The sequence below is a fragment of the Sphaerodactylus townsendi genome, linkage group LG08, assembly GCF_021028975.2.
Source record: "Sphaerodactylus townsendi isolate TG3544 linkage group LG08, MPM_Stown_v2.3, whole genome shotgun sequence".
NCBI classification, from domain to species: Eukaryota; Metazoa; Chordata; class Lepidosauria; order Squamata; family Sphaerodactylidae; genus Sphaerodactylus; species Sphaerodactylus townsendi.
The window spans coordinates 83,079,243-83,151,331 of NC_059432.1; the positions used below are offsets into that span (position 1 = coordinate 83,079,243).

Below are 72,089 nucleotides of genomic sequence, written 5' to 3' on the forward strand. Positions count from 1 at the left end.
CTTATATGTTTAAACCAATAGTGATGTATTCAAGAAGAGGTTATGAGTGTGATCCATAACTCTCCATGAGCTGTCATTCTGTACAGTGCCATCATTGAACTAATATTTGCCATCTATCACATTCAGTGAAACACAAAGCTTCTTTATACTGAATCAGAGTCTTATTGTCTACTTCAACTGGGGACAGATTTTTGAGCACAGGTGTTTTCCAATTGTGCTGCTTGACATTCTTTAACTGGGGGATGTAGAGATTGAATCCAAGTCCTTATACATTAAAAGCTTGGCCATACCATAAAGCCTACACATCTACATATAGTTTAAATCCCATTGTAGGCATTTGAGATGTTTAAATCTCGCTGAACCAATGGTATTTAAGAAGATAAATTGTGCAACATGCTCTCTGAACTATGTTTATGTTTAGTATGAAAAACAGAGATTGCTGACACAGTGTTAGCACACTATTGTGGGTTGGCTCATCTTCTGTCACAACAGCCATGAATTTTGTGGAAAACACAAAGCTATCACTTCATTATGTCCTCTCACCAGCAATTGAAGTAATAACTACAAGTCCAACCTTTAACAATATATGAGAGGTTAAGTTGCACAATTAAAACCTTCTCCTTTAAGAGCATTTTTTTAAAAAAGTCACAATAGATGATATCACACTGGCCTATATTAAGTATATTTTGTAAGGCCCTGCTTCGGGTGTCCCCAACTTTTGCAATTAGGTGAGTGGTATCCCAGGAAGCAGCCTTCCCAATTGTAGCACCAAAATTCTGGACTCCCCTTCCATTGCTGCTTTTTTGCCAGTGGGTAAAGACCCTTGGTGTTTCCTCAGTGATCCCTGTTTCCTACCTTACTTTAATTGTTTTTTGGCTTTGTGTTTGTATTTTAGCTTGGTTTTAATTATCTGTTTTTATGGTTTTTATGGTTTTTAAATGGGTTTGTATTATGTTATGTCTTAAATTTGCTAACTGCCTTAGCGTCCCGGATGGCATAAAATAAGTAAGTAAAATAAGTAATATGATAACGGACCAGTCCAGAGGCCGCAGCAGGTGTGCAGGGTGTGCGGCAGCACCATGCAGCTGCAGCCTGACTCAAGGGATGGGTTGTTGACTGGCTACACAAGTGCAGCAGATGCCCTCTCTGCCCAGCCTCTCTCCCTTGCCATCTCTTGTCCCACTGCTGGCTGCTGAGGTTGACTAAGCCCACACCACTAGGGCAGGGCATGGTCTGGGACAGATGCCCTAGCTGCCCTGTGAGTAAGACTCTTCCTCTCAAATCATTTCTATGACAAATACTGCCTATAAAAAGCAGAGTAGTGAATGACTGTATACAAAGTACTTTGAAAACTTCAAGCTACATATTATTGTTATTATTAATAATTTCTATCAATGCCACATGAAAGGGAAGAGAGCCAAGGGAGGAGATATTTCTAAAGGAAGGCTCTTGGATCAAAGAAGAAGTTTGGAATCCCAAAGGTACTAAAGCAATTTGTATGTTGGCCTTGGCATCAAAAATGGCTATAGATCATATGACTCATATCATAGCTAACTGTACCACTGGGAACTAGAAGAGGGATCCATTTGTTAGTTTAAAACTTTGATGAAGGATGTACTGAGATATGGGGACAAGATTGAGTGTTGAGAGACAAAGCACTGGCAGGAAATTCTTCTAGGCTATCAAGACCTATTGGAAGGCTCAAATAATAGGAGCGATGAATGCAGAAGTTGGAGATTCATTCAGCATTTGATAAGAGAAATGTTCAAAGATTATCTGCTTTTTAATTACAAAATAGTAATAATTCAGAGAGTTTACAATATACAGCAGCGATTTTCTAGCAAGTATCTCATCTAACCCCCCCCCCCCGGCTCCCTTTCCTCTCTGGGAGGGTTTTTAATGAAATTTTAATGAAAATTTAAATCTGGACACTAATATTTTTGTATGGTACACTGTTTTATGGGGTTTATATTATGTTTGACTGTATTTGTTTATATGCTCCATCAGTTGTTTTATCCTATGTTGTGCACCACCAAGAGCCCTTCAGGGGAGGGGCAGTATATAAAATTGATAAAAAAACAAGTGAACAAACAAAGAAATAAATAACTGTAAAATTACAGTGATTACAAGACTTGGATCTGGTTAAGCTTGTTAGACTGTATTAACATGTACAATGTAATTTAAGGACAGTGGTCATATTGTTATTTTTTCATTACTTCATGTCTCACCACAATGTCTCCATCGATCTCAGAACAAGTGACCTGCCACTGCAGCGTTATCATGAATTCAGCGTGCCCTGGCTGCTGAAGTACGCTAGAAGTCAGCCGCTGCATTGTATAATAAATCGCACAAATTCAGGGATATACTCCTGTTTGAAATCAATTGTTACAAAGGAGTGACCTTTCAGATTCCAGCTATAGCCCCATTACACTTTTCCTTTTTGCACAGGATGTGTTAGTATCATTCTGCTCATAATTTGGCAGAGTTTATTCATTATGAGAATGCACAGAAGCTGGAGAGAAAACACAGTTGGTTTTAGATAATGAGGTAGATAATTAAAAAAGATTAATGAAGTGGGGTAAAATGAATGGAATATGGCCAAAGAGTACAGCTGAAAGCTCCATAGGTTAGTCCTGCATTTACATAGACATCTATCATCTCTTGATCTTCTTTCTAAATCAGACATCCTACCTTGGGTACCACCTGTTGTTCCTCCACATCATTCCCTCCTAGTATTTGGCCTTTTGCTTCTCTACATGCATCCTCCTTTCTACCCTGAATTTGCTCGTGATGCTCTGCTTCTTCACACAAAAGTGTAGCTGTGACTGTCTTTGGCTTGGAACCAGGCTAAAAATTAAAAGCAATAGAGATGATGAAACTCCGCATTAGTTCTGTAGTGAAATTTGAAGAGGCCATCCAGAAGAAGCTAGTGGAAATGCTCTACTCATGTTGCTGATAGGCTCAAAAGGAGACAAGGATGACCACACATTAAAATCATTAATTAACTCAGGCTCATTCCGCACATGCAGAATAATGCACTTTCAAACTGCTTTCAGTGCTCTTTGAAGCTGCTTGGAATAGCAAGATCCACTTGCAAACAGTTGTGAAAGTGGTTTGAAAACACATCATTTTGCATGTGCAGAAGGGGCCTCTGACTTCCTGTCCTACTCAGACAGGATTTAATGTATTTAATGTATTTTGACCACCTTATCCCATGGCATGGGCTCAAGGTATTTAATTAAACAAACAAAAAACATACATAACCAATTCTTGCAATCCCAGCAGGCAAGTTGCACCATTGTGTTTCCATCATAGAGAAAGTCTGGGGAGCCCAGAGATGATTGAATCAAAATAATACTTTTGATTCGGTATAAAACTAGGACAAAAGTTTACAACACTGTAATAGCCCTTATAAATGGATTAACCTGGTCAACAGCCATAAGGTCTATTGAACACAGACTGGGCAAACCATCCATAGGAGTAAACTCCTGCTGCTTCTCTCTGCACCTCAATTTCCTCAGAAGACCCCACCTGCCTCCAGGTGTGGTGCATCAGCAACTGGTAAAAGGCCTCACTTCTTTCCTCCAGGAGCTCTCACAGTGCCGTGAGAGGAAGGCAGAGCAAAACAGAGGTTGCCAGGTTGGGACCAGCCCTTTGGCTCAGTGGTGTAGGCAGAAGGAGAAATATCAGCCTGGCAGGAGTGCCAGAGGTGGGTGTAAATTTGGGACAGGAAGATAGATTAGGCCCGGGGGGGGGGGGGGGTGAGAGAGCCCCACTGTCACACAGTGAGACAGTAAAAACAGAAAGAACATCAGCTCTGGGTGACAACAACAAAAAGCCTAAAATCATTCTTACAGCTCATAATTAATTACAACCTCTTATCAAAACCAAACCAATTTATACTTGTTTATGCTAGCTGTTTTGTCTCAAGTTCCACCTCAGGAAACAGAGGGCCTTATTTGGTATGGGAGAGCAGGACTACATAAACCTCCCTCACCTCAGCTATAACAGAAAGAAAGGAACAATCATGGCTCCTAATTTATCGTCTTCATTAGCACCAGAAGAAAAACATTTTCTTTTCACCCAGGCTTTTAGCTAAAAATATTTTCCATCCTCTCTGGCATTTGAATAATGCCATGTTTCTCTGATGCATTACGGCCTGCCCCCTGCTGTGGATTACTTGATGCCTCTGTTTTGATTGATTGCTGTTTTATCATTGAGTTACTTTTAAAGCTGAACATTTAACTGTGAAACTTTTTGAATAACTTTTTCACTCTCTGAATTAATGTTACCATGAAACTTGTTTTTACCATTTGTTAGCCTCCTTGAACAAGATTTTGGAATGATGGGGAAATGGTTTAAAGAAGGACATACATGAAGGAAAGAAGTGGCTGCTTTGTGAAACATAAATAATAACATATTGGAATGCCAGTGAAATGTAATTAAATTAACCCAGAGGCACAACTAAAGATCTTGGAGTCTGGGGTCCCAATGTTCCTGCTACCGGGTCAGCGTTCAAACTGAGGAGACTACTTTTGTCCGGTTGCAGCTGGACTTGCATCCTTTGCTTGTTCCTTGGCAACCAGATCTTGAATAACTACAACACATTGCTGAGCAAAGTTACACCTCAAGGCCCATTGACTTCAATGGTTTTAGAAGGGTACATAATGACATAGTGTACTCAGTGGTGGGATTCAAATAATTTAACAACTGGTTGTTTACAAGCACCATTTTAACAAACGGTTCTGCTGAAGTGGTGTGAACCTGCTGAATACCACTGAGTGTACTCTCATATCCAATTAGAGAATCTGAATCAATATGTCCTCTAAAATTGTTCTTTAAACTATTTGGCCTCAGATATATCCAGGATCTTTTAGATAAGATTTTTGGTTGCAAGCCTTAATTTTGATTGTAAAAATGAATTAATTGTAAGTTCTCTTCTCTGAGCTGTCACCAGCAAATGAGGCAGAAAACTTTTAGAGAATAAACTTTATTGTACTGAAAAAAGAATAAATTCTCTTATTAGACAAGTCACTACAAAACATTAATATATGGAAATTAATCCTTTAGCTGCAGTGAAAACATGTGCCAACAAAATTACATCTTCTAGCATTTCTCAACCATATTTGATTAACAGCCCAATCCAGAGGGCTGTGGCGGCCAGGGACGGCACCAATACTGTATTGCCTCCAGAGCAGATGCAGGGAAGGAGAGGCAGCGTGGGGAGGCAGTGAAAAGAAGAAAGTCCCCGGTCAACAGAGATACCCCCTCATAGCCTGAAACTTATACCACCCTTTTGAGTGGTGTAAGTCCAGCCTCTGCCCTGGGGGTGTTCCTGGGTTGAAAGCCCAGTAGAAGCCTACTAAAGTTGACTTTGCCCCCAGGAATGCCTCTAACCTACCCCCCAGCTGTGCTGGCAGCCAGATCTAAGCTGGCACAGCTCTGGTGCTAGATCTTGACTTCCTGTTTGTCCTCTCTGCCAGCGTAAGTGCCACTTAACGCTGACTGGGTGGGCAAATGTGCCAGCATAGTCTCGCGCTGCTGCCCTCCTGGATTGGGCTATAAGTTAAATATAAAGAAAATCAGATTTCAGATTATCTTTTATATACACCCAAGTCAAACATACAAACTGAAATCTAACCTAATAGCTTCTGAGAGTTCCATTTAGAGATTCTATATCAATGCATTGATGTGATCAGCAAATTTGCTTATTACATCAATGTATATAGAAAAAATAGCAATCTTATCTTGTGCCAACATATGATTGTTATCTTGCTAAATGATTTCTTAACTAATGATGAACTAATCAAACAGGTGTACATCTAAATGTACATCTAAATGTACATCTGATATGTGCTCCTTATCTTTTTAAGCAAGATCGGAAGTCTAAGATTGGAAGACCAAATTTAACTCATAATCTCAATTTAAAAGCAGTAAATCTGATATTTCTGTATCTGCCTTAATTAACTGTCAAAGATTGTAAAAAACCTATATGATCAGTTGATTAACAAATGAGTTTACAACTACATGAAAATATATATCAGCAGGAAAACTTGTAATGTAGTCAAAGTGTAGCTTAACTCTACTTGTGATTGCAATGTCTGAGAGTTCACCAAAAGTGAGTGACAAGACAGGCCTGCATTACAATAGTGATTTCAGGTCAGGAAGTCAGCAAAGCCAAAACATGACACAGGGAACTTCTTTACCTCTCTAACAGTTCAACCCAGAAAGAGGGAATTCAATTCTGGAGGCATGCAGGCTACGCTGGTGGATTTGGCCTCTCTGGGGCACTTATACCAGCAGAGGGGCAAATCCACTAGTGTCTAGCCACAGCAGAGTAGGAAGCCCAAAAAGGTAAAAAACAAAATCCTTCCTAAAACTCTCCCATAAGGGAAAATAGAGATATGTCGCAAAAATTGCAGCGTATCTCCACCGGCAACCCCACCAGCAAACGGGCCAAGAGGGCTCTGGAGACCGATTAAGGATTGCTCCATGCCCTGGAACGCCCTCCGGATGCCAGCATAGCTCTGGGCAGTTTGGGCATGCTATTGGGGAGTTGGTCACTGCAGCTGGGCTTCCCAGGGCTGTGCTGCAGCCAGGTGCTGGTGAATTTGCCCCTCTGCCAGTGTAAGTGCCCTGGAGAGGGCAAATCTGCCAGTGTAAACCTGCACTGCCTCCAGAGCAGCGTTTCTCAACCTGTGGGTTGCGCCCCTTTGGGGGTCAAACGACCCTTTCACAGGGGTCGCCTAAGACCATTGGAAAACACATATTTCGAATGGACTTAGGAACCAAGACACTGCTCCTCTATCCGTCTCCAGGCGGGTCTGCCCACATGCAGATACGTACCTGACGTGATGACATAATGACAGTTATGAAGTAGCAACAAAAATAATTTTATGGTTGGGGGTCACCACAACATGAGGAACTGTATTAAAGGGTTGCAGCATTAGGAAGGTGGAGAACCATTGCTCCAGAGGGAGGTTCACCCCCCCCCCCCCCGGATTGTACTCTTAGAGTAGGAGAAAGTATCTGTCAAATTTTTATGTTCCCTTTCAGTGCTCCTTGTACTTGTATGAGGAAGGAGAAGAAAATGAAAGAAGAACTTTGGTGTCCCAGAGCAAGACTCAAGATCCCCTAATGAGTGACGGATCAAGAAAAGAGGGGTGGAAAATGACATTTCCTTCTTGAAGTATTTCCCCTCTCCAAACCAGCTGTATTCTTATGCAATTCTCTTTTCTTAACTCCCATCATCTCCAGTAGTTTCGCTCTGAAAATTTAAAGATTTGTATGAAACTCAGAGATGTTATCAGTTTGACAGTTCTGGACCCTTGCCATAATAAAAGTCCCTACTTTAGCAATCTAATATCAGTAGTAAATTCTTAGGGCTGTGATAGTGTTTTTTCTTCATTCAGCATGGCCCTAGTAGTTACTCTATAGCCCACTGAAATCAATATATTTAACAATATAGGAGCAAACCAGTATTCCCAAAGTAGAAATTTAAAGTAATGTACCCAACTAGTTATATTTATCTACTATAAATTGTTTATCAGCTTGTTTCCCATTGGAGATACTATATGTTGCATACACCATCTAGTGGTGAGGAGTATCATAGTCTGCCTTTAGAACAATTATTTCAGAGGGAGTAGCCCTCCTGACAGTGTCTTGCAATAAGAAACAAGTCCACCACAGATTTGTTTGCTTTTATGGTGCCATTAAATCCCTCGTCCCTCGTTTATTATGTGAATCATGCATCTGGAGCTCATCTGACTTGTTCATATCCCAACACGATACATGATAACAATGCCTTTCTGCTTCCTACACAGGACAAACATATAAGCCCCTGTGCAAAAGAATAAATGGAGATTGTAAAAACTGAATAAATCTGACATTAAAATGACAACATTCAGTAAACTACTCATGCTTTAATGTGCCACAAGATTCCCATTTATTTTTTATTGTAATGAACCAACATACAATAAAACATTCAATGTATTGGATCAACTGCATTTGTACAGTTGTTATTGGCGTGTGTGAAATAAACTTTGCTAGATGAGCTCAATTCCACACATAAGTGAAGATGTGCCTTCTGGGAAAATCACATGGGGAGGAGTTGGGACTAACACTTGCCATACCCCAGATCCCTGTACTATTCTCCTGCTAGCACAAGGATTGAATCTGTGGGACTCTGGTGGGGCTTCACAGCATTGCCTGTTCAGCACCTGGTCACAACTCAACAGCAGTGCTATGCTACACCAGTGTATCTTGGAAATATTTATTATTTGTAACGTGGGTAAGCCCCTGCCGCACATGCAGAATATCTGGAGCTTGAGCTAGCTTCCCCACCAGCGTTTCTGACAGCCATTGAAGGCGAGGCGCAGACGCTCCAGCTCCGAGAATAAAAATTGGTAGCGTCTCTTCTACGTAGGGAGGCGTGTCGAGCCAATCGATTCTATCTCCCGCTTGACTATTGACTTGTCTCCCCTTGCCCCTCCTTCCGCCTTAGATCCCTCTCTTCAATCACAGAACTCGGTACTCGATTCTCTACCGCCGAAAGTTGAACGGGGGAGAGAATCAAGATGGCGGACAAGACGCCAGGCGGTTCGCAGAAGGCCAGTGCGAAGGTGAGTTTGCCCATCGGGGCCTCCTCAACCGGTGCCGCCTTTCCAGAGAAACTAGGAGACGGGAAAGGAAGCTGCGGGAGCTGGGCTGGCGAGAGGACTTGGTCGGAGACACGCGTAATGTCGCAGGGCTGCGATGCGCAGGCAAGCGAGGATTTTGGCTTGCAGGCTGCTTCGCGGCCTAGCCTCTCTCGGTTTTTGCCCTGTCCCCAACTGGAGGTACAGTGAGGGGGAGTGATCGGGAAGGTAGGAGGGGATTAGTCGGATTCCGGGGGTCAGATCTCCCAAACGGATATCTCGCTTTTCTTCCGAGGCGCTGGAAAAGGGCTTTTCTCCTTCCCCGCCAGTTTCTCTGTAATAAGCGTCTGAAGATGGAGCTTACTCGGGAAAAGCATGAAGGAATTTACGTGGACAGTTGTTTTTTCTATTACTTTGTTCTGTTGTAGAATCACTATTCTGTTACCTTTATTGTTCATTATTGTAAGAATATTCCCTCTAGCCAAGCTAGTTAGTATCTCTCTTGCTGTTTGGTCTCTTTGCACTTGCTGTTCTTTTTGTTCCTCCTAGTATGGAGAATTCAGGATAATTTTTTTTGTATAACTCGCTTTTTTAAAGCTGAAATAACATGTGGGACTTTCCCAAGTCACAGATGTTAAAAAGTGTCTTTTGCTGTTAGTCCATTTCGTGGGAAGTTATAGCCCCTGGCCTTGCATTGCCGTAGAGTTTTTGTGTATATGCATTCATTGTCAGTTTATTGTTGTTGTTATTAGGGAATATTTAAGATTATTTTGTCAAGTCAGATTCTGGTGGCCAATACACTGGTGTAGTGATGTGTGAAGTGACTGCCAGAAGCTAAGTTGATAAAATTGTTGCAGAACACAATTTAGAATTTCCTACATGGTTTATGTTTTGAAATTTGCAAAAAGAAATGGTCTGAGGAGCTATTGTAATTTAAAGCAGCTTTATTTTATACTTCTTGTATACAAAATGCAAAGTGTAGGTGGCAAATACACACACATTTTTCCATGATCTTACATTGCTTATGAAAACATGTATTTATGCAGTGCACTTAGGATGTGCTTTGCTCAAGTTGTGCAGTGTTACCAATGGATTTGAAAGAAGTTTAGATTCTTTGCCCTATGCTCTGGTCTTCATCTGTCAACTTTCCTTCATATCTACACATTTCTAGGTATTTCTAGGTATTTGTAGTTTACATATGTATATGGTCATACCTTGTCCAGAATTTTCAAATGACTTAGATTGTATTATTATGGACCAGTATTTCTGAATCATATATGCAGTACTGGAGGTCATTGACCTTTTGAATCTTGTGAAAGCCAGAGTAATGCAGAATACTGAGAATACCTTCCTAGAAGTAAGCCCATTGAATAGACCTGAGTGGGCTTTTAAGTAGGATGGCACTAGCAGATTTAAATCCAACTGTACTGTGAAAATTTGTTGGATGACCATTGGCTAGTCATTACGTAAGTCTAATCTATGTTATAGGGTTGTTATGATAACATGGAGGAGGGGAAACAATGTCAGCTGTTTTGGGTCCATATTGGGGAGGGGAAGGGGTGGGCCTTTCCGTTTGGATAGCCTTCTCCCACACTCTGCCTAGCACCAGTCTGATCATGATGGGCTGGTGCCAGGCCCACCTGTTGATCTGCTGGAGGCTTCCTGGTTTGCCGTGCCACCAGTAGACTGCCTACAGGATGCTCTGGCCAGGCCGACCCTTCCTCCTGGTGCCTTGACTTTACTGCCTCTTGACAGCTTAGATGGTCTCCCAGCAGGGCAGATTGCTCACCCTTCTGCCCGTACCTCAGCTCGTCTTGGAGATCCCTGCCGTCTCCCTGCTTCTTTGAGCTGTTGCCACAGCTTCTCTGTTGTCCTGGGTTGCCATTGCCATTGCCACTCTCTAGCTGCTTCAGCCAGCCATGGGCGGCCAGACCCTGTTGGTGAATTACTTGGGGGAGAGAGGGTGGTTGAGCTGGCTGGAGGAGTCCAGAGGCCAGGGCTCCAGACAGTATATTTTTATTGGGACAACTGAAGTAGATTCAACTCTTACTGCTTCAACAGCATAAGGTGCATAATTTATAATTTAGCATACTGGAAACCCCACTGAAGTGCCATTAGTTACTGAGGCACATTCCAATACTTTCCTGATGCTTGTCAACCTATTTAGAAAGTGAGCAGGGCCACTGTAAGTTGGAACTTGTTATTGCCTGCCTTCATTCAAATAATAGACACAGCTGCTGGAGGATTGGGAGGACCAATATGTACCTGGGCTTTTCTGCTTTTCCAGGTTTGCAGTTTTTCCAGTGAATGGACCAGACTTTAAATCATATATTACTGAATTTGACAGATGGATGACTTGACTGTAAGGATGTACTCAACATAATTATCATGTTGCAATTATTTTACAAAAAGAAGAAGAATTGGGTTTGACCCTTTCTTTCCTGTGGCAACTCTTTTGGGATGGTGCGCACCACTCCGTATCAAAATCCCCAAGTTGTCTTGAGGCTCAAAAGTTGTCTTGAGGCACCAAATCTCTGTCCCAGTATCTGAGGCACTGGCCGCACTTGTGGGGCCAGCAGTGTGTGTGTGCGTGCACACTGTCAAGTCACAGCTGACTTATGGCAGCTCTGTAGGATTTTCATGGAAAGACATGTTCACAGGTGGTTTGTCATTGCCTGTCTCTGCATGGACTGAGAGTTCTGAGAGAACTGTGACAGACCCAAAGTCACCCAGCAGGTTTCAAGAGAGGGGAAACAAACCCGGTTCTCCAGATAGTCCACCTCTGTTAACCACTAATCCATGCTGACTCTTTAGGCCAGTGGTTCTCAACCTTCCTAATGTCGCGACCCTTTAATACAGTTCCTCATATTGTGGTGACCCCCAACCCTAACATTTATCCATTTTACAGATGGAAAACACTGATGCAGAGAGTCTTAGGCGACCCCTGTGAAAGGGTCTTTCGACCCCCAAAGAGGTCACGACCCACAGGTTGAGAACTGCTGCTTTAGGCCAACCTTCAAGGCAAATCCCTGAGATTCTTGCAGTGCCACTGGGACTTGGTCTGCTCCAAGCATGTCTGGTCAAGTGGAATGTTTATCTCTCCTCCCCACCATTTGGTTTGTTGGTGCAACAGCATCTTCACATGGAGATGATGCATTTTTCCTCACTTTGGTTATGGAAACAGAGTTGGAAGGAGCCATACAGGTCGTCTAGTCCAACCCTTTGCTCGGTATAGGTTCAGTCTAAACATCCATGTCAAGAGCTTGTCCATCCACTGCTTGAGCGCCTGTGAGGAGGAGCTCACCAAGGCAGTAAATTCCACTGTTAAACTATTCTTACAGTAAAGAAACAACTCTTAATATCCAGTTGGTATCTTTCCGCCTGTAATTTTTACCCATTAGTGAGTGCTATCCTCTGCTGCCAACAAGGACAGCTCCCTTCCCTCCTCTAAGTGAAAGCCTTTTAGATGCTTAAAGAGAGCAATCATGACTCCTTCTCAAGCTTCTCTTTTCCAGACTAAACATTCCCAAGTCCCTCAGTCTTCCCTTGTACGGTTTGGTCTTCAAGCCCCTGATCATCCTCGTTGCTCTCCTCTGCGCCCACTTTATTCTTTCCATATTCTTTTTGAATTGCTGCCTCCAGAACTGGACACAATCCCATGTGTAGCCTAACTGTTGGTTGAAATAGTCATCTGCCCTGATGTACCATTTGCCTAGGAATTATTAGCAAATATATTGCCACACATTTTCAGGTGGTCTGCAACATATTAATAAACTTGCCATAGTTGGTGGAAATGGATCTTCAGAAATGGGCTTGTATTGGATATTGTTCTGCATCCCTGTACTGTAGTTGCATTGGTTATATCTTCTCACCCTGCTTAGTACGATAGCCTTGCTCAGGTTTCCTTTTGGGGTACCCTTCCCTAGTGCATTTCACCTGCACCCGTCTCTCCAGACAGGAGGGAGGTTTGGGTCCGTGGTAACCAACATAAGAGGACTTGATTGAGAGAAATCGGAGACACAACCAGTGAATGCTGCTATCTGGGTTATTGTAAGCTGTATCGTTGCAAATACCATCATGGAGAGATTAACAGGATCTTTTATATATCATTTGTACCTTTGTCATTGGGAATCTGACTTCTCTGGCTCTGTTATTTGTGAGTCGGCTAAACCTGCAGTTTGAGAACTGTAATGAGTTACCTTTTTGTTCCTTCCCACGAATCAAAAAATAAGGTGTTAAGGCCTATTGGTTGTCATGTTTACTTAAGGTAGCTGTTCGGTTGGAGAGCATTTTATTTATTTATTTATACCCCGCCCATTTCCATAAAACATTATTACAATTAAAACAACAATCAATACATTAAAATGTATACAAAACATATAACTTAACTGATACTGTTATCTGGTCGGGTTGCACAGACTTAATTCGGAATTTTCTGCTGCATTTATGCTTTTGTTGCTGAGATACTGGAAAAAATATCTTGACTTCATGTTGGGATTGTACATGCAAAAGGATATAGTTTGAAAGCAAGGTCCACTGATTACAAATAAACATATTAGTTGTCTTAAGGACCAATAAGTGTTGCTTATTTTTTGTAAAGTAAGATGCTGATGGCCCTTGCCTCAATACCACAGGCTAGCCTAGTGCCCTTAGAGCTCAGAAGCTAAGCGGGGTTGACCCTGGCAAATATGTAGCTGGGAGACCTCCAGGAATACCAGGAAGCCGGCTATTGCAAACCACCTCTGAACATCTCTTGCCTTGAAAACCCTACCAGGAATTGCCATAAATTAGATGTGACTTGAAACGAAAAGAGATGCTGATGAAATTAATTTATATGCCGCCTTTCCAGGTGCAGTGCTCATGCAGGATCCAACTAAATCAGCCAAAAATATAGGAAAGCAACAAAACTAAGACCATATAATTGAACCAACTTTGCAGCTGGTAGACAGAGAACTGTGTATGTTGCCCCTTCTGAAGATATCTAGCAAATTACAAACAACATAACAATAAACTTTCAAAACAGTTTTTACTGACTGAGTGACAGAGCGGTTAGGTATAGCTCTGCTCTATATGTGTGTAAGGGTCCTTCTGTTTATACAGGAAGCTTGCCCTGCAGTGTTGAGCTCATCATTGATGTAATCTGGAGCCATGGAAATTATAAGACAAATCTCCTGGATCCAGACTAAGCTGGCAGTTTCCACCAATTCCCCCTTCTTCTTATAGACCAGTGGTGGCAAACTTTTGGCAATTGGCCAAGCTGGCAGGGGCTGATGGGAATTGTAGTCCATAACATCTGGAGTGCCAAAGGTTCGCTACCACGGTTATAGACCCATCTCATGTCGTTCACTGGAGTCTACTGTCCCCAGGAGCAGCAATTTGTGGAGACCAGTGGGGGTGAATGAAACACGAACGTTCCATTCTGCAGCTGCAAAATTAAGTCTGGATCCAACTTCATGACATCCTCTCACCCTCTTTGGGCCTATTTGACGGTGGAATTTCCCCCCTCACCTGCAGGGTGATGGAGTTGCCAAATCTCCTATTATAGCCTAGTTCCTGTGCCTTGTTAAGTAGTTCTGACAAGACTGTATAATCACAGGTACAGTTGTTTTGTCCTTGGGGGCTCACGGTGGGGATGACTACTGCACAGACATCTGTCTGCTCAGCAGTGAAACAAGGGTCCAGGAGCCAGGTTAGGACAAGTGTGTTGGCAACATCATAACAGAGCAGCTAGATATACACCTGTCATTGCAGCTGGCAATCATGTGAGGCTCAGCAGCTGGCTGACATTGTCCTATGAATGGAGACATCCTGCTGTCTATCTGTACTAGAAGGCTGTCTGCAAGAAAGCAACAGAGACAAAAGGATAGTTGCAGAATAACAGGAAGTAGACTCCTGCTCCTCCTTCAGTACGCCCCTGATGCCATCCAGTTCTATACCCTTTTTAGGATAAAGATGACGGGATATTTGTAAATTCATCTGCCATTTCCTGGACCATCCTTGTTCTAAAATTGTTCACTTGTGTCCTAGTCTCTGCTTAGGTCTGTCCCCAAGGCACTAGGACCCAAGCAGAGCGTTCTAGAACTAAGATGGTCCAAGAAATGGTGAATTACTCCACAAATAACCCATCATCTTTATCCTGAAAAGTGTCAGGGTTGTGCTGGTATGTTTTCTAGACATGCTGGCATAAGGTTAAGTCACTATGCTAAACCGTTCAGCAGCAGGGTTTAGGGCTCTTACAGTTCCATCTTAAGCAGTTTTATCCTTCTACATTGACTTTTTGCAAATGCTCACACTTGTGAGGAAAGTTGAGGACATTCAAATTAAACATTCTAAATAACTGCATATAAAATGGCCTGTGTTCTGAAAACCAATAAATATCATATGCTGTATATGACTTTTGTATTTTTCTATTTTAGACCAGGATGCCAGACACAACGCGTAGCGCTGGATCTCCAGAACATCATGTAAGTCTTAAGATGCATTTGGGAATAGGGTTTTTGTTTTGTTTTTGTCATTGGTTTCCATGGATCGCTGTGTGTGGACTGTTGTCTACTGGAAGAAAAGTTAACAAATATTGACCAGGGCAACATGTTGTGTGACGTATTTTGTCTGACTGTATAGCTTGCTACAATTGAAAGAGAACCATATCAAAAGTCTTCTTTAAAACAACTGTTGATGTAAGTGTTACTTCACTCATACTTCACAGTGACGCAGAAGACCTCAATTTATTTGGTGTTTGTAGAGGTGGTGTTAATACCAATTACCCTTTGTCATAGCGAGTTGGATCCTACCAGTTTTCCAGTGATGTGTGTGTAGGAGAGTCCTTTTTCACTTCCCCCCTCCCCCTCCACACACAATTATGCTTCCAGTTAGTGGGACTGCATGAACAAAAGCCACATGGGGAAGAGTTACTGTGAGAAGAATCAAGTGCAATCAGCCCACCTTGCTTCTATATCAGCAGGAAGGGTGATAGGCTCCAACTCACTTGTTGGAGAATTACAAATTCCATTTTGGAATTTGTAAATCTTGGAAAGCATGGTTGTTGTGGGTTTTCCAGGTTGTGTGGCCATGGTCTGGTAGATCTTGTTCCCAACATTTTGCCTGCATCTGTGGCTGGCATCTTCAGAGGTGTATCACAGAGAGAAGTTTGTTACACACTGTGTCCAGTAACAGACTTCTCTCTGTGATACACCTCTGAAGATGCCAGCCACAGATGCATGTGAAACATTAGGAACAAGATCTACCAGTCCACAGCCACACAGCCCAGAAAGCTCACAACAACCAGTTGAATCTGGCCATGAAAGCCTTTTATTTGTACAGAAATAGTCGCCTATGGACACAATAGGATGATCAGCATGTTAGGGTGCTTGATGAGTTAAACTTTGAACTCTGAAATAGTTTCTTAGTATATAATCAGCATACACATAGCATATTCATTACGGACAAAATTAATCGCAAACAATAAAATCATTGAAAACTGTGTTGTATATTTGTATAACGTATGCAGCATTGCCATTGTTTAATTTTCTTTCGTACATTGTAAGATACGTAGTCTTACATAGAATCGTCATAATTCTTTAAGTTACAGCTTGCCTTAAAAATCCAGTCATTTCAACAGCCCTGTTGAAAGGAAGGGAGGAGTAGAGTGGTGGCTGGGAACAGTGCTGCAGCACCAACTCCAAAAGGGCAATTGTGGTGTAGGTGTCAGAGGAGAGGGAGAAAACACCTCTCCCAGAGTAGTCGTTCTCTGGAAGAACTTGTGCCATGCTATTTGCATGTGTAAGTCTGTGCCACTGAGAGGAAGTGTTCCTGGACCAAAAGGGCATTGGGAGCCAACCAAAGTCAGCTCCACCTCCAGGCACGCCCCTGGAATGCTTAGGCATTTGGTGCTGCAGCTAGTTGCTGTAGGGTTTGGTTGATGCAGTGGGTAGCCACTGGAGTGAGTCCTCTGTGCAGGCATCCTTGCCACCTGACATAGCTCAGGTTAAGTGTTGGCATGGATGAAGAAAGCGCAACCCTTCTGCTTCCAATGTAGCTTCAGCCCTCCCTCCCTTCCCGATTGCACGGTAAAAAAGAAAACATTATTTCTCGTTTTTCTGTTTTGCCCCTTGGACTTTTGCCTCTTTGCCAAGAAGTCAATTGAAATGTTTTAGGCTTTGTGTAAATGATACTGTTGCTTCCTTTTCTTATGGTTTTAGGGGTTCGAATTGATATTTTTAGTTCTTAAATTTTGGATAATGGATCTGCTAATAGCCAAAATAACATTATGTTGATAAATCGTGCAAATACAAAACTAGTGTGGTGCTGATGTATTTATATAATGCTGATCGTTATTTCTGTGTTTAATTTATACTTTTTACTTACATGCCCTTTTTAAAATACTTCCTTACCTGTCTGCTTGGAGATAACTATTCTGTGTGACTTGGTTCTATCATAATACAAAGAGATAAATGCCTTTTTTGTTCATGAATAGATACAGTTTCAATGTACTCTGTTTTATTTCCAATTATTTAACCATGTTATTCAAAAAAGTCTCCAATTAGTATGTGAAAAGTCTTCTTTCAGAAAGAACTGACTACATGGATTGTATTTTTTAACCCTTTTCTTTCAACACTTTCCCCTTCCTGTAGCCACTTTTGGAAAGCAAACTTAAAGCTTTCAGTATTGGCAAGATGAGTGCTGCCAAGAGAACTTTAAGCAAAAAGGAACAGGAGGAATTGAAAAAGAAGGTAATGCTGTAGCAAATTAATTTATTAACAGCTGGAGGTGTACTGGGTTTCTTTGTTGGAACATTGCCAGTAAATTGGAAGCTCTCCCTTGAATAATGGCCCCTTTTTGTCTAGCTTTTTTTGTTTAACGGGATAGAATGCATGATTTGCTGCTTTATGACATTTTTACACAGATGTCTATGGAGATATTTGAGCATTTAGGTTCTAGATTGTGCTGCAGGATTGTTTTTCTCTACATTTACCATGTGATAGGCATGTTAATGTCCTATCAGTTCCAGCAGGGAGGTTGTGTGACTGTCTAATGCTGGCTATAATCAACTATGGCTTTCCTAATTATTTTATTAGGCTAGGGAAGGGAGCTAAAAACTTTTCAGAAGAGTGGAGTTTTTATACAATGGAGTTATGTTTTGGTTCCAAACACATATACAGGACACATGCCTGCTTCTAGTACCACAAACCCACATTGTGATTATGCCACTTCCTGACTGCCCTTTATAGTTTTGTGTTTCAGGTTTGCTCTAAGTTTTATCCTGAATTTGAAACTATTTAGAAAAAGAAAATCAGATGTGTTTAGTTGATTGTAGTTGATTGTAGTCCAGGATAGCACAAGTACTAGAAGATTAAGTCAAGTGTGCAAAAATGGTTTATTGATACCAGTAACCAATGTAACATTTAATACATATATATATATATATATATATACACAGGAAGATGAAAAGGCAGCTGCAGAAATTTATGAAGAATTCCTTGCTGCTTTTGAAGGAAGTGATGGGAATAAAGTAAAGACTTTTGTCAGAGGTGGTATTGTTAATGCATCTAAAGGTAAGACTGAATATTATGCTATCTAGAAATATGTTTTTTATTTTAAAAAATTAAAGAAATCCTTCTACTGTGGCTCCATTTAAAATTTGTATACTTTTGTGTGGGTATAGTAGTAAATGTTAAGGTCCTGTTGCATTGTTAATCTGCATATCATGCATATGTCAAATTACTAAACTGTTAGAATGTTAGACTGTTATTTTCTCTATCAAGAAAGACCTTAATTTTGTCTCTCACTTAAGAATGGTACAGCTCCTGACCCAAGCATGTTGTGGGCTACAGATTAAGGAACGTTGCGCATATTCTGTATGTATGGTAGCCACATCAAGGCAAATGCCGGCATCCAGAACACTCATGCAACTAATTCTGTGTGCCAAAAGGGGCTTTAGGTTTGTGATTCTTGAACAGCAGATCCTTTTGCATTCTTTCTGGCAATTGCCCTTTCAAACTGAAGAGACTTTCGATTACAGTTTGTTAAATGATATTGGGTCTGCTGTCCAAAGGATGAAAAATCCTTAGCAGTGTCCTCTCTGGATTGTGGCAAGTTTGTTCAGTTAGACATTTTCAGTAACTACTGGTCCATGTTTCAGAAGAACATGAAACTGATGAAAAACGAGGAAAAATCTACAAGCCTTCATCACGATTTGCAGATCAGCAAAAAAATCAACAAAGTCAGTCATCTTCTAATGAACGACCTCCATCCCTTCTAGTGCTAGAAACCAAAAAGCCGGTATGTTGAAATTTTGTGAATACGTTTGCTAAAAGCTTCTGATTGGTGATTGTAAATGCTTTGAAATATTGAGTAAACATAGAGGAATATCCTTTAGTAATGTCAAATTTGTGTTCACGAGTTTTAGGGAACATTACCATAGTTCCGAGGTGGCGAACCTTTAGCACTCCAGATATTATGGACTACAATTCCCATCAGCCCCTGCCAGCTTGGCCAATTGGGAATTGTAGTACATAACATATGGAGCGCCAAAGGTTTGTCACCACGGCCATAGTTACATGGAAACTTAAAATAACATCTCCTCTTGGTGACCTGCAGTACTTTGAAGCCTTGTTCTTACGATATGTGTTTGTTGTAAATTTGAAAGCCTTTTCCTCTATGACCTGATAGTAAATTCTAAATTTACTCAATTTCCTAATATTCTGTTTGAAAGAATACTATATTAAATAGCTATAATTTAATTAAATTGTATTACATTATGTTAAATTGGTGTAATTGAATGTTTAACTCATGAAATTGGAAAACTGCACACGATGCTTTGTTCAAACCTGTACCTGTTAAGAAGAGTAGCAAGTCTTGAGTTTGTATGATCTCTTCCTCTGCTTTGCATTGTGTGTTAAAAAGTAACACCTGTACGGAATGTATATATCAATGCACCAAACCATACTATTTATGGAATTTTGCCCCAAGGTTGAATAGATTTGGGAGTGAAAATCTTGAGTCGTAACAGTAAAAAGAAGTCAGTGTATTATAGTGGTTAGTGCTGAACTAGGATTCTACTAAACAGTAATCTACTAAAGTTGTGTACTACTTCTGTAAAAAAAAGTGGTCTTCAGGGCGATACTGTACTTGACAAACCTGTTTCTATTAGTACCATAATAGAATTTGCTACCAAATACATGTAAAGGAATTGTAAGTCTGTAGGTAAATCTTCGCCCTGACCTGGCTGGTCTGATCTCATCAGATTTCAGAAGCTGAGCAGCATCAATTACCATGGTTGTGATATAGAGGCTGGCAATAGCCAATCATCTCTGAACAGCACTTGCCTTGAAAACCTCACAAAAAGTTGCCATAAGCCAATGTGACTTGATGGCAAAAAGTATATCTTTGCAAGGCTTCTAGTCACTTAAAAAAAAATGAATCCAGTAATTTGGAACATCTTTAAAAAACAAGAACAGAATAATGTATTTAGGTGTCAGCCTTGCAGAGGGTTAAATATTTCCAGTTTCTCAGCCTCACCATTTTTAGCCTTGCCTTTGTACCTGGTCAGGAGACAAGGGCCATCTCTTGCATTCCAGTGGTTGTCTAATGTTGGCTCTTTAGGGGCTTGGAGGAATCATTTATGCATTGGCAGATGCTAGTTTCAATCTGGTTACATTGAGTAACATAAAGGACTGTTCTATTTAGTTGCATTCTCTCAGTGGATATTTTGTATTATTTTTATTAACATTTAGGGAAAATATATAATTTGATAAATGAACATGTTGTTTGAATTGCCTGTTATAAAAAGAACATAGCATATTCTTTAATATTTTGCAATTTCCACATTCAGCCTTTGAAGAAGGGGGAAAAAGAAAAGAAAAAGAGCAATTTGGAGCTTTTTAAAGAAGAATTAAAACAGTAAGTATTTGACTCCATGTATATTAAGTGATGTGCATGGTCACTACTAGTGATTAAAATTGCTAACTGTCCTAAACTGGTGTTCTTAAGTGTAATTAAAAAAGCCAGCCTAAGCAAGTTTTCTTGGAAATAAGTCACACTTAACCAGTGAGGATTACTTCCACACATATGTTCTTAGGACGGCATCCTAAATTGATGAAGAGAGAGAATCTCCCATTGAATCCTGATAGTATATTGTTTAGGTCTTTGATCGAATTAACGAAACTATTTTAACGTAGCCACTTCAAGCATCACCAAAAGTATCCATGGCCAATAAATGTTTCAGTCTTACAGTTCCTTCCATTAATGTGTACTGTTTGGAAAATTGTAAGGCAAATGTAATATATATATATTTATTTTTTATTTATCCACTGTGATTTGTAACAGGTAAAAAGATAAATTGGTAATGGTTGTTGCAGTTTGGCTCCAAAGGTCATCGAGGGAAGTGGGAACACTTGCTCATCCCTCCCTCCAACCCACTCCCATTGACACCATATGCTGTTCTTGAGAGTCTCTTGTCCCCTGAAGACAGCATTTCAAGAAGCTGAGGGGGTTGCAATAGGTTTTCCTTGTGATATTGAATCCAGCCTGTGTAGTTCCATCTGCTATGAGCATAGTATAACTTGACGATTTTTCTGTGCTGTGGTTTTGTTGTATGTCCGCTTCATGAGCGTGTGCTCCTTTCAGTTCTAAAATTAAGAAACTGGAAAATGCCATCAGAAATGTTGGTCACATTCTATAGCAAATCAAACAATAGTTTACTTTCAAATATATATATTTAAAATAAATAACAAGGTTTCTAGTACCACCCTGTCTGGCCCACTGTCACCTGGCCCCTCCCTATCAGGCTCATTGGGGGAAGTTAGCCTTCAGGAGGGGTAAGATAGGAGAGAGAACAAGGCTCCTTACTTCTTGGGAATAGAAGACAATGACCAAGACATATACCTGCAGTGGACCTCAGATCTAACAGTCTTTTGATACTCTGTGTAAAACAACATAAGTGAGTTTTGCTGATGAATGAGATAGCACTATAGATTAATTTCCTTCTAAGATTAAGGAAAGCTGGGATCTTTGAGGAAACCCAATCAAACTAGTGCAATTTCCCCGTGTCACTATGTACACACATGCACACTGAACTCTTTCTCTTGTGTTCACTGGATGTGAAGCATAAAATAGTAACCTTGATTTAGAGGTATCACCCTTTCCTAGTTTCGTCTTCCTTGAGTCCTAATGAGAAAAGTGGGCTATAAATGAAAATAATTTTTTTTAAAAAATGCTGAAGCCAGGATTACAATCTTAAGCATTAACTCGTTAGCATTTATTTATAACTATACATGCTTACAACTATGTAGTCAGGTAAGATAATAGGAATATAATAATTATGTGTTTGTATTTCACTTCCAATTCCAAAATGTTACAGTTGTCACTTTGTTTTTTTTTAAAGAAAACACAAGGATACATTTTTCAACATTCAGTGTAATCTGGTAACTTGGTAACTTAAGCATTGTCCATGCATTATACTTAGTTTTTAAAACATTTTCTTATAGTTAAATATGTTTTTGAGTTAGATTTTCAGTGGCCTAATTCTGTTGGGCTGAGGGTGGGGCAATCATGTCACAGCAGCAGCGAGAGGCTCCGCTGATGTGATTGCCCCCTCTGTTGGTGCAAGAGACACCCCTGCTGGAAGGGGGCAAAGGAAGAAGAAGAAGAAGAAGAAGAGTTTGGATTTATATCCCCCCTTTCTCTCCTGCAGGAGACTCAAAGGGGCTTACAATCTCCTTGCCCTTTCCCCCTCACAACACTCCCCCTCACTACCTGTGAGGTAGGTGGGGCTGAGAGAGCTCCGAGAAGCTGTGACTAGCCCAAGGTCACCCAGCTGGCGTGTGCGGGAGCGCACAGGCTAATCTGAATTCCCCAGATAAGCCTCCACAGCTCAGGCGGCAGAGCTGGGAATCAAACCCGGTCCCTCCAAATTAGATACATGAGCTCTTAACCTCCTACGCCACTGCTGCTCACAAAGGCACGCTGGCCAGCAACCCCTCAGCTACACAACAGTGAAACCCAGCGGTCTGGGCCTCTGTGAAGATGTGCTGCCATCCAATTGGATGCCAGGATGTGCTGGTGACTGGGGTGTTCTTGGTGATGGTAGAGCCAGTGTTAATTGTGTGCAACTGTGTGCAGCCCAGGACTTGGACTTGCTCCACCCTTTGGGTACCATAAGTTCATTAAGTGTTATGGAGGGCATTCTGGCAGTGGAAGAGGGATGTTTGGTTTTACTTCCTCCCTGTGCTGACAGAAAGCCCTCTGGAGAATGGGGTGACACCATCCCTGGCTACCTGGGACTGTGGAATGGTCTGTAAAAGAAGCTTTAATGCAGAGGTGGCAAACCTTTGGCACTCCAGATGTTATGGACATGGGCTGATGGGAATTGTAGTCCATAACATCTGGAGTGCCAAAGGTTTGCCACCACAGCATGCATGAACGTTGGAGTAATAGCCAGCTACCATCTTTGTTTCTTCCATAGAATTCAAGAAGAACGTGATGAAAGGCATAAAACCAAAGGTAGACTAAGTCGTTTTGAGCCACCTCAGTCAGATTCAGATGGGCAGCGTCGTTCCAGTAAGTAATTTTCACTTTGTTATATTTTTAATTTGAAAAAAAACATTGAACTAAATGGGTACTTTATTTTTTCCTTAGTGGATGCTCCTTCAAGAAGAAACAGATCTTCAGGTGGTAATATAGTTTCATAACTATTTAATAAGAATTTTGTTACTAAGTATTTAATAAGTATTTTGTTCCTTCGAAATATATGCTTTGAGTTGCATCTTTCTCTTCTCACCCCCCCCCCTTTTTTTTTTTTTAGTTCTGGATGATTATGCTCCAGGTTCACATGACGTAGGAGATCCAAGCACAACAAATTTGTACCTTGGGAACATCAATCCCCAGGTAATGATTGCAGCCAGTAAAATTTTAAGAACATTAAAAAACTAGTCCTTCCTGTGTAAATTGTTTCCCATAATATTTAATTAGTATTGTCTATAGTTAGCCCAGTACATGAATTTATATAGTTATTTTACTCAACGATCATTGTAGGGGGTCTCTTTTTCTCTCATTTTACAGTGAGGAAACTTTAGAAAGTGGCTGAAACAAAATTAACTTGTGAATCAGTGGCTGGGATGAGGAAGGTCTGGATTGTAGCTTCATCCCTTTTTCTGTATTTATGCTGCATAATTACCATTCATTTGTTGACCTAATTTTTGCTCTTCAGAGAGTTTCTGTAGAAATGTTTCCCAAATTTTACCTTATATACACCTTTAAGCTGGTATAAATTTTAACAACTTGTTTTTAATCTGAAAATGCCTGTACAACTAGATGTGCAGCTTCCATAATTCCTACATAAAAACCATTAGTGTGGAAGGCTTCAGTCATCCCTGTCTTCCTATACCACAGTGACATTTTATTGTGTATGCCAGATACGTATTGACCCAGCAGCCCAGATCCATAGGGGTAGAGATGAACTAACCACTCATTGCAGGGCATGGGACCCAAACAAGAGCTTGCTGATTACTTTTTTTTTGGTCTTAGCCGCTATATAGGTTCCAAAAACTATTTAAACTGTTTGAACATAGAACTTACTTTTTCTCATGTATTCCATTTTACAATGTAATACAAAAGTGCAGGACGTTTTTAAGAGTAGATTTCCTATAGTGGTTTTTTTCTATCATGATCTCTCAGTTGCTTTCCTTTTATAACCACAGCTGTACAGCAATACATAAACATGAAAGATACATGACTCTGGCTTGTTCCTACAGATGAATGAGGAGATGTTATGCCAGGAATTTGGGCGCTTTGGACCCTTAGCGAGTGTCAAAATTATGTGGCCAAGAACTGATGAAGAAAGAGCAAGAGAAAGAAATTGTGGATTTGTTGCCTTCATGAACAGGAGAGATGCTGAACGCGCGCTGAAGAATTTAAACGGTAATGTTAAAACTGTGTCAACAGAAGTCATTTTGGAAAGAGCACTGAATTTTTTGTGAGAAAAGGGTGTTCTTTATAAGGTTTCTTTATACCCCTTTTCTGTGAGGCTCCCTGAATTAATGGGAAAAAACTGTTTAAACCAACTGCAATGTAACATATTTTTAAAGAACATCTTGTTGTTGGTAACCAGGGTTGCAAGTAGGCCAAAGAAGAAGTCTGGGAACTATGATCATAGTATGTTTTAAAGCTCTATAGAAAAAGACACATGGTTCCTGGAAATCAGCTTGCGCAAGTCAGAAAAATAGAATATAGAGATTCCCTTTAGAAAGGAGGTTGCAACTGCACTTCCAACCAGTTATGGAAGAGTGGGTCATGCAGCTGTTGTGCTGGCAGCAAAATAGTTACAGGTGCAAAACAGTTAGAGGTGAACATTCTGTTGTGTACACCAAGCTTGACTTGAACAGATTTAGATTGGGTAGAGCAGTGATGGCGAACCTTTGGCACTCCAGATGTTTATTTATTTATTTATTGTTTGGTTTTCTATACCGCCCTATCCCCGAAGGGCTCTGGGCGGTGAACAACAAAATTAAATCATAATACAGCTAATTGGCCATTCTGGCAGGGGCTGATGGTAATTGTAGTCCATAACATCTGGAGTACAAAAGGTTCGCCACCTCTGGGGTAGAGCTTCTGTGCCCTGTGGCCCCTTTCTATGCCCTCTTTTGTAAACCTACCACACTTTGATAACCTTGAAAGCATAAATCAAGAGGTACTTCCCAGTTGTTTTCTTGCTACAGCTTACCTTTCTGTTGAACATCAGGAGGTCCTCAGGAATGTCAGATGCAGCTCAGGAGGTTGCAATTGAAACAGGAAAAATTGGAAAAATTATTCTTTTGGAAGATCACAGGCTAAATTCAACCCCATAAAGTGACATTGACCAAATGGCTTTAAAATGTTTAACATTTGTGTTTTTCCTTAGAGAAAACTCTTCATTTTTTAAATCCGTTGGCAATTATAAAAATATTTGCTCTCCTCAGTTTTGTTCATAACATTAAAGTATGAATTGTCTGGAATTTTGTTGTTCCCATTTGAAAACTGCAAAGTAATCTAGTCTACTCTCCTGTAAAGCAGTATTTTGTCCCTTTTAATGTAGTAAAATACTGTGGTGTGGACTGGAAACTGTAGTGCTTAGTATTAGTAAGGTACACATAGTAAGTTTATCTAGATAAATTTGTTCTGCAAGTATTAAAAGCACATCAGATGTTTGGGAGTTCCTAAATTACTGGAGACAAATTTGCATTTTGGAAAAAGGCAGCATTGTTTAGGTGAAACTTTTATTGTAAATGACAATACTAAAGAAGTGTAATATTTTATTTACCAGGCAAGATGATCATGTCTTTTGAGATGAAACTTGGCTGGGGCAAAGCTGTTCCTATCCCTCCACATCCCATATACATTCCTCCTTCTATGATGGAGCATACTCTCCCACCACCTCCATCGGGATTGCCCTTTAATGCTCAGCCCAGAGAGAGATTGAAGAACCCTAATGCTCCAATGTTGCCACCACCAAAAAACAAGGAGGATTTTGAGAAGGTAAAAAATTACACAGGGCCATACCTCGTTATGTAAATGCTAAATCTGTGGTAGTCTTCTTAATTGTTTGTAGAATTGCAGTGACCAGTTTTTAGATAAACTGACTTGTTCCCTGTCTTAGTTAAAGGAGCCTCGTTCCCAAAGAATTGCCTGACTTACTCGGCGACAGAATTGGGCCATTTTTAAAATTGCACTTTAAAGTCTGTCCACATTTTTCCCCCTCCAAACTCCCTGGTTTTTTTTCTCTATGTCCCCCTGTTATTAGCTGCCAGATTTGCAGTATCTAAATTACTGACACTTTTTAAAGGCAAAATTTAAATTTAGGCAGATAAATCAACACTATGATGAGCTCACAAGTAACTTCTGTGTAGAAAGCTAATATGATTCAGTAACCGAGGACAGTTTTGAGATCAGAATACTGTCAGATTATTTAAAGGAGTATTAGCTTTTAGCATAACAGTAAATGGTAAGTATCCCTTAAACACAAGTCACATTGATGTGATACTTTTATACGATTTCTTAGGATTGGGAGGCCTCTGAATTAGAGGCTGGTGCAAACTTAAAACTCCTGACTGAATTAGGGTTAGACGGTGGGATTGTGTGTTCCCTCTCTGATCCGTCTTCCAATACTACCACTGCTGGCTTTATCCATCCATGGTTAAGTGTTACGTTGGCAAGATTTTAACTGTGGTTAAAGCTACTCTTCAGTTTTGCTTAAGCAGGATTTGAAACCAGATTTCCTGGTTAGATTCAAAACTTGGCGAAGTAGGCACTTTTGCTAGCCTGAAGCATGATCAGCATTGCTGCAGATGTAATATCTTATTGCAATTAAAGCCAGCTGTGTACTTTGGGGGAATTGATTCTCAAGGAGAGAGAGGGATGAACAGCCCCCATACTCTAGTCCTGATCACAAGCGTTGGTTATACAGTCAGGAGTATTAGTCTGCTAAGGGCCAAAGTAGTACATAGAAGACAGATAGATTTCTTTCGTTGGCCCTCATCCAGCAAGCCCTTTCATATGCTTCTTGTGCACAGAGGGGTCTTGATTGCATTTCTTTAAAAAAAGAAAAAAGCAGTTTCATTGTACTTTCATAGAAGCTGTTTTTGAAACTTGGGAGGGTTTTTGAAACAGCTTCCAAAACAGTATAGAGTAACTGCTGTTGGGGGAAAAAAGTAAAAACTCTATTGGTGCACAGGGATCTTATTGCATTTTTGTCTGGATTGGGGCCATTATTATCAGTATAGTAACTATTCAGTGCATTGTGCATTCTGTCAGGAATGTTCGTATACTTTACATTAGTGAACCTTTTATGGTTCGCCCGTACACAGCCATTTGCTCTTTATGTAATTGCGTAGTGTATAACTTCGCAGCAGTGATTGCCTGCAGAACTTGTGATAGATGTGTAGTATTTTCAATGCATATGTATTTTTTGCTTGTTACTTGTTAACAATACTCACATATTCTATGTTTATTATCTGATGTGACTTCATATACAGACTCTGTCGCAAGCCATAGTCAAAGTGGTTATCCCAACAGAAAGGTACATGTTTTTCTTTATTATTACTGATCTGAATATAGAAAATATCCCCTTTGGAATTTTACAGAAAATCTGCAATGTTGAAGACAAAGTTTGGGCTTGACTGAGCAATGGTTAATCTATACCTATCTAGGACTGAAGTAGAAGTTTGGGGTTTTGTCATCTGTACTAAAGATATTTAATCATCCAGTAGTATCTTGGTTTGCTAGAAGAATTAAAATATGTTAAGCATGGAATTTTTTTATCAGACAATATATATATATATAATTCAGGGGATATTTAGTCTGTGGCACTATAGCGGGTTGTCGGGAGGACTAGATTAATGAGGTTGGGCTAAAAGATATTCTTTTCTGAACTAGTTTCGTTGCAGCATGATCAAGTTCTTCGAGGCTCATTCCGCACAGCATATTCGTAATGAGTTGCAGTTGTTACAGGTGAACTCTTTTCCCCTTTTTATTAATGGACAATGAATTCATGTATAATGATTGCAACTCGTAACGAATTTGCTGCGTGGAATCCACTTGAGAGTATCTTTCTCTAGGTTACAACAGTTGTCACAGCATCAGTATCTAGGTCTTAGGTCAGTTTTCATCTTGCACATAAGGTATGATTTATGGTTAGATTGTGTAAGCACTAGGCATACCCTCGCTCAGTTAAGTATAAACTTTTCTCAAACATAGCAGCACAAACACTTGTTTAAAATAATTGAACAGCGAAGAATTCCAAATTCTCTTTGACATTGGCCTTGGTGAGCAACACCAGCTGAACTGTCTGCGGCAGCGGGGGACCAGGAAAACATCATGGGATGGATTGGGAAAGTATACAGTTTTTGACCAGACATTGGTACGATCAGCTCCAATTACTGTGGTTTTATTATAATTGAAAGACTTTTTTTTTGTTGGCCACCTTAATGTTTGAGTTTTTAAAACATATTCCTTTGTACTACGTTTTTTTTGTCATAAACGTTCACTATACTTTTGTAGCGAGACTGTAAGTTTAGATCGCACTATAAATATCTTTTCCGTAATTTCCCCGGTATTAGCATAACTTAGAGGTGTTACAGCTCATTGATTAGCATGGATAGGGGTGTACCATATTTACTTCTTGAAGCAAGCAGTGCTCCCATTTTGCTTGTTGCAGCTCTTTCGCAAGTCCATGAAGTAGCATGTATTCCTGTATAGATATGTAACTGTATTTGAAATTACTGCTTAATTAAGCATTTTAAGCCTCCTAGGAAAATTCCAGCCTATGGTGGAATAAAGCCATTTATCAGTAATTCCATTTCATATCTATGTCCCAGAAAGCAGGATTTTAAGTTTCAGGGATTTAGAACTGTTCCTCATCTTAAGTTTGGTATCCTACCCTGTTTTTGGGTGGGAAATAGTTTTCTGGCTTGGTGCAATTTGTAGCACTGTTGTTATTCGTTCCACTTTCTCTGTCAGAAAGCTTTAAAAATCAGCCTAAAACCTGTTTGGAACATGATTGGCATGCATGTTGGACAATACATTTATTAGAAAAATGTAATTTTGGTGTATACCAAAGAAGTGTATGGAACTAATCACATTTTTGCTGTGCCTGTGGGAATCTGGAACCTCATTTTGGCTGACTGAAGGCTGAGTCCACCCAAATAGGAATTTGCACTACCAGATGCACTAACTGTCCAGTCACTGAAGACTGGGTGTATATATGTGTATAGATGCTACAGCTGCTTATGTTAAAGTTCCTAAGGAGATTAACCACAAAGGGATGTAAATGCCCCAGGGCAATACAGATTTTCTGCATTGTAGCGCAGCAGCTATGAAACACTACTGTGGCGTAATATTTGCTGTCTGGGTTGAGTAACCAAAATTGGGTGCCTGCTTTTGGAGAAAAGAATACTTTGATTCTGTTCGTAGCTAATAAACTATGAAGAAGAAATGATAATTTATTATAACCTTAAATCTCTGCAGATATCATTAGGAAGCTTAAAATGATCTCTTTATGTTGGTATCTTCAAATACAGTTCTCAAATATTTATTCCATTTAGAAATCTGTAAAATTGCACCAAATGAAATACTGAATTATTTGAAAGGGTTTGAAAAGTGGTCTGGGGGTTATCGTCGGACAGTATTAAAAACTGAGCTGTAGGTAAGACCTGTAGGTGTCTCCAAGTGTGATCAATAGAATCAGTTGCTTTAAATTAGTAAAAGGACTGAGCAATCATGGTGTAGTGAAACATTTTCCCTTATTATATGTTTAGTTTTGTTAGAAAAACATAAGTGCGTTATTTGTGAATGATAAGATAAAGACTATAAACAAAAAGTCCTGATTGAAGAAGACACATGAAAATACAATAATTAATAATAAGAAATTATAGTTTTAAAATACTGGGAATCTTAGGAATCACAAAGGAAAACTTCTTTGAATGTGGCAGAGTCAATTTACAGTAACTAGAATTTACAATAGAATGAAATGGGGAAAGGCTGTTTTTATTATTCTATTTAAATTTTTTGATGTCTGTCTAAATATATAACCAATAGCCCCTATCCAGCCAGGCTCTCTACATCACATAAAGGATTGTGTCATGGAATTATAGTTATTTTCCGTAACTTTCTCACATATCTAATGGGCTGCTCTTTTTTTGAAAAAAGATCTGGAAAGCATATACTATAACTTGTAATTCAGAATAAAAGAACTCTGTTCAGCAGAGTTTTTTTAAAAAAAACAATCGTGTATGGATCTCTCATTTATGCCTGCCTGGATTGGGGTCAATTTGAGACATTCCAAAATAAGAATAATTGTTGCTTTATTGGAACACTTATTTTTACAATTATTTATGACTAGATGTGGGACTTTGAATGCAGTTTGAACTGCTCATTGTTTTGAAGCTTGATGTTGACGAATGAAACTATAACTGTATGTAGGCTTAAGAACCTACGGCTCATTAACAGTGGGACATTGTCATTAATGACAGTTTCCTTTTCCTGCGTCTGATTTAAATCCTCATCTGATTTTTAATTAAATTTATTTATACCTATTTGTTGTTTTAAAATACTTATATAAGCCCATTTTTCTCGCAAGCATCTCTGATCCAAAATGGGTGATAACAATATAAAAACTATTTGAAGTAAACATTAAAACTGATTGAATACACATTAAAAACCAATCTGACAACTCCTTATGCCCTTTGCAGCAGAATTTTTCTCATTTGCCCAAGCTCTGATTACCCCAGAATTTCTCTGGCATAATAGCTTTGCCAGCTGGCCAAGAGAGTAGAAGCTTTGCCTCCTGATTTTTTTCTGAGAGTCTGTTCCATAGGCATGGAGCGGTCACGGGGCATTTATATCCCACTCTTACATTCCTTGTGGTTGCCCAGCCATTGACGTAATCAGTGCCCAGTGCTGCAGCATACCACTGACTGTCACACACCCCTATATTATTTTAATGGTCTTTGTTGTGTGTTTGCACAATTGCTTCAGCTATTTTTAACAATTAACTTATTTTTACTGGGACTAAATAAAGACTCTAATTCTGCAGTCCAGTTCTGAGCGCAGTATTGATTTTTTTTGTAGAAACTGCTAACAAACAGTTTTAATGCCATTTCATTAACTTTGGGCAAAATTAAATAGATTTTTGTGTGTGTGTTGGAGCCGCAAGGTGTTTTAATACATCATTGAAGCCCCATTGACTACAGTTTTTATTTGAACCCATCACTGAAGATTAGGCTGTTGCTTCAAATTACCTTAAATGTGTTATGATAATTTTTAATTGTATAGAAAAAAACTATCTTCTCCGTTTATAATACCATAGGTGGGAGTATAGCTTGAATAGCGTTAGGTCTGAATCAATGTTTTCTTTAACTGTGTTGTTGTTCTAGGAATTTGCTTGCGCTGATTCATCGAATGATAGAGTTTGTGGTTCGTGAGGGTCCGATGTTTGAAGCCATGATTATGAACCGAGAAATCAACAATCCAATGTTCAGGTGCTTACTTTATTTCTTATTGTTATGTTTGGCATAGCACAGGGGTATGCAACCTGTGACTCTCCAGATGTTCATGGACTACAAATCCTATCAGCCCCTGCCAGCATGGGGCTGATGGGAATTGTAGTCCATGAACATCTGGAGAGCCACAGGTTGCAGACCCCTGGCATAGCATGTTCCTGCTATTACATTGTAGTCAGTATAAACTGATCTCCTGGCTGTGACAGAAACTGGTCTACTTTCTACCCAAGTTCTCACAAATAGATGGGAGTGACTTGGTTGTACTATTTCAGATTACGAGGGAGGGTGCATGTGATTGAATGATTCCCAATATTCACCCACTTAAGATCCATGAATATAGAATCCTTGGTATTGGTGGGAAGAGATTTGTCTTTTCACATTTATTGTGATGCTAATCTTCACGAAGGAACATGATTTTAAAATTGTAGCGATCTGTTCTGCCATGTAAGCCCTCAGTTGTAGCCTGAAATGGTATAGTCATGATACAGGTTTCCCATAATGCTTGCTGAATTAAGTTCTACTGAACAGATTGTGCTACTGTTGAGATGTGATTAGTAACAGGAACTACTTTATGGTTTTTAAAAAATCTTCAGAATGCTATATTCCCTTATCCTGAACTTGGTAATATTTTTTGTTTCCATTCTGAACTTTGCTTAGGTTTTTATTTGAGAATCAGACTCCTGCACATGTCTACTACAGGTGGAAACTTTATTCAATCCTACAGGTAAGCAATATTTTACTATATATTTTAGTGTAAAGTTTCCAATATTACCTGTGGGAAACATATCTGTTGCGTTTGACTCTCTTATTGTTTCATTAGGGAGATGCTCCAACCAAATGGAGAACGGAAGACTTTCGTATGTTTAAAAATGGGTCCTTCTGGAGGCCACCCCCTTTAAACCCATATCTCCATGGGATGTCAGAAGAACAAGAGCCCGAAGCGTTTGTTGAGGAGCCCAGCAAGAAGGGCGCCCTTAAGGAAGAGTAAGGATCTTTACAGAGCCTAATATTCCACTGTTACCGCCATACTTATAATGTCCCATCTCAGAAATTCCCAGCCTAGTCCCAACTAACAAAAAAAATCTACTTGACATTTTCATAGGAGTCTTAGTATGTGGTAGCTTGGGTATCCTATAGGTGTTAGTAGCTGTTAGTAACATACTTGGTTTTTCATACTGAGTAAGGTTAAAAAGATGAACTGCTACAAAAATTCTTTTATGTCAGTAAAAATCTGTATTTAAAAATGTATTGTACATTATATGAATATTCTAAGTTCAATATACCATAAGGCTAACATAAATATACAGAACAGATGTTGTCAAGTTTTATGAAAATGTCAAACTGAAATTTCAGGCAGAGGGACAAGTTAGAGGAAATCTTGCGTGGCTTAACACCGCGCAAGAACGATATTGGAGATGCCATGGTTTTCTGTCTAAATAACGCCGAAGCTGCTGAAGAGATTGTAGATTGCGTCACAGAGTCGCTGTCAATCTTGAAGACTCCACTTCCTAAGAAGGTAACTGGAAATCTCTTTAGAAAAATTGTACCTAAAGCTTCTCTACAACTTCTGCACGGGTTGGTCATTACCTGAAATGGCTCCTTTTTCAAATTCACTTGTTACACATCTTCTACCCTATCTGTAAAATTTACTTTATATTATCCAGATTTGCTTCTGGAAAAAAACAATTCATTTTTGAAAAATATGTTTTGTCTTTCATTAGCAATTGTTTAATGTTTGTGGAAGACTTTTTTTCTTTTGAAGTTTGGCATTTCTTAAAGAGAAGTTTATATCAAGAACCTCCGCATATCAGCTTATAGAGAATATGTCTGTTGTAAGGTGTCAGTTTCTTTAAAATTTGCATGGCTTTTTGCACTGTGTCAATTTCTGCTAAATTTGCGTGGCTTTGTAAGGCAAGGGTCTAAGAGGCTTTCTTTCTCTTACAAAATAAAAATGTGGTGACCTCTGTTCTTTGTTCCTTGTAGATTGCAAGATTATATTTGGTTTCTGATGTGTTATATAATTCTTCTGCTAAAGTTGCCAATGCATCATATTACAGAAAGTTGTAAGTATCAAGGCTTTGAAAAATGCTACCAACAATTTAAGAATGTAAACAATATAGCCGTGAAAACTAGTTACTGTGTAGCCTATTTAATTCAGCAGTTATATTTTTCCTGAAATTCATATCCTGTGTGTGTTGACAGAAACATTGTAGTCATGTTTGACAACTACTTTTTTTAGTTTTTCAGACTGGGTTTAGGGCTTTTCTGGAGGTTTGTAAATAAAAGGAACTCTTTTTGCACTAACATGAAAGTGGAGCCCTTTCAGTATTTTAGAAATTTGAGCTAGGACTTTCTAGCATAGGGGAAGGGGGTAGGATCAGCCCACTTGCATGCTAGCTTTCAGAGAGCTAGCCAGAAAACATACAGTTAAGAAGCAGTACCCCAGTCCTGGAAACTCTGGTTTAGTGGTACTGAGGAGGCCGAGCTCTCATATAGTCATCTCATAATTAGTGCTGATTTAAATTAACTAGGTTTCCATCTATTTTCCAATGCGTAAGACTTCACTAGGAAGATGCATGTTACTGTTCAGCCATAAACAATCATATCCAGTGGCAGTTTTCCACAGAATTATTTGTTTCACTGTGTTTTTGTTTGTTTTGTATTTTTGTGATCACTCTGGGGAAAAAAATCCAGGTATTTCTCTTACCACTGTGCAGTTGATATGTCTCAAGAGGTTATTAGCCAACAAGGAAGGTACTTTCAGTTTCCCAGAGCAAAATTCCTTCCAGTTGAGGGATGTGATTGTCTAGGATGTGTCAAGGCTGTCTGACTTGTGGCCCTATAAAATCACCTTCTCTCTGAGACCTCATAGGCAATGTGTAGAGTTTCTGGATGGAATATGTAGCTTCCTGTACACACTTTGAAAAAGTGTCTGTTAAGTGATGTGTACCAGTGCTAGAGGGAAGATCTTGAGGGTCCATGAACATTTTAATGAAAAGGGGTGTCCTTGGGTCACTGATGTTTGTCACCTACTTCTCTTGTTTGTAATCATGGATCACTGAACTTATCTTATCACTTATCACAGCTTATCACTGTGCATCTTAAAAGATTATTCAGAAATGCATAACTAAAGATTCATTTTCATAGGCCGTTTCCTCACAGCCTTTTTATGGCGCCCTGGGGACGGGATAAACGCCGTCCCCAGGGAGCCATTCGCACAGGCAGCGCCGACCTGACTGCGCTCCCCCTCCCCCAGGGCGGCGTCAGGCCGCCCTAAAAAACAACCCTTTAAAGGGTTGTTTTTGCCGCAACAGCGTGTTCCTGGCGGCGCAGTGCGAACCGCACCGCCGGGAACACGCTGTTTCCCTTCCCCGTCCCACTCACCTTGTCCCCGTCATCGGCCTGCTGGCCTCTGCAGCCCCTCCCTCACTGTCCTCCGACCCCTGGAGGTCGGAGGGCAGCGTGGGTGGGGCTTCAGAGGCCAGCAGGCCGACGACGGGGACAAGGTGAGTGGGACGGGGAAGGGGGCAGAGGCGGCTCCATGCGGAGCCGCCTGTCCTCCGCCGGCCTCCCCTGAGGCCACACGCACGCTTGCGTGCGAACGGCCTCTGCCCCCATGCCGGCAGAATTCTTGCCGGCGTGGGGGCGCCTCGGGGGCTGTGCGGAAACGGCCTTAGTGATTATTTTTGTTATCCTGAAGGTTTATTGCTGACACTCATTGATGTCTACATGCAACATTCAGGGCCTTTAAGACAGAAATGTCCTGCCAGCCTATGGTTAAGGATGATTGTTTTCATCTAGCTGATCTCCTTTTCTCCTTTCTTTTCTCCTTTTTTCCTTATGTGATTAAAGAGTGGTTCACTCATTTGTCCCTTTCCTATTTACTGGCCTTCCCATTTTTGTATATTTGGATGCTGCTGAGTTTTAAGTAACAGATGTATATATGTATTTTTAAATGTTTATATTCTGTTGTAAGCTGCCTCACGCCTGGTTTATTGGGAGAAGCTGGAATGGAAGGCCGAATAAATAAATAGGTAGATAGATTCAGTACTGGCCCTCTTCTTGCTTTATAGCCTTTTTTTCTAGAACCGCAAAATAGTGGGCTTGAGCTGCAAAATAAATATAGGTGGAAATTGGGTGACTTTTGTTGTGACACAGTTCATTTTACAAAGTGTAAAATATGGAAATTGTCTTTTCAGTTTTGAAACAAAGCTGTGTCAGATATTTTCTGATTTGAATGCTACCTACCGAGCAATACAAGGCCACTTACAGTCTGAGAACTTTAAGGTATGTGCTGAATTGTTGATTTAGAATTATTTAGCAGATTGCGAATGAATGCCATGATAACTACAAATGTGTAGCAAATCTGAATACAAAGGCTAGATCTTAACTTTATACAAATTATAACAGTAAGTTACACTTAGCACCAATAGAGGCTTGAGATAGAATACTTGAAGAAGACTGTGTCCCATGATAAGAAATAATCCCAAATCCTCATACTGCAAACACTTCATCAGAGCCCAGACCTGGGAGCCAGGCATCTGTTAGAATAGTAGAGGAGGGGATGTCTGGAAAAGGTAATCATCCAGTTGGAGCAGCAGTGGCATAGTGGTTAAGAGCAGGTTCGTTCTAATCTGGAGGAACCGGGTTTGATTCCCCGCTCTGCCACTTGAGCTGTGGAGGCTTATCTGGGGAATTCAGATTAGCCTGTACACTCCCACACACGCCAACTGGGTGACCTTGGGCTAGTCACGGCTTTTTGAAGCTCTCTCAGCCCAACCCACCTAACAGGGTGTCTGTTGTGAGGGGGGAAGGGAAAGGAGATTGTAAACCCCTTTGAATCTCCTACAGGAGAGAAAGGGGAATTATAAATCCAAACTCCTCCTCCTCCTCTTCTTCTAGAACACACTTATTTGAAGAAATAAAAATAACTTTCAGCATTTCTAATATCAATAGCCTTGAAAAGGCCATCATTGGCTGCAGCAAAATGGCTGTTGATATTGATATTATTCAACACTTGTTTTTAATGCTGAAGATGTATTGTTCACCAGGTGTTCTCAAACTTCCAGGATTTGGCTTGAAGATCTAACTGAATATTGAAGTTCAAGAAATAATCTTGATTTATAAAAGTTATTCTGAATATGAAAGTTACTCTGCCGAGATGGTCCTTGTTGATTTTTGCATATTGGCTCATCCAGGTTACTCTGTAAATTGAGCAGAATTCAGATTTCTCAAAAAATAACCTGGCTTTTAAAACGGTAGCATTTCTGTATATTGGTTTGAAAATGAAATCTCAAAGAAGAGAATAATGCCATCCAAATCTCATTATGGTCTACTTGAAAAGTATTTTACTGTAATGGTTTGCAATCAGTCTGTGAAGTGTTCCTGTGAATACTTTGTAAATGTGACGGTGCTGAGTAGATTCATAGTGTGGCCTTTGCATTTTACTTTTAAAATTCTTCTTAGTACAAATGACCAGCATTGTTTACTACTTTTAGCAACGGGTAATGACATGCTTCAGAGCATGGGAAGATTGGGCGATTTATCCAGAACCATTTTTGATCAAACTGCAGAATATTTTCTTGGGGCTTGTAAATATTATAGAAGAAAAAGAACCAGAGGTAAGTGCAAGTTCAGACTGTGATTTGATACTATTGATATAGAAGCAATCGCGAGCATGAAGAACTACATGTGAGGATAATCTTTGTTCCTGAGGTTTGTAGTGAACTCAGAGGCATGAAGGTTGCTTTTGATTTCCTAATCGTTGTGATGAGAATCTGCATACACATGGTTCGGGGTATGTGTGTGTGGCTCTTTTCCCCATATGCAAATGTTAACACTGCACATACTGTTGTCTTTGGACTAGTACATTTACTGATTCCTTATTGGAAATTGGCGCCTGAAGCATGTTCGTTGCCCCTTAATCAGTATTCAGACAGGAACGTGTATGAATGTGAGAGACGCTTTAAGCCTCTCATCTTGTCCGTGTTGTGTTATTACAGCTGGAATGTATATAATAAGAGGAGCTGTACTGCTTCAGTTTCCTTGAAATGGAGTTCCTGTGAGGGCATTTTTTGATTTCGGCAGTTTTGGAGCAAGACTTTCTGGTCTGTGGGCCTCAATCTGAAGTCTCTCGCAGACACTTTTTGACCAATGTACGTTTATAGGAATTTTTGAATCTATAATTATAAAAGAGTATGCAGACTACTGTAAATTACTAGGGCATAACCGTTGATGGGCTTCCCAGAACCATAAATAAATATTAGTTTAAATGCCAGTATTCTTTGGGTGGGATTTATAGCAATTTATAGCAAACAGAATTTTTGCGTTATAATAAACACACGAGGGAAGGCTATCTGGCTTGTGAAGCATGGAAATGTAAATTAAGTTTAATTAAAAAAATAGGTGGAAAATATGTAAACATTTCTTCCTCAAGAACAATAGAAATTTTATGTTTGCTTGGTGTAAAACAGGAAAAAACAGATCGCCATACTCCTGGCTGCTGGGAAAACCACACTATAGCACAGACAATGCAATTTAATGCCAGTAAAAGTGTAGGAAAGAGAAACAATAAATATATACAAAAATACTTCTTAACAATTCCTTTGACATTTAACAGCACTAATAAACACATATGAAGCAAATCCACTTAAAAACAGAATATGTGTAAATGTGTGAGTTAAACACAGTCCATAATTATATGCATTGCTGTGTAATAATCTGTCCGGTAAAACTCCTGGGCACATGCAAAGGAACTCCACATGCAAAGGAAACTCTGTGTGCCTGTGTTCTTCTAAGGAAAATCCTTGTGACAGCTCCCTGGACAGTAGATGAAATAAAGGAACGAGGCAGGACACTGGCATCAATAATCTAAATCCGCCCAAAACATACTCCACAGCAAATGGCTACATTTTCAACTGCTGCCTTCCTCAATGGTAAACTTCATAGGCATTGTTGTTAGACTTGCCTTGAGTTAATCACAGGACACAGAAGCAGGAAAAATCTGTCATGCACAATCCCGAACAGACTTAGCACCACATGTTGCTTTTAGCACCTGACTTTCATATCCTGTGTTAAAATCTGCTGATTTACATAGTTGATGCTAGGTTGGGATGGGCATAGAAATGCACTAAAATTGCCAGTCTTACCCTCTACTGCCATGCACAATATAAGAGTGAAGGTGGTGTAGATGTGCTGGGCATCTGTTGCGTTGTGCCAGATCCCCCAAGGCCTTCCACATCTTTCTTGAGACTTCAATTGGGCTCACAACTGCATCTTGCGCCTCGTGCGTCTGCTGCTCACAGGGAATTGCTGGCTTTGGGAAGTAGGCCACATTAGAATGACTTAGGTGTTTTGCAAGCTAAACACAAGTTGAAAAAGCAACAATGAAATGAAGCAATAAATCAGTTGAGAAAATAACTAGGTGCCTGTATAAATATTAAATTGTATTTATTTACAGGAAGTTCCGGATGATCTTGATGGAGCTCCCATTGAGGAAGAGCTGGATGGTGCTCCACTAGAAGATGTGGATGGGATTCCTATTGATGTTGCTCCTATCGATGATATTGACGGAGTGCCCATCAAATCACTTGATGATGACCTTGATGGTGTACCTTGTAAGAAACCTCTAAACTTACCATATGCTTGAAAGTTGGCATTGTCTTGCTTTAATATCATCCTATTCACATGCAGATAGAATCATTCTTTTTACATGATAATGTTGATATTTAAAATTAGTTGTGACTGAGCTTTTGAAAATGCAAATACGCACAGACGCCTGGAAAACTGAAAGTATGAAATGTGCCTTTCTCACAGTTCTTTGCCCAACCTTAGGGAAACAAGAAGTGTATTTTCACTATCTTATGGGACCATAAGGTCCTTGAGAAATATAGTACATGTTAATCTGGAATGAATCCTAGGATTGCATAATAGAACCTTTAAGAGGCCTAGTCTAATGGCTCCTATGTGCAGAGTAATTCCAGTGTGCACACAAAGATCCGGAACAGCTTTGAATTGGACCTGTTCTTCTTTTTTGCTGTTTTGGCTGTTGAAGCTATTTCATAAATTCAGAAGCAGCATATGGTAGACTGCCACAATTACAGTCTCTGTGTGTGTGGAAAAGCTGGCATGTTAGGAACTAGACCCTATTTGTAGGAGAGTAACTAAGTTTACACACTCCTCGTCTATCTTCTGAAATTCTTTTGTCCCAGGATGGCTGCACCACATGCTCTTTCTGAAATTAGCTTTTATTTCCAAGTATTTGTATTGGAAGATTGCAACCTTAAATGGTTTGTTGATTGAAATGCCCTAAGATAAAGAAATGATACTTGACGTGGAGGTGGTGGGCTACAGTGCCAACGTGGTGCTGCTCCGCCACTCCCAAAGAGGCTTCCCAGCGGTGTGGAAAGACTCACAAAGGGTGACAGCCTCCCTGCTACCATGCAGCCTCAATGGGCCACACTGAAGGCTGGCGTAAGTCCAGATAGCGGCCCGCCAGCACAATGGCAACAAAGACCAAGAGGGCTCTTCCCCTGGCCCCATCCCCTGGTTGGCTCCCACTGCGGTGGAGGTGTAGGGACACTACCACACTGTTCTGAGCCGTGTCCCACTGCTGGGGGAGGATGGCAGCTATTTCACTGCTCCGCCAGATAAGTGCCCTAGAGAGGGTGAATTGGCCAACACTGCTTCCCCACAGCCCCCATTCTTTGATGGGACCCTAAATCATGATCCTAAGCAGACTTACTATGAAGTAGATTCTATTGAATTCTTTGGGGCATACATGTTTAGGACTGCACACCATATTACTTGGGAACGTCAGTAATTGATTAAATGTTTGTCCTCCAACAGTGGATACGAGCGAGGAATCTAAAAAGAATGAGCCAATATTCAAAGTGGCGCCTTCAAAATGGGAAGCGGTGGATGAATCTGCGCTTGAAGCCCAAGGTCAGTGCTGTATGTACTTTTTATATCTTTTCTCTGTGTGTTGAATGTTTTGTGTTAAGTGTTAAACAAGGAGTACTTTAAGCTTGTAAAAAACTCTCACACTATTGAGAGCATAACAAGTACAGTTCGTATTATGAAATAGTACCATTAAATCAGCTGAATTTCTAAGTTGGCATACATTTTATTAACTGTTCATCGTTTGTTACAACTGTCCCTTAAAATACTTTTTATAACATTTCATTGAGCATTTGGCTTTTTTTTGTTTTTGCATGACTATGATTTTTTCTCCCTCCAGCGGTAACAACATCTAAATGGGAGCTATTTGACCAGCATGAGGAATCAGAAGAGGAAGAAAATCAGAAGTAAGGATCACGTTGCTCTGTGTTCTATATTTTCCTTCTCCTCCGATCATTAATTATCATAATGGATCTCTGTCTGTGGCAGTCATAAATCATTAGAAAATAATGCTGCTACTTTGAAAACTGATCACCAACTCCAGAACGATGATGAAAATTGCAGTGTCAAAAATAAAGGGAATTGGAGCATCCTGAATCCACTTATCCTCAGGATAGGAAACATGTCATAATGGAGCTTTAAAGCCACCTGCCATGTGTCTGTAATACTGACGTTCCAGTCAGCCATAGAAGGTTGTTGGGTGACACACTTTCAGCCAACCTTAACTGACAGGGTCGTGGTGAGGATAAAATGGAGATCAGGAGAACAATGTAGCTTTGAGTCCCAACTGAGTAAAAAGACTGGGTATGATATTTGCTATAACTCTTAATTTCACCTGCAGTTCACCAAATTAAAAAAAGAAAAGAAAAAGATATTGCTGTTGTATCATCAAATATTCCTTCTTCCCTTTTGGTAGATAGAACAACTGATCATTCAGTATTCAAACTACTGTTAAATATTGTGAGCACAGCAATCTGGAGAACGCCCCAGTATCTATAAAAACCATCACAATTGTGTAAAAGAAGCTAGAGCAGTTACCCTCTCTTTTTCCAGACAAGCTGTGCCTGCCAAAAATGCCCTCCATATCTGTTCCATTTGCACAGCCTGTGTGTCTCTCAATATTACTCTAGAACCTCCCGCCCAGATGTTCAGGGTCCACTCACTTATCAGTTTCTACCAGCATGGCCAATTGGCCATGCTGACAGAGGCTGATGGGAATTCTAGTTCCTGAACATCTGGAGAGCCGCAGGTTCCCTACCCCTGCTCTATAGCCATGTGGCTAATTTTGTAATTTTGAATTTATACACACACTCTATTGATATAGAATATACTTCTTACATCTGATAAAGTGTACTCTAGTTCACAGAACCTTTAGCAAGTAAATCAGTGAGATATGTACTTCACTTCATCTTTGTAACTGCATAGTACAAAAGCAGGGATAAACTGGACCATGTAGTGGGGCTGAATCAGAAGTATTGGGATTGATTTTGCTGACATTAAAAATATTACGCCATTTGACATTCAGTGATGTAGCCTTTACGAAGGGCTGTTGCACAGAATATGTGTGCATTCAGAAGCATAACTGATTTATGCCTTTTCCTTGTGATCCAGCGAGCCATGTGCATATCAAGGGCTTTATCTGTTCTTCCTTTGGCTGTCAAATCACATTTGATATATGGCAACCTCTTGTGAGCTTTTCAGTGAAAGAGACATTCAGAGATGGTTTGCCATTCCCTTCCTCATTCAGCAACCCTGGCATTCCTTGGTGGTCTCCCATCCAAATACTAACCAGGGCTTCATTAGCTTCTGAAATCTGATGAGATCAGGCTAGTGTGTGATATCCAGGTTAGGGCATATCTGTTTGTTAATCTTGTTAATTTGATTAGATGAAATATTTTGCAACGTTTGTAATTTCAGAACGACAAATATTGGTATAAATATTTTAATACCTTTTAAAATATTAATTTAAAAGAGCCTTGCATTTTTATTAAGAGGAGAGGCTATATGTAGCCGCAAAGCAAGGAATAAAGTAACGCTAGTCTCTCCTATTGCATTTCTTTCTGCATTTATTCTTGCATAATGTGGCGATGCTTTATATGTTGGAATAAATTCTGTATTTCTTTTACAGCCAAGAAGAGGAAAGTGAAGATGAGGAGGATACTCAGAGTTCTAAATCGGAGGAGCATCACATGTACTCCAATCCCATCAGAGAAGAAATGCCTGATTCAAAGTCTTCTGTCAAGTACTCAGAAATGAGTGAGGAAAAGCGTGCCAAACTCCGAGAGATTGAGGTATGACTAGTGTTAGTATAAAAATGTGTTGAGTTGTATTTGCTTCCCTGTGTCACAGCTTTTCTCTTGATTTTGGTTGCAATTACTAATAAATAGTTCATAAGATTGAAAACTGATTGCCTTAGAATCAATGCAGAATTCGTGGTAAAACTTTACACAGTTGTCAAGAAAAGCAAAGCTGAGAAGGTGTAGAAGGTATATATCGAAGGAAAAGCCAGATAATAGGATGGGATGCCTTAAACTTCAGAATGCCTTAAGTTTTGGAAACCTAAGACTGTGAAGCTCAATGTGAACCGCACATATACAGTTCTGTCGTACTTCATTTACAGAGTAATATTGCATATGGGTTGAGTCTTACATTTTCTTCTACTTTTTTAAAACAAAAATTGTTGAAGACAATGGCAGGCTATTTTTGACTATTATATGTTACTTAAACTATATCTGATTTTATCACTGCATAATGCACATTTGGGCTGTCTTTTTAGATACAGCCCACTTCTTATATTGGCTTGTCATTTTAAATTAATTTGTTGTTGATTTGCTGCTAGTGTATTGGTTTTTTCTGATTGCTTTCTTGAGTAGAAAGGTGGATAAAAGTTTTCTAACAGTAATTTTCTCAATATAGTACATCTTCTAGTTGGTGATACTGGAGTCTATGTTTGCCGTTGAGTATGAAAAGCCTAGGATTCCCTCTGCTGGCAAGAGGAGGTTACACAGAAGGCATATCATTTTGGTTTTATTTTGCCTTCTGTAAGGATACCACTATAAACAAGTGCCCCTGTTTAAAATGTATTCTTAAATGTTATAGGAGTTGATTCACTTTGAATAATTTAGTTTTATTACAGACTAATTTATAATAGTTATTTGAAATGGCACTTCAAAATTAGTTACATTAAGTTTATTTATTTGTTCGCTTTATTTTTTGTTTCAAAAGTATTTATTAATATTTATATTTTATTTGTTTTTTGTTTATACCACAACCTTTCCCAACCAGGCCATGATCAGGACAATGGCCAACAATGATACAATACACTTAATATCCAATGTAAACATAATTGTGTGTGTATAAGCATTATTCTCAATGTAAGTTTCTTTTCTTTCAAAGAAATATAAGCATATCAATGCATAATAAGATATGTCTGTAACAAACTGATGCTATTATTAATGTAATATTCACACATTTTTACTATCAAATTTGGAAGTGGTTTCCTTGAATATCTCATGGGTTTAAAAATTCATAAGGTAACATCTACATTGTAGACATGCACAGTTGTCTAAAACAGTTATATACTGCTTTTCACTAAAAAAACTTTTAAATTGTTTGACTATACTCTACTTTTTTCAATGATGGGATTGGCAGAAGAAGAAGAGTTTGGATTTATATCCAAACTCTTTATAAAGAAGCATTATAAAAAGGTGAAAACATATCTATTGGTCAAAAATAAGTTGAGAAGGCAATTTTTTTCAATTCCAATCAAAAGGATTACAGAAATGATGAGCAAACAGGTGTCCTGAGTGTTAGATTTCGTTTAGAGTCATGGATATGCCCAGTAGTGTGTGTGACTGCAGTTTATAGAAAGTTCTCCAGAGACATAAATGTAAAAGGTAAAACTTACATTTATTCAATCATCTTCAGTTCACAACTTTGTTCCAAGAAAAGGTAAATAGAAAGAACCCTATCTAAAGAGATTACTTTCCCTATGACAAGTGGGCACAACTAACACGCCATCACGTGTGTGGAAGTGAGTGGATGCTGCAGTGGGAAAGGCCCCACTGAGCAGGCTGCCATTGACCATGCGCTCGGTTCAAAGGCTAGAGCAGAAGTGAAGACTAGCATGGGGAAGAAAGGAAGTTAGTGGGCGGTCTCCTGGCCCAGACAAGGAGGGCGAACAAGAGAGGCAACATCACAGTTAGAGTGAGATACACAGCACCCCCCAGTGTCCAGGCATGCAGAAGTCGCTTATTCCAACACTGAGATGGAACTCTACAGCCCCACAACAGAAAAGTCTCAGCTTTTCTTGGAGGTCAACTTTGTTTGAAACTGAACTGTACTAGTGAATCTTAAACATTGTTGGGACGCATATAAAAGAAGAGGCTTGCTTGACGTTTTTAGAATCTGAGTACTTATTAAGGTAGTAAGGCTGTGTGGGTTAACATTTGGCTCAGAAACAAACTGAAAACCAATACAGATGTTTCAAAAACAGATACAGTTTGAGTTCGCTGGCTTGAGCCTGTTTGTAATTGAACAGTGCCTATATTGTCAGCCTGACCGCAAAAGGAGCACAGTAATGTAACTTGCAAGTCCCCAGTGCATTGATTTTATTTGTTAACTTATTAAAATATTTATATCCTCCCTTTCTATATATCTAAGGCAGCTTACAAAAAGATGGTGTGACTAGGGTTTTCTCTTTTAATGGGTTACATACGCTGTCCAATATAGGTGTTTTCCTGACAAACTAGACCATTGAGACTTCCATTATTTTCAGTTCTGTGTTTTAAACTGTCTGTTTTGTCTTTTCTGCTTCGGTTGACTGTGATTCCTTTTGCAAGGAAGATTAAAGTGAGGTTTGCTGTGGAATGCAAGCTATGCTCACTTGCAGCAGGGAAAAGAGAAGCCATTTCTTTTCATTATTCAGTTGAAAAATGAGAGTGCAGCATAGAATAATAGATATTTCAAGACATCCTAATTCCACAGACTGCACATTGTCAGTCTCACCAATAATTTGAAGAGAGGTAGTTCAGTATTAGTAAACCTCTAGAGTAATTGTAAAAATGAATGGTTCAGTGTTGTTGAAGAGAACTGTACAGAATGGCTGTTTTACCTTGAAGATTCCAAGTTAACCACAGTTTATTGTAGAAGTCTTTCATGGCCGGAATTACTAGGGTGTCATGGGTTTTCCAGGTTGTATGGCCGTGTTCCAGTAGCATTAACCACAGTTCATACCTATAGGTCATCATTTTTGCTGAACATATTGTTGAATGTATTAAATGTGTTGTTTTTTTTAACAGCTGAAGGTCATGAAGTTTCAGGACGAATTGGAATCTGGGAAAAGGCCCAAGAAGCTAGGCCAGAGTTTTCAGGAACAAGTTGAACACTACAGAGATAAGCTGCTCCAGAGAGTAAGCTGTACTGCTTTTTAATCAGTTAATTGGCATGTTTCACATAAAGCATTGCAATTCATGGTGTTGTATGTTTTTGCTGATACCCAGTGGTTTTCATATATCTATATTGAGAGTTATTTTTCACTTTGTGCAGTAGGTAACAGGCTTTTTTATGCATATACATTCGGCAGGATTAGTATAGCATTTGAACACATCCAAACATCTCATTTTCAGACATTCTTGAATTTCAGTCAAGTGTTGACACTTCATTTTTTTAAAATACACACAGGGAACATATTGGTGCAAATACCAGAATGTCTAAGAGGAACCTCTGACTGTGAAGTTGTAGATTATAAACTCATCTGCCAACTCTGTAATCTTTGTTTTTGCTGTATTATTCTTCTTTGTGTAGAAAATATCCGGTCCATCTAAGAGGCTCATCATGTACCTCAGTACGTGCTGTGAGTTTAGTCTGGTGTGCGAACTCCAGTATGACTCACTTTACAGTTATCTCCACCCCAAATCCTGTGATGCTGGATCAATACGTACTTTATACTCTTGTGTGATAAAAATAGATTTTCAGTTTGTGCCACACAACTGAACAGTTCTTGTTCCTAAAGCCTGTACCATCTAAGAGCTGATCATGTTTGCTTAGGAGTTAATGCAGTGCTTCTGTTGATCTAGAGCAGGGGTAGGGAACCTGTGGCTCGAGAGCCGCATGCGGCTCTTCTGCCCTTGCACTGTGGCTCCACAAGCCAAGCCGCCGGCCCCATCCTTGCCTGCCCTGCAGGCAGCAGGGCGGGCGCATCCATGCGCTTCTCAGAATGAGCAGAGTAAAAGGTAAAAAAACCCTATATATATATAGTGTTAGCTTAATTTTAAATGTCAACAATTATTTGTGGCTCCAAGTGTTTTCTTTTCCCGTGGAAAAGGGTCCAAATGGCTCTTTGAGTGTTAAAGGTTCCCTACCCCTGATCTAGAGCTTCCCCCCATTGTGTTTTCCTAGCACACATACAGGTGGTGCAGAATGCAGCTCTCCTATGCTGCACATGGTGTCTATCTGTTGTAGAGCTATTAGTGTGGAGGGGGGAGCAATGAAAATTGCTTCTTGCGGAGTTTGTTTGCCATTGCAGTATAGTGATCCATAGATGCTTTTGTAGATTATGACTGTAGATTTGATGTATTTGGTGTGTTCAGGTAGAGGACCTTTATATGTAACTGCATGTAAGGCTTTTTGCTATCCTGCTAAATTACATGGAGCAATATTCCTGTGATCCTCATAACAATTAAACCAGAACTATTGCAGTTTTTAACCCTTTGCATTATTCAGCTGTATCAGTGAGATCCTTCCATTATAATGAGCTGAGCGTTAACTTTTAAACAGGTCTCTTTGAAATAGATGTCACATACATGCCTAGGGTGTATATAGTTGGTGAATGCTACTGATCTAACATTTCAGTAGGAAATCTTATAAGTTTTTCAAGGACAAGAGGCTACAGAGCTCCTAACAGCTTGTCTGTTAAGTGTTCTGGGCTTGTTTGGGTAACTGAACTAATTAGTTCCTCTATATCAGGGGTCCCCAAACTACGGCCCGGGGGCCAAATGTGGCCCCCTGAAGGCATTTATCCGGCCCGCCAGGCATGGCGGCGATGGCTCCATTCATGTGCAGTGGGAGCTCAAGGGAGAGGAGGAACCGGCCCCAATGGCTGTTGATTGCAATTACATGATGGCACCCCCAAATCTCCATGAATTTTCTGACCCAGAGTTGGAAACCTTACACGTGGCAACTCCTGCTCCGCCCTTCCCTCTCGGTTACTCCATGTGTTGCTCTCAGGCTTTCTGTTCCGCCTCACTCCCATTGGCATCAGCCAGGCTGGCGAATCGCTCGCTGGCTGCTAGGGAGGAAGAACCCAGGAAGATACCTGATCCTGGGTTAGATGGAATTCTTCATTGGGAAAGTTCTGCTTTTTTTTTTTTACAGGGGAAGGTATTCCACAGCCTCCCCAACAATATTTGGAGCCCACCCTGCACTTGACATACTTTGGTCACTGTTCTAAAAATAGACCATGACAAAAAGGTTGAAAGGTGAAATCAAACATTTTACAATCATTTGTGCATAGGAAATTGTTCATAGTTTTTTTTAGTCCGGCCCTCCAACAGTCTGAGGGACAGTGAACTGGCCCCCTGTTTAAAAAGTTTGGGGACCCCTGCTCTATATGAAAGATCCTGAATTTGCATTCCCTAGGGAAATGGTATTTGCTTTAGTGTTGAACTGAATTGAAGGGTTATTGTGAGTGTACAGAATATGGCACAATATTTTATTATTCTATAAGTCTGTATAGCTCTTAAATTATGTATGGTACAAATCACATAGTTTGGAATTTTACTGCTGTGTAATTCTTTGGAGAATATTTCAGTTTTTGCAATGGAAATGTATTTAAAGGGATGCCTTCAGTCTGCATGTGTAGTGTTGGCAATAAAATCACATTTTGGCAGTTTTAGTGGGATCCTCCAGTTGTGGACTGGATCTCTCCTGCCTCCCTGCTTCCACTCAGAGCCCTGTGTTTCAGGGCAGTCTTGGGACAGCTGAGATACAGTGTGTGCAGGGGGTATGTATATAGTAGGATAGGTGTGTGTAGTGGCAATAGGGGATAAAGTTTGCTGTCTGCCTTATTTGTGTTTAGGTTGTGTTACTTTGGTGTTGGGTGATAATGGATCATAATGGTTCTTGGATCATAATAAGATTACGAATGATATGATCATTCCTGATAAACAAGGTGTTACTAGAGTGACCCTATCACTCTAGACTTGTTCCGTCTACACTGTTTGCTCCTGAGCCCTATTCACTATTCAATATCAGATATGATATTGACCCTTGAAAATATGACATTGACCCTTAAAGACCTATATGGCTTGGAGCTAGCATACTCCTTATGACTAAGCCACTTATGACTAACCCAGCCACTCTGGTTATCTTTGGAGGCCCTGCTTTGGGTGCTCCACCATCTGAGACTAGATGGGTAGCAACTTAAGAAAAACCTTACATGGCTGTGGTCCCAAAACTTTAGAACTACCTCATCTGTTCCCCTCTATCATTGTCTTCTGCCGGCTAGTGGAGTCTTTTATTTGGTTTGAAATTCCCTCACTGATTTTTATTAGTTCTCTTCCCTTTTTGTATGTTTATATATTTTTGTGTTGATTCTTTTATTTCATTGTTTAAACTATTTCATACATATTTGTATTTTAAATGTTTTTAATGTATCAACTGTGTATGTGTGTTTTTGTGGAGTTTTTTAAAACCATTTTGGAGACCCTGAATTTGTGAAAAGGTAGTCTAGGAATGTGTTAAATAAAACACATCTTTGAAGTTTTTGATGTAAAGATGCTGAAAACCAAAATGAGCTTATTTCATGTTTTAATAGACTGCCTTTAAAACTAATAATAATTTGTTCTAATAAATATTTGTTCTTGTTGAACTAATTTTAAACTTTGATTTAGTAGCAGATTTACTGAATGGTGTACGTTATTAAAAAGTTCAATGCCTTGTGATTTAGGAAAAGGAAAAGGAGCAGGAGAGAGAGAGAGAAAGAGACAAGAAGGATAAAGAAAAATCTGAATCCAGATCTAAAGAGAAGAAGGAAAAAGAAGAAAGTACACCGACAAGAAAAGAGAGGTATGGAATGAGTAACTACTTCTGAAATGCCTTGTTGGATGTTTGAACTTAAATTTTCTGGTATCAGAAACTTGCGCATGTTCATTCAGTCACTAGCAAAATATTTCCAAACATATCTTTTAGTGTCATTTAAGCATGATTCAGTGCGATTCTGAGGTAGACTGGGAGGGCGGGCGTCACACCACGGATGAGGCGTCCTCTGGCTGAAAGGGCTCAGGAAGCTAACTAAAGCTGGCTCCTGCACCATGGGAATGCTGCTGCCATGGCAGTACTGGCATCCAGACATCTTGCTGCCATGAGGCTCTCCAGCACAAGTGTAAGTGCCTCTGCATTGGTGTAAAAGCCCCTTACACCAGCTTAAGTAGAAGAAGAAGAAGAAGAAGAAGAGTTTGGATTTATATCCCCCCTTTCTCTCCTGCAGGAGACTCAAAGGGGCTTACAATCTCCTTGCCCTTCCCCCCTCACAACAAACACCCTGTGAGGTAGGTGGGGCTGAGAGAGTTCCGAGAAGCTGTGACTAGCCCAAGGTCTCCCAGCTAGCGTGTGTGGGAGTGTACAGGCTAATCTGAATTCCCCAGATAAGCGCGCACGCGCCTCCCCCCACGCCAAGCTCAGGCGGCAGAGTGGAGAATCAAACCCGGTTCCTCCAGATTAGATAGACGCGCTCTTAACCTCCTTCGCCACTGCTGCTCCTTACTCTGGCACTTACTCTGATGTAGTTGTCACACCACCTTCTGAGCTGTTCCCCCCACCCCACCCCAGGACTGCACTCTTCAGTATCAGTGATTCTTGTGAAAATTTTAATGATAAAGGGTATTAGGTTTTCGTACTGAACACTAGTCAGTCAACTAATTTATCTGTGATTCTGAACTACTTTTCATGAAATAATTTATGGCGGTTAATCAATGGTTGGAGAACAATTTATGTAAACTTCTGTATGCTCTTTCAAAAGGAAAAGGCGACACAGCACGTCACCCAGTCCATCCCGCAGCAGTGGAAGCAGGCGAGCCAAATCGCCATCACCAAAATCGGAGCGCTCAGAGCGGTCTGAAAGATCCCACAAAGAAAGTTCACGCTCCCGATCCTCTCACAAAGATTCACCCAGGGATGCCAGTAAAAAAGCCAAAAGGTAAACAGAATTATTTTGGGATTTTATGGAATGATTTGTTGTGCTGATCATGTTGAAAAGAGTGTGCCAGTCTACGTTGAATTTTTGAAAAACTCAGTTTATCACAGAGTCCACCTAAATTGCAAAGTTAAAACATAGCCCTGAAATTTAGCCAGACTGAAAGTCACCAAACGAAGTACTCTTCAATAGACAATATATAGTACAAATGAGCTTCTCAAAGTTGATAATATGTAAACAAAACCACAGTAAACCTTTCTCACTGAGTATCTCAAAACTGATAGTCCGCAAACTCACAGTAAACAAGCCCAAATGTGTTTCAGGTGTACGAATCTTCTTCAGTGGTCATAAATACATTCATACCCACTAAGAAAAAGTGTTGATATAATTAGTCAGACCAGGTGTTAATTGATTCATGCACATTGTATTATTCCATGTGACCAAATGGTGACATGATAAAATCATGGATCTTGTTCCATGATTTCCATGTTGGTGCATTAAAAAGTTAAGATTGTAAGTTATGTCGTCAGCTTGCTGGGTTATGTATGCTTACACATGAGGAGGAAATTGGCTGCCAAGATTAGATATGATGAAATATTTGAAATGAAATACCATATATACTTTCAGGTGTTAATAAGCCCGACTTTTTTCAGCATTTTAATGCTGAAAAGCCCTAAACCTCGACTTTACTACTCTGGTCGAAGCTTATACTACCTGGTCGAGCTTATACTTTCCGAAAGGTATATATGGTAATTCTCTTTCAGTAAGGTTGTTCCCTACTTGGGAGGAGGCAGCTGTAGAAAAAGTCCAATCCTTGATCTTGGATATACAGTACGTTTATTTACAGTACTCAGTCTGTTATATTTTATATTTTATTTTCTTATTAACCCCTATCTGGACCCAGATTCTTTTGAGGGGTATCTGTTTTCCATGGTGAAGTCTATCTGTCTTGCTGCATTCTATTGCCAATTGATTTTACTTGTTTATATATATAGCTGCCTGGACACCACGTTTTTACTGTAAATTGACCTCTTTTAAGAACTATAACTAGGGCTTATTTTTGGAGTAGGGCTTACGGTATATTTTGAGAATTTAATTGCTATGGTATGGCATTCTGATGGTGATGACTGCGAACTCAGTGATGATGACAATGTCTATGCTGATAACCTCACACCAGCTATAGCTGAAGCTCTGTTTGGACACAACAGGCGATGAGGAGGGAGGAATCCAGTTTTGAAGGATTTTTAACTCTCTTGTGTTTTTAGCTTGATTGCTGATTGAGCTAAGGTTTTTGTACTTTTAAAGTTATTGTTGATACCATATTGCTTTTGTTGACCCTCTTTTCCACTTACAGAGCTAGTTTACTGTTTTTCTTTGAAATAAATATTCAAAAACATTTAACCTACTGATGCCTCAATTAATGTAATTTTATTGGTATCTATTTTTATTTTTGAAATTTACCAGTAGCTGCTGCATTTCCCACTCTAGGCTTATACTTGAGTCAATAAGTTTTCCAGTTTTTTGTGATAAAATTAGGTGCCTCGGCTTATATTTGGGTCGGTTTATACTCGAATATATATGGAAATTAAAAAACTGATGGTTTGTGCCCTTATTGGCTAGAACCAGAAGATGGGTGCTGCTCAATTCTGTGGCACTTGATGAGATCATTTGGAAAAGAAGGGTCATGAATGCACATACGATACCAACTCTTGCTTTATTCTTAATGTATAGCTCCTTTTGTATTTTTTGAATTGTGTAAATTGGTTGAGTATGGGTTGTATGTTGTTGACATGCAATATTTTTTATTTCAGATCACCATCTGGCTCAAGGACACCCAAAAGGTCAAGGAGGTCACGATCCAGGTCACCTAAAAAGTCAGGGAAAAAATCCAGGTCTCAGTCCCGGTCACCACACAGATCCCACAAGAAGTCGAAGAAGAGTAAACACTGACAAACTGTTAATTTTTATTCTGTCATTTACTGGAAATGCGGTTTTGTTTTTGTGCCTGAACAGTCTGTTTTAAAAACAAAACACAAAAAGCATTCCTAAATTTTTTTGTGAATGCACGTGTATACTCATGAGTAACTGCGTCGGTAGACCTGTCATTGTTTTATATTGTACAAAATACCTTCATTGTGGCTACTTCCCATGATGAAATTTTGTGTTTAGAAACTTCAACTGAAATGTGTGTAACTGATCTGCTGGCAGTAGTGGTATTTTGTTTTAGAACGTTGTGACTTAGCAAAAACCACAGTTGTTCTCCCCCTTTTCCTTTCCTTTCCTTTTTTTTGTAGCTTTGACAACTTGAATTAGATTTCAAATAAAATCTGAAAGAAAATATGCAAAAACTGTTTTCTTTCCCTTCCTACATTGATTATTCAGCCCATAAGGCGGCAGTCCTATGTGTTGCAAATCCTTTAACAGGATTCTTTAACATGGTGGTCAGACTGAAGAGTCAGGTATGATGAGTTCCATCTTGCGAATATCTGCATTTGACATAATACAAATAACATTTATAGTACAGAGTGATGTGCTTTAACAGTGAATTTTGGGTTCTAGCACAAATCTCCAATCATAATTCTGCAAGGAACCTTATTCTTTGCCTGCCTTACTTGCCCTGTAATAATTTGGTGATCAGGATCCATAGGTGATGTTTCGTCTGTGCCAGGCAGTTATGCTTCATATTTCCAAAACCAGGTGGTGGTGACTTATTTGCTAGAAAGAGCTGGTAAGTGTTTTAGCTTCTTCCTGTCTGTTTGATACTACAGATTCTTAGTTCAGGAATCTCATTAAAAAGGCAAAGGAGAAGTTTGGCATTAAACCTCCTCCCTCACATTTAGGTTCTACTCCTTTCTGTATTGTTAACCTCCTTCCTTTCTCTCAAGCCACATCAGTCTCCTGAGCCATTCACAACAGCAGCATCATATGACTAATTAGATAATTTAAACCAAGAAAATAAAGCAATTTTAATACATATTTCTGTAAATAAGAATTACTGTTGTATAAACTTGCCAGTTGTTCTGTCTGCATCTCAAATAGGAAACTTGAGTTTCACATCTGAAACACTCTGCTCCTTCCCATAAGAATGAATGGCTGCAAGCATTGATCCCAATTGACTGTTAAGCCTTTGCAAACTACAACTAAAAGATGAACTGTCAGTAGGGTGTGTTGGACTAAATGATAATTTTGGCCACAGTATTAGTTTGCAGATCATTGTCATCCAAGCAGTGAAAGGAAAGCATAAAGCTGTACAGAGTATTTACCTGAACAGATATTGCTAGAATGACCACAACTTTATAAATACAACTCATTGTGTATTTTAAAGTGGATTTATTCTGGAAGGTGATCTTGTAAATTCATTTTTGTATTGCGTTCATCTGTTGGCTGTGAAAATGGTTGAAATAGTGGAAGAAATTAGATTTTTATTAATTTGTATGTTTTCTAATATGCTTGTATTCTCCCTGCTCCTTTTTCCAGTTTTGGATGCCTTCTTGTTTTAAGCCTGCTTTTTCTCTTTTGGCATTGATATAAACATTGCACCTCCTCTGGGTCACTTAACTTTTTTTCCATGAAAGAAAAACAGAGAAAGTTCATTGTTTGTTCCAGAAGGAGTGGGCAGATTGTAATAAAAATGTAAAGTTTAAAGGGATCTTGATTCTAATGAAGTGTTCTTTTTATTCAGAATTGTGTTCTAAAGTGATATAGAAAACTATTGTGCTCTGATATATCCATGAGACTTCTTGAGTTACAAAAGATTTTTCAAACCGCTGGGCATCACAGGGGAATGATAAACACATATTAAATGTATACATTTTTGCTGGGATCCAGACATCCCTGTATGTGTACCCACAGTGCTAATGCATGATGCCATTCAGAAAAGACCTCCATGCTCAGTTGTGCTTGGGTTTTTTTTGAATGTGTGGCAAAGAGGTGCAACAGGAAGAGTGGTTCTGAAAAGCCCCTGTCTGCATATTGAAGGTCCTGTGCAGCTTTTTGAATTTGTAGCTTTGTTTTCAAACTTCTTCCCTTATAGTTTAAGCCCTCTGGCTCTTTGGCACAGCTTTTCCATCCTCTGGTGGGTGTGCTATCACAAGTTGTTCTTGTGAGCTAAACCATGACAGAAAAGGATTTAGCCACTTTTCTTAGAAGTTGCCTATAGTCATATAAATACTTCTCCAGATATATTTGCTCTGCTGTTTCTCAACTTTTTATTATGAATGCATTAAGCTGCTATGACTTATCACAAAAGTGAATTATGGAGGTTTACATGTGAAAATTGTAATGTAGGGTAACAAATGAAGGACATCTCTTTTTTGTGTTATCTTTGAAAGCTTCATCTATTGGGAGAAAATCATGTGTGTATTAGATAAGAGTGTAGGCTTGTGAGATGCAGAAATTACTCTTATGAGAAATTACTTGCAGCAATAACTAGAGCAGAGAGGGGGGAAAGTCAACATAATGACTTTGGAAAGAAGATGATGGAATGGTTTCCACAGTCCCCAGCTTCTCAGAATGTGAAGATGATCTTCTGAAAAAAAACTGGTCATTTGGCGGTTTTGAATAACTGTCGTTGAGATAGAAAGGGGAAATTGAAACTTGTTTCCAAAATAATAAATTGTAAATGTGATTTTGGGCTGCATCAACAGAAGTATAGTGTCCAGAACATGTGAAGTGATTGTATCCCTTTGCTTTGCTCTTATTGGACCTCACTTTGAGTACTGTGTTCTGTTTTGGGCACCACAGTTTTAGAAGAATGTGATAAGCTGAAACTTGTTCAAAGGAGCGTGACAAAGATGGTGAGGGATCTGGCGACCAGATCCTAAGAGGAAAGTGCAAGAGCTGGATATATTTAGCCTGGAGAAGAGGCAATTAAGAGGTGTTGTGATAGACATCTTGAAGTATTTGAAAAACTGTCTTTAGAGGGTGGGGCAGAGTTCTCTGTTGTCTCAGAAGGCTGAACCAGAACAAATGGGTTGAAATTAGAGTTTTCAGCTAAACATTAGGACGAACTTTCTGACAGGGTGGGTACTATAGTGGAAGTGGCTTCCTCGGGTGGGGTGTGTGTGTGTGCTAATGGGCTCTCGGATGGTTTTTAAGCAGAGGCAGGATGGCCATCTGACAGCAATGCTGATTCTGTGCCTCATTGTGAATTTAGGCAAATTTGTGAGAGGGAGGGCAAGAAAAGATGAGCAAGTCCTTGGCTCTTGTGTCCCTTTCTTTAATTCCTCTGAATGGAGTACATGCTGCAAGTGATTGATATGACCCGCAAAGTATAAGTACAAATGGGTTTCTCTCAATGTGCTACCAAAGGATTCCAAAATTCCCTAGATTGCAACCATTTTTTTAAAATGGTAAATTTTTACTGCCTTCTGTGCATTTTTTGCTGGCTGGTTTCAAGCTCACTTTGTCATCTCAGAAAACTGTAAGAATAATATCCGTAAATACAAAGTTATTTCAGAGACATCACTCTAATCTACTCTAATATTAAAGGAAACAGTATTTTGGAATTGTTTATCTAGCACTCTGAGGAATGCTAAAGTGCAGCAAAACCACAGACAAGATGACTGCTCTTTTCTCTCAATTGCAGCAGAGCTTTGGAAGCTGGGGTGTTTTGTTTTTTTAGTTGTCAAGTAAAACTGGGGGTGGGGGGAAACATGAGCTTGTGTGATCACATAAAATTGCTGTTTGTGGATGGAGCTTCCCCCATCATTGGGATAAAATTTTGAAAGATTTTGCCTTTCTCTGCAAAAGGCAAGTTTGAGGTAAGTGAACATTTCCTTGTACAGCTGCCGTCAGGACGCATGAAATACTGGCATGTATCCCACTCTCCCTTACCAGCGTGAAATCATGCGTGAAGGGAAATATATTTCTTCCCTTATTTAGTAAAAAGTGTGCCAGAGAGACGAAGTGAGCCAGGGGTCTTCAACCTTCTCCACCCTGTGGGCAGCTTTGGGATTTGGACTCAGCGTGATGGGTGCAACCACAAAATTACTGCCATGGGAGGTAGAGCCAGCCACATGCCGTCTAGGAGTGAGCATTTCAGGCAGCAGCTCTGTTTAATGGAATGCCTCTTAAAATGAACGTGCTGTTTTAAGATCCTTGTGCTGTTGTGACAGTTACTGCCAAAGCAATGTTTGTAAAAATCTGCACCGTGAATCACTTTTGATGGCTGATAGGAACCTTGCTGGAGAAAAACCCCATCTGTCTCTGGCCACTTTCAGAAAACACTTGGGCACCAGGAAAGTGTCAGTGGTCACTGCACTGGGAACCCCTGAAGCTTCCTGCCATGTGCTTTGGTAGTTTCTGCATTTTTCTCCCATCCTGGTTGACTTCCAATATCTGAGCTTGACTAGGAGATTAGTCAGTGGAGTTTTGCATGGAAAGACTGGGGTGGAGAGTAGCTTCAGCCTGTTGTCTGTGCACTCTAGTTTGCTTTTTAAAGTGGCCCATGGACAGGTAGCTGTAGTGGTCCCTAACAACAAGAAAGACATCTAAAAATGTCAGGTCTTGAATTTGTGGTATTCTCACATAAATCATTTAATCCTTTTTGTCATCACTTAACTCTGTCTTTTCTCTTTACTCTTGTGGGGTACCCTTAAGCCTCAATAGGGAGAGGCCATATGTAACGGGCTTGCCCCACCCTGAAGGGCTGGTGTGAAGCAGGCCTGCTTAAAGAGGCCTGGGTGACAGTAAAAGTAAGGCAGCAGGCCCTAATTTAAATAAAAGCAAGGTGATTGGTCAATGGAAGGCACTGTTGCCCCTGGCCAATGTAAGGGGGGGCTAAAACGCTGCTAGATAAACAGAAAGACAGAGAGAGCATGTCAGACAGTTCTTCGTTGGGAGTTCTGAAGAGAACAGCTTGTGTTCAGTTGAGAGCAGAGTTTGTGGAGTAAAGTCTCTCAGTTCTGACTCTTGTGAAGAGGGATTCTGATCCAGCTCAGATAGCTGACAGAATTCTAGTAACTCTCTTCAAGCGGAGGAAGCTTGTGCGAGGCCACGGAAGGCCCTGGCTTTTGGTGCATAGCGAAGCGCCGGCCAGAGGCTTGACAGTGGACACTGACCGGACCTAGGAGTCTGTCCAGCCCCTGTACAAACTGGCGTAATGCCCATCATTGATGATATGGAGCAAAAGGTGGGCAGCTACCCAGGGCATCACCTTGTGTGGGGGCATCAAAATGCAGGGTTTGTTTTTGGGTATTTTTAATGGTTTTCCATTTTGGCCTGCAGGGGGTGCAGTTTTTAGGCTAGCGGCACCAAATCTCCTTAGCAAAGAATGTGGGATGGGGTACCCCCTTTGAGGGTCCATAATTTTGGACCCCCTAAACCAAATTGCACCAAACTTTGGGGGTCCCATCAGGACAGTTTCCAGATGATACCCTGAAATTTGGGTGCCAATACATCCAAAAATGCGCCCCCTGCAGGAACATCCCAGAAATTTGCCCAAGAATCTTGGTTCTGCATTGAGTTTTCTGTATTGCTGTCCATGGAAGTTGCAGGCCCGGGGGGGGGGGGGGGGGGGGGATTTCTGAAGGCACAGTCTCAAAACTTTCAGGGTCTCATCAGGAGACTGCCCTGATGATACCCCCCGGTTTGGTGCAGTTTGGTTCGGGGGGCCAAAGTTATGGACCCTCAAAACTGTAGCCCCATCTCCTATTAGCTCCCATTGGAAACAATGCGGGATAGGGGCACCCCCTTTGGGAATCCATAACTTTGGACTCCCTGAACCAAACCTCACCAAACTTGGGGGGTAGCATAAGGATAGTTTCTTGATGATACGCTGATGCCGCTAGCCTAAAAACTGTGCCCCCTGCAGGCACCAATGTCCTGGTGCAAAAAAAAATTTGGTTGTAGTGGAGTGGCTGCCCGGGGGGGCGGGGGGCATCCAACTCAGGTTTTGCCCAGGGCTACAGTTTGCCCAGGGCTTCCTCGTTACACCGCTGCCTGTACAACACCAGTCTGGGAAAAGCCCGATCCAGTGGCAGTGAGGCCAGTTTGGGATTAGTGTGAGAGAGGGAGGCTTTGTATGCCAGAATCTCACAGGTGTGTGTGTGTGTGTGTGTGTGTGTATTCAGTGGGCTGTGGATCAGAAAGGACTAGTGTCTGTCTGTGAGGAAAAGCAAAGTGTATAAAAGCCAAGTTGTTTTTGAAGAGACACCTACGTGTGTCTGTGTATGTGTGAAACCTAAATAACAACTGAAGCTCTGTAACTTTTAAGTGAAAAGAACCTCTGTGAAACCATCAAGCGTTAGTACCTCTCTGAGCCAGTTTAAGAAGCCTTTCTTTTGTTTTCAAAGAATATATATATTTCCATTTTGTTGTGTTCAAGTTACCCTTGTGCCAGCCTGCATTTGTGTGTGAGAGGTTGAAGAGTGCCTGTCTGAGAGACTAGAATCCCAGCCAATTTTGAGTTCCCTCCATTTTTGTATATGGGATTCTGAAGGACATTCCCCTCCGACCAAGAGTGAATGTGAGGTGGGATCCTTTATATATTTGGCAGCCAGCAGCAGTTTTGGGGTTCCTAGTTCCTTCTCTTTAATGGTGGCAGCAGAGTAAAAAGAAGATCCCTGAACACTAGCCTGGGATATTTTGGGTGGCAAAGGAAACCCCACTGGTCAGTTTAGTGGGAACCTTGATTGTAGGCCACCCGTCCTGTTACAATTGGTAGCTAGTGGTGGGATAATATCTCTCCCTTTCCTTGAGCAGGAGAAGCAGTGGCGTAGTGGCTAAGAGCAGGTGCACTCTTATCTGGAGGAACCGGGTTTGATTCCCAGCTCTGCTGCTTGAGTTGTGGAGGCTTATCTGGGGAATTCAGATTAGCCTGTGCACTCCCACACACGCCAGCTGGGTGACCTTGGGCTAGTCACCCAGCTTTTCGGAGCTCTCTCAGCCCCACCCACCTCACAGGGTGCTTGTTGTGAGGGAGCAAGGGCAAGGAGATTGTAAGCCCCTTTGAGTCTCCTATCGGAGAGAAAGGAGGGATATAAGAAGAGTTTGGAAGAGTTTGGATTTATATCCCCCCTTTCTCTCCTGCAGGTGGCAGAGCTGGGAATCAAACCCGGTTCCTCCAGATTTTTTTTTTTTAATACATTTTATTATTTCAACCATATAAAACAATATTACACAATACAAAACAAATTTACAGTAAGACTTCACATAACACATCCATATAACACATATATCTTTTCTTCCTAATTCTTTAACTGGGTGAATAAAGAAATTCCTTTCTCCACAGATTCTTATCTTATTCCCAAAATAATATACTTCGTATTTACTACTCCCTAGCAGCCTTAATTATATGTCTCTAGTTAGAAAAAAAATTTTTTCCCCATAATACAAGCAAATGTATTTGTATATATATTCAAACTCATATCCCTTCATATATATTCAAACGTAAATCTATAATCAAGTACAAATATATCTATCTTATATCTTATACACTTGCTTTTTTTTAAATTACTATTATATATATCCAACTAATCTATTTCTACAGTAGATATTTTTATATTATTAATTCACAGTTCTTATTTTCTCATTAACTATCCTTATGACTTAACTTTTTTACATGTTACAGTATTTTACAATATCTTTACACTTCTTCCTTGTATCCATATATTTTAGCAATGGGGTCCAAGTTTCAACAAAATCTTTGATGTTTTTATTCTTGATCAGCGATGACAGCTTTTCATTTGTTGCATATTCTAGAAGAGCGCTCAACCAATCTTCAATTGATGGAACCTTTTCTAATTTCCAGTTCTTGGCTACAAGTAGCCTCGCCGCTGTAGTCATATAGAATAAGAGTTTTTTATATTTTAAGTTGATTCTTGTTTTCTTACACATTATGTTAAGTAGAAATAGCTCTTTGCTGATTGTGGCGACAAATTCTTAAATTGGGTAAATGCCATATATTCGAATCAGACTGCAAAAATAAAAATAAATGATGATCTTTCTCCCATTATAAAGATTACAAATGGTTCTAGACAGGGGTGCCCCTTATCCCCTGCTTATGGCGGCAAGCTATTTATTATTACTTGAATTGAGAATATTGGGCAAAAAATAAAGCTGAGAATATATGAAAATTAAAGGTGTTGTTAAAGTAAAAGAGGAAGAGTATAAAATAAGATTGTTTGCTGATGACATCGTAATAGTGTGCGAACAGCCTCGAGAATCAATCCGGCAGCTGAAAGAGACATTGGAGGAATTTGGTGAAGTCTCAGGACTTAAAGTGAATGAGACCAAATAGAAAATAATGATATTTAACATGGATAATAACCAAGAAAGGAAAATTCACTTTGAATTAAAATCACGAACTAGTATATAAGTTGAAGTATTTGGGAATAGTACTAGCAAAAAATAATTCACTGTTGTATAAAACAATTATGAAAACCCACATGGAAAGAAATTAAGAAAGGAATTAGTAAGGATGAGGAGGGAAAAAAAATAGGAAAACCTTTATTGTCATTGTTGGGAAGGAATAGCAGCGAGTAAGAAAACAATATATTTTAGCTAAAATGATTTTTTTTCTCTTTCCAAACAATTCCTATTATTGTCTCTAATAAAGTGTTTTCAACAATGGAAGAGATATATTAAAATATAGTTTGGGATGAATTTTAAAAAAAGCCCCAGGATTAGTTACAAAAACATGTGCATGATAGTCAAGAAAGAAAGAGGAGAGGGTTAGGTGTGTACCAAACTTAAAATATACTACCAAGCTGCAGCCATGGTGTGGATCAAAGAGTTGGATGTGCTAGAAAATAAGGAAATACTAAGCGTGGAGGAGGTTTAATCTGATCTCACGGATGGCATGCATATTTATGGCATAATAAGATTAAAGTAAACAAAGAGATTTGACAATCACTACATTAGAAAAGCTTTAAGGCTAGTCTGGGAAGAATATAAAAGAACAACACTTATAAAAACACCAGGGTGGATATCCCCACAGAAGCAGTAGCATTAAGACCAATTGAAGTAATATATAGCACTTGGTAAGATATAAGGATATATAGTTATAGGGACTAATAATAACTGGAAAAATTAAAGAAAGGGAAAGAAATCATAGGTAAATGGACAACAGTGTCAGAGATTCCTGTATAATATACTCCAGATGAAGGATAAGATTCAAGCAGGATGTAAAAGAAAGGGTTTAGAATTACACAAGTGTGACCTTTAGGACAGGAAGCTCTATTTAAGGAGCAGAAAATAATATATAATTAAAAAGGGAGTCTATGCAATGTTATTAACAAAAAGAAATGGAATCAGAAAAGAAGATAATAAAAACAATATGATTATTTGAGGCACAGAGAAGTAGGATGCATAACATGAGAATTAGAAAGAATGCCAGGACAATATATTGGCCAGGAAGGAAAAGACATAAAATTTACACAAAATATAAATTTAAGAGAAAATTGGGTTAAGATGTTTTATAGGTGGCATCTGTGCCCAGCGAAAATAGCAAAGATGTACAAAACAAAAAATAACAAATGCTGGAGATGCATGGAAGAAATAGGATCATACGAGCATATCTGGTGGGACTGTAAAAAAATAGCAGAATATTGGTCAAAAATATATACTGTGATTGTAAAAATTTTGGGTAATAAAATAAAGTTCGGTTCCTCCAGATTAGATACACGAGCTCTTAACCTTCTACGCCACTGCTGCTCCTAAATCCAAACTCTTCTTCTTCTTCTTGAATGTAAGCGACCCCGTTACACCATGGCTCCGTGGTAGAGCCCGCGCTTTACGTTCAAATGAAGCCCCAGTTCAATAATTTCTTCTTTTTCTACTTCACTAATAATCCACTTTTCTTCCCTTTGAGGACCCATAGTGGCTTACAACAGTCTGCTGTTATTCAGCAATACACCTGTGGGGGTGTGATTGGCCCAGGTCACCCAGCAACTTTTCATGGACACAGTGGGGATTGAAAGCTGAGTCTTTCAGATTCAGCCCAACCACTATACCACACTGGCTTTCTGCAGCATCTCCAGATAAAGGGATCAGTAGGTGAAAGGAAGTGATGTGAAATGGCTCTGTCTAAGGCCCCTCAGAACCAGTTGTTGTAGTAGGCAATACTAAGCCTGATGTGTCAATGGTTCAACTCTGTATAAGGCAGATTCATGTGAACTTGGGATTCTCAAGCATTTGATTTTTTCTAGCCCACTAAAGGAGGTAGTTTTAAAGCAGTTAGTTTCTCCTCTCCCAGTCTGGCAATTCTTTATTTAGAAGATAATGTTACTATATTTATGAATGGATGTAGCTTAGGCCATACTTCCCTGTTATTGGCTGGCCGTGGGACTCTTGACATATCACATGATTACACCTGATTGTAAAATCCTACAGTTTTGGAAAAAGGAGTCCGGTATGTGGGGGCAGCATGCAAATGGAGGGACAGACTGCTAAAATCAGAAGTATTAGCTGTAGCTTCTGAATTTGCATTATTATATTTTATAATTTAAAGCACCGGAGATTCTGCCAATATAAACATGAAAACGATAAATGTGGGAAACTGTGGTTACTTTCATGTTAATAGCTTTTCAAGTTACAAAGCTGAAAATGTAGCAGCGTGGTCAAGGCCAAGCCAATTGGTTTATATTATTCTTCCTCTTGTCATAAACAGTGTTTGGCTTGCATTTCCCTCTTTTTTGTTGTTCTTTTTTAATGTCAGGAAAGTATTCTGTTAATTATAGACTTTCAAATGCTAATATCTTCAAACTTGGCATTAAGAACATAAGAATTGATGCTCATCAGGAGTGCTTTCTGTGCCTTGGGAAAGTCCACATCCCCACAACTTGTAAAGCCTGTGAGGCCCTGACTCCGAAAGCTCACCAGGCTTGTGCCACCTGCCTGAAATCCATACTTTATGACCAGGCTCTGGGCCCTGTGGAGACCTCTCCTGTTGACCTCGACTGCAGGCAAGGTCATTTCGGCATCAGCTTCGTCACTCAAGGGCAAGTTGGCAAACGCCTCCTCAACTAAGTCTAAAGGTTCCTTGCTACCTCTGTGTCTGTTGCCCCTTGATGGGGTCCCCTCTAGTTTTGCCTACAGAGATTGTCTGCCCGACTTCAGGCTGTGACACCTGTATGTCTGCCTCTCAAGGCTCTTCAGTGGGTTACCATCATGATGTGCTTCAATGTCAGTGATTGGAGGAGTGCCATTCTGCTTCTTGGCATCATTCTTCTCAGGAGTGTCGCTCAGTCTCTCAGCTCCAATCTCGGCACCGATCCTTGATACAGGGTCATCCTGCTTCCTGGCATTGTTCCTCGAGGGAGCACCGTCCTGACCTTTGCTCTGTTCCTTGACGTCACAGTTTGGTTGAGGTTCACCCTCACGGTCTTCCTCTACTGAGTGTTCTTCACCTTCCTGGCATCACGCCTCTACTTGTAGTAGCTGCTCTTCCAGGCTTCGTTCATCTCAGCGTCACAGCAATTCATCCAGCCACTCTTCTACTCGGTGCCGTCAGTTCCATTCCTCATCTTGCTCTTGCTCAAGGTCTGGTTATACTTCTACTGTGTTGTGACTGTCTACCTTGCCTCTGTTAGCTGTGGCTTTCACGGTGGTTGGTCAGTCTGTTAACAAGTTGCCTTCTGTTCAACTTCTGGAGATGTCTACTGCTTTACCTTGTGGCCTGCCCCTGCTTCGTCCATCCTGCTGCCAGTGGGTATTCTCCCACTCCACCTTTGGCTCTTCTCTGAACAACTGATACGAATGGGTAAGGCCTTGAACTTGTCTTATCAGGACAACGTGGACCTCATTACTGATGTTCTCTATATCCCTAAGAACACCCCAGTCGCCCTACCTATGACCAAGAACTTCCTTGACATTGTGCACTCTGACTGGGCTAAGCCCACTTCCATTTCTGCCTCTAATAGAAAACTTGAGATTGCTCTGAGAGCTTGCCATCAGGGGTTTCCAGTTGTCAGTAAATTTAGGTAACTTCTCTAATCAAAGAAGTAAGTATAGCCATCTCAGCCAATTTCTATATCTTCACAAACCATTCTTCTATGGGGTATAGATGAAGTTTTCCATTTTTATGCATATGATATTCTTGCAGCTTATGTCGTATATAAAAACAAAATTCCATTCCTTTTAAAAAATTGTCTATAAGATCTGAAAGATATTACTGCTTCCCCGAAAATAAGCCCTAGCATGATTTTTCAGGGTTTTTGGAGGATGCTTGAAATATAAGCCCTAGTTACAGATTCCCCGGCACAGCTGATCTGGTCACGTGGGGGGTGCAAAAAATAAGGCATTCCCTCAAAATAGCCCTAATGCATCTTCAGGAGCAAAAATTAATATAAGACACTGTCTTATTTTCGGGGAAACAGGGTAGTAATATGAACGATTTCTCAGTGAGTGGTAGTCACGAGGAGATAGTTCATTGATGGCTCGGTTCCTATGCCAGTCAGAGCACAAGCAAGGTGATGCCTCCTACCTGGGCAGATGCATGCGCAGTTGGGCAGAGCAGATCGTCCTGCTGTTGGGTTAGCTGAAGCACCAAGGTGGGATATGATCTTTCTCTAGTGATCTGACGTGAGGTAATGGATTTGCTGTCCTCAGGAAAGTGCATCTTTGCTTCCATCTTCCACTTATATATTCATAAATTCAGTGAATGTCCCAGGGTGTTATGATGAGTCTTCAGTGCTCTTTTCTCCAAAGGAAACCAGTGCAGGTAAGCAATGCCCATGGAAGTTCTAACTGCTCAGGAAAGTAGGGGAGAATGTTTTGGAATAAACAAAAGGAAATTCTCCACACACACCCTGCTGGGCTTGTGTGTGTGTGTAAAATGTGTGGTCGTTGCATGAGCAAATTATATGCATTGAATTACTCTAAGAACTCATTACCACTATTACCTAAACTTACACGCATTTCTATTTTAAAAATGGTGGTGGGGGAAACTCTCTTTGGAGCTATTAGGATTGTTTCAGAAGGCTGGATGCACTTACACCATCATACACTGTTTCAGAGTAGAATTTCAATTTACTGCATTGGTTGATCTTGTTTTGACCTAGTTTTAGTATGTTCAAACAATTCCCACAGGATTTTACTGATACTGTTTTGTCCTGATTACTATAAAGTAATAGATAATGCTTCCCCCTTCTGGTATTCCTTTCAAAGTACGAGGACCTCAGAATCTGCATTATTTAGAAGTAACATTTTGAAAATCCTAGTCAGGATTACCGCTTTTTCCAAATAGTTTTTCACTATTATGTCCCTTCAAATGTGAAAGTATTTGAGACTGTCAATGTGTAACTGAGCTACCAGCCACACAACTAAATTGGGTGTGTTTTCATAATTACTTTTTAAAGTGATTGATCCAGCTTTTGGATCAAAGCAAGTTAATGAGACCAATCCAAATAATTTCTTAAAATCATGATTTATTTTCACTTAAGTAGAAAATATCTACGACTTTAAATTTATTGCAAGGACCTTTAAAGATGAGCCAACCCCCTGGCTGCATTATGTGAACTTTTTGGGCAATGCCATTTTTTCCTTGTAAGACTTACCATTTAGTTGGTTGTGGTGGGTTTTCTGGGCTGTGTGGCCATGGTCATTTACTTATTTACTGTAAGGAATTCCATAGAAGCAGAAATAAAAGGCTTTTTTGGTGTAAAAGACCGTTTATTCAGACATCCTAGAAAGCTCACGTACACGACGTGGCAGGAATAAAGTCTCCCGCCAGAAACACAGGTTATAACTCTGTCCATCCCATCCCCCCTCCCGGTTTCTCATGGGAACGGTGTTCTCATCTCCCTCGAAGAGATAAGGCCTCCACCAGAGTCTCCGCCGCAGATGCTGGCCCATCGCCCGGATTTTGGAACTCAGTCAAGGCCAGGCGGCTGTTCTGAACATCAACACCATTGAAACTCTTACACTCTGCCTCCCTTAAGAAAAACTTCTCCCCCCCAGGTTTGTGCGGAAAGGTGCGGTGGAAAGCGGAAATAAGGGAAGGGGCGTCAATATTTTCTGAATAGACCCATTGATTATACCCAGAGGAATATCCCACCCAAGAGACTAAATATTGCAAGCGTTATAGCGATTAAAGCGAGAGTCCAGGATGGCGTCAATTTCGTAATGCTTGTGGCCATCAATTATAGTCGTGAGGGGGTATCTCGAAGGGTCGTGCCAGGCATCGGAAACGGGAGCCTCTTTGAGTAAACTGGAATGAAAGACAGGATGGATATTACTTAGAGAATTAGGCAAGTCTAATCGGGCAGTGACATCATTAATCACTTTAGTAATCTTAAAAGGTCCCACGAATCTTTTGCCCAGTTTTGAAAATTTATGTACGTCTCTGAGATTCTTGGTAGACAAATATACCCAGGCGCCCACACGTAAAGGGAAATCAGAGCGGTGCTTATCCGCTTGAAGCTTTTGGGAATCTTTAGCTTGTTGTAAGGCGGTCTGGACTGTTTTCCACCCCTCGGCCAGAGATGAAATCCACTGTTGAAACTCTGGGGGATTCAACGCTTCTTCGGGTAGTTGTGGCAGCGGAGGGAAGGACCGGCCAGACACAATTTCGAAGGGGTTTTTTTGTACTGCTATGAACCGCATTATTGTAGGCGTATTCTGCAAGCGGAATTAACTCGCACCAGTTGTCTTGGTGATAGTTGGTGTAACAACGTAAATACTGTTCCAGGGTTCTGTTAAGTTCTCTCCGACTCACCGTCACTTTGAGCACGTGGTAGGCGGCAATTGCCGGTGACCCCCAACAAGCCCAGAAAAGCTTTCCAGAACTTTAGAAATGAATTGGGGCCAGCGGTCGGACACCACCTTGACGAGGGGAGGAATGTAGGCGATATATATGCTGAATGAACAGACGCCGCTAACTTAGGAGCGGAGGGGACGGAAGTACATGGGATGAAATGGGCTTGCTTGGAAAATAAATCCACCACCACCCACAAGACTGTGTTGCCGCCCCTGACTCTCTGGCAAATCCGTAATAAAATCCATGGAGATGACTTCCCAGGGACGGGAGGCCACCGGGAGAGGCTTTAACAGACCATGTGGCTTTCCTGGAACGGATTTGGCTTCCGCACAAACAGAGCATCCTTTGATATATGTCTCAATGTCTTTGCGCATAGCGCGCTTTACCAAGACGGCCCGGGCCAAATGCAGAGTCTTAAGGAAGCCAAAGTGTCCAGCCGAGCGGGCATCATGACGGAGCCTCGAGAACTTGCTTTTACGGAGGAGGCATGTACCAACAATCCCAGCTTCCAAACACCATTCACCAAGCGCCATTGGGAGTCACCTTCCTCCGCTGGCGGTTCGCGCAGCCCCGCCTCCTCGAGTTCCCGCAGGAAAGGAGAGACCAGGCTGGGAATGGGCGGTGAAGGAGGAGTGGACGTCTGAGATCGAGTGACAGCCAGTCCCAATTGGGAGGGGGAGAGAACAGTGCGCGGGATGTCCCGTAAGGCAGCTCCACCCCCACTCCTCGGGCAGCGCGAGAGCGCATCAGCCAGTTTATTGGTTTTCCAGGGAAAAAATGGACGGTGAAAGAGAAACGAGAAAAGAAATCGGCCCATGAGTTGTTTTGCGGACATCTTGAGGGGGGTGGAAAGGGCGGCCAAGTTCTTGTGATCCGACCAAACTTGAAAGGGGTGTTTAGCCCCCTCCAGCCAGTGGCGCCAAGTGGAGAGCGCTACTTTGATGGCCGCAGTCTCTTTATCCCCTACAGTCCAGTTGAGCTCAGCACCGGAGAATTTTTTTGATAAATAAGCACACGGAACAAGCCTATCATCTTTATTTCTCTGCAACAGGGCTGCACCAAGCGCTTTGTCCGAGGCATCCACGTGAACCACAAAAGGAAGATCTGGGTCGGGGTGTTTTAGGATAGGTTCAGTAGTAAAAGCTGATTTCAAATGTTGAAAGGCTGTCTGACATTCCTTAGACCAAGAAAGGAGGGCCCCGGGCTTGGCAGCCTGTGGGTCTTTACCTTTAGTGCGTAAGAGGTCTGTGAGTGGGAGAGTCAGGTTCCAGCGGGTGGGGTGTATCTAAAGTGCACGATAAGAAATTAGCAAACCCCGTAGGAAAGACTGGAGCTCTTTCCGATTGGTGCAGGAGCAGAGCCATTGAGGAGGGACTGCTTCGATCTTAGCAGGGGATCCATTTTAACAGCCCTCGGGAAGAGATCCGGTAGCCCAAATAGTCTATATGGAGGGAGGATTGAGGGTGAAAACAACATTTAGAAAAGTTTTGCAAAGAGGGAGTTGTCCGAGCCAAAAGCGTTTTAATACTTCCCGAACCAAGGCTTCATGCTCTTCCTCCAGGGGTTTGTGAATAGAAATTAAGAACATCATCCTAAGTACCTAGCTTGCTCCAACTTGTATAGTAAGTCATGTAGCAAACTTCGTTGATGAGGGCCATAATAAAAAGCTCAGGGGGCTACGCCTTAGCCGAATGGCATTATTAAAGTACTCATACTGTCAAAATTTTTTGTGTTAAATGCGGTCAAATGTTGTTCATAGCCTTCCGCTTAATCCTGACTCTGTAGTATGTCCTTCTCTTACCATAGAAGTCCAGCTTAGTAAAAATACGTTCCCTTGCCCAATGCATCCTAAAAGGTCCTTGATCCAGAGAGCAAAGGGTATTTATTGGACAGAGAAACGATTGAGTCCTCGTGTGAAATCCGTGCAAGAGCCTTAAAGACCAGATCCTTTTTTTTAACCAAATAATACCGGAGCAGGCATGTGTGTGTTTGGTAGCTCGTGCATTATGAATCAGCGAGCAAGGTTCTTCGTCTAAGAAGGCCACGCGAAGTTCCTTCTCCTCATTAGGACTCATGCGGTAGAATTCTACCCTTGGGCAGTTGAGCCCCTGGCTGTAATACTGATTTTGCAGTCAGTGTCTCTATGGGGTGGCAATTGATACGCATTCTTGCTCCTGAAATACTCTGGCTAAATCCTGGTAAGCCGGTGGAATGCCGGTGGATTCGGGAGCAACAGCTGGCGAAGCCAGGGTGTATGTCACTAGGAGGTGAGTTATCCCCCCATTTCATGTGTTCTCCACAGGGAGGGTCAGTGAATTCTAAGATCCGTTCTTTCCAAATGATATTTGGTTCATGCAACAACAACCATGGCATGCCAGGACAATGGAGTGTTTGGCCACTGGGGCCAGAATAAAACTAATTTTCTCCCAATGGTCAGGCATAGCGGAGGAGAACCGGTTCGCGTTTTGAACTGGGCAGGTCCTTCGACCCCGAGGAGGGCTGCCGTCCATTTGTGTGAGCGGTATGGGCTTAGCTAGGGGAACTTCGGTCTAGTCCAAGTTCTTCAGCCACTTGGGGCGCGCATTAAGCAATGGGAGCACCCAGAATCTACAAGGGCTGAGGCTATAATCACGAGTGTGCTTAAGCGGGGTTGGCCAGAATGCGCTTGAATCGTAATGGGGCTGCCTTCACTCACCGCATCTGGAGTCGAACCGATATCCATGGGCATTGATGAGAGGCAAGCCGCCCACTTCCCCTCTTCTGGGTCGCTAGCCGGTAACCGCCCTTAGCAAACGAGCCGTGTCGGAGGCTGACCCGGATTTACATGGTGGTTTGGCAGATGGGGTGCGATGCAGCGGAGCGGTTAGCTTCTGTTTTGGGCAGTTGGCAGCTAGATGACCCGGTCCTCCGCAGTAAAGGCACAATCCCAAACGGCGACGGCACTCGGAGGTGGTTTCAGTGGAGACTGCTGGGCTTGACTTGCGAGTCACAGCGGTGGTTAAGTAGCAGCGGGTTTTGGTAAAAGCCCCCCGGCGGCGTAATCCAAAGCGAGGCGCCACTTGAGATCCCAATTCGATCCATTCAGCAATAGTCGTGGGATCGAATAAGGAACACCGTTTCGCGCAGTTTGCCGTCGGCGGCATCCGAGAAATATTCACATTTCATGCGCTCAGGCCACTCAGGAGGGAGTCGAGCAGCCGCCGCACCGAAATTCACGGGCAAATTGACAAAAGAGCGGTTGCCTTGCTGGATAGAATTTAATGGTGCGGATGGCTTCATTTTCAGCATCCGGATCTTGGGCGAGCCATAAGGCTTGGAGGAATGCAGGCACCGTGTGAGTATCATCCCCTTGCAGGTCAAAAGAGTTACAAACCAGTCGGCTGCGGCTCCATCCAAGGCGGAACCGATGTCCGATATTTTTTCGCGTTCAGGCCGGTACAAATGCGTCATAGTCCTCCATGTGGGCATCGAGTTGCAGGATGAAGTAGGGGAGTTTAGGCGGTCCCATCGAAGCGGGCAGGTATCGGAGGTCTGTAGTATCCTCTCTCCACGGCCCTCGGAGCTCGCTGGGGCGGCGGTTGCGCAGGTTGGCGGCGGCGCAGGGAGAGCCGGAATCCCGGTGGAGGTGGAGGCACAGGTGCCGGCGCGCTGGTGCTCTGGTGGGAGCAGGCCTTTGGAAGGTGGCGAATCACGGCGTCGCCCCTCTGGCGTTGGCCCGTACCCGGTAGCGGCGTAGACTCAACTTGGGGCATCTTGTCCAGCTGCTTCCTCAGCTCCTTTTCCAAGGCGGCTAAGTCCCTTTCCTTGCGAGTCAAAGGCATCTTGAATGCGCATGCAAAGCTGCTTTCTCTCGTTCCAGTTTGGCCAGTTCGTCTCGTTGAATGGTTGCAGTTAGTTCACTTTGTGCACGCATGGCCTTGCGTTTTCGGCGTTGGCGCTCTAAGTCCATTTTGGAGTGTTCCAGGACCTTATCATGGACCGATAGATTCTGCATATATTGCCGTTGCCACTTCACGCGATCTTTGGCACGGTCCAGTTCGAGTTGGATTTCTTTGCGCTGCTGTTCGGTCCTTTGCAGGTTTTCCACGCTCTTGCTGCAGCTGCTCCGTTCCTCTTCCATAGCTGGCGTTCCACGGGCCCATGCTTCTTGGGCATCGCATGACGGCCCACTTCCTCATCAGCTCTCTTTTAACGGAAGGAAATAGGTCGGATGAGAAGGCAGACTTTCTTCGGATTCCTCCTCATCGGAATTCAGCACCTCGTGTCCACGGCGGGTCCACGGGGCGCCTCTGGTGCAACTGCTGATCCGGGATCTGGGGAGTTCGATTGGAAGCTGAGTACGGATACCCCTCCCAATCCCGATAGAGTCGGTTTCTCACGGTGGTCTTAGGGCGGGCCCCAGTGCTATGCCCGCGGTGGATTCTTGAACATCATCAAAATCTGAGTCCAGGAATTGTTCAATTGACTCCTGGAGTTGCCGCATGAAAAGTGGTCAGGCCCATCTCCTCTGTGACAGGTTGCATCTGAGGTTTGTAATCCACGCGGAAGCGGGTAGGTATCCGATCCACAGGCGTACGGTCCATAGACAGCCAAGGCCCAAGCGACTCATGCAAGTCCACATGATGGATTCCCTCGTC

At 40.9% G+C, this 72,089-nt stretch overlaps 1 protein-coding gene across 5 annotated transcripts; it reads left to right on the plus strand.

Annotated features, from left to right (window-relative positions):
* Positions 1-8,503: 8,503 nt before the first annotated feature.
* On the plus strand, positions 8,504-54,402 carry LOC125437560 (U2 snRNP associated SURP domain containing). Of its 5 annotated transcripts, none has more exons than XM_048505235.1 (27): positions 8,504-8,621; positions 15,053-15,100; positions 17,267-17,365; positions 18,073-18,187; positions 18,775-18,914; positions 20,467-20,534; positions 23,098-23,192; positions 23,271-23,303; positions 23,437-23,519; positions 24,386-24,551; positions 25,933-26,144; positions 27,641-27,684; positions 31,538-31,642; positions 32,321-32,387; positions 32,484-32,647; positions 33,017-33,179; positions 33,647-33,726; positions 35,863-35,950; positions 37,162-37,284; positions 39,123-39,279; positions 40,511-40,615; positions 40,902-40,968; positions 42,690-42,852; positions 45,862-45,972; positions 49,509-49,627; positions 50,580-50,756; positions 52,565-54,402. In XM_048505235.1, the coding sequence occupies exons 1-27, from the start codon at positions 8,577-8,579 to the stop codon at positions 52,701-52,703; spliced, it is 2,976 nt and encodes a 991-aa protein (XP_048361192.1). In that variant the 5' UTR covers positions 8,504-8,576; the 3' UTR covers positions 52,704-54,402. The 5 variants fall into 5 exon arrangements, with proteins under 5 accessions (XP_048361192.1, XP_048361194.1, XP_048361193.1 ...); XM_048505237.1 differs by having other exon boundaries at positions 40,511-40,606; XM_048505236.1 differs by having other exon boundaries at positions 18,778-18,914.
* Positions 54,403-72,089: the final 17,687 nt, after the last annotated feature.

Coding starts and splice junctions, on each gene's coding strand:
- LOC125437560 (XM_048505235.1), top strand. CDS start 8,577: ATGGCGGACAAGACGCCAGGCGGTTCGCAGAAGGCCAGTGCGAAG. Junction 24,552..25,932: donor CGCGCTGAAGAATTTAAACG/GTAATGTTAAAA, acceptor TTTATTTACCAG/GCAAGATGATCATGTCTTTT. Junction 50,757..52,564: donor GCCAGTAAAAAAGCCAAAAG/GTAAACAGAATT, acceptor TTTTTATTTCAG/ATCACCATCTGGCTCAAGGA.